A 71,111-nucleotide genomic window follows, 5' to 3' on the forward strand; every position below is an offset into this window, starting at 1 on the left:
CTTAACCATCCCTAATTTAATCCACAACAAAAGCCAGAGGCCATTATTCAGGGCCAAAGACGGAACTCTGATTAAAACAGTAACGTACAATAAACTATAAACTTCAAAATAGTGTTGCAGAATGCATTAGGTTACATCTACCTAATTTAGTCGGACAAATTTGCCGCACGCACGGGCCACCAGCCTCCAAAACAAACAACCATGCACGATACAGTAGGCTCTGCATTGAGGATTAATGTGGCTCTAGCAGAACTCGACAGTTTCTTCATTCTTAAATCTGCGAAATCGGTTTTAAGCAGATTATTACATGGTGTGATTTGTCTAGAGTGAGGAATTAATTCCCAGTGAGGCCAAGGTACAGTACACAGTGCCTCATGCCATGTGAAACTAAACCTGTCACACTGACGGACATTGATCTTTCCATCTCAAGTTTATCTGCTGGAGGACAGCTGAGAATGCGCTCTGCCATATATTATCATTGTACCTACTCGACATCTAGTTATTCAACTTTGCTGATACTAAGAAGCAGAAAATAGGAAGAATATTCCTTAAAAAGTGCAAACAGCATCTTTTTTAAAGTCACTTTAGAAAGATGCACTGTCCTCTCAAATTGATTAAAAAACAACTGAAGCCTTGCTCGATCTTCACCATGGCAATTAAATCCACCTAAAAGCTGTCCCCGATGTTCCTCTGCTGTGACTCAGAATTGGCCCACAATTCACAAATGTTACTATAAATAGACCTCAATCTCCCTTCCATCTCTCTCTACATCAAAGTCGTGTTCAGTGTGACAGGAAAGCTGTCAACTGGAGGTGACTGTAATGTCTTTTTTTTTTTTTTTATTAATAAAAGCTTTTAGAGACAGATCAATTACAAGCCTCTCTACCCCAGTTATGTAGTCGTTTTGTAGCTGAACAAGAAATTCTGAAGGATTCATTATTGTCACATTTTCAATCTAGGGTCAATTGAGTGATTAAATAAGTTACTGTTGCTTAGTAGGTGCTTGTCTCTGCTGATGAGTAAGTAACAATGAAGAATTTTTTTTAACAAGTTGGCAGAAACTGTAAGAAAACTGACAGCAGGTCTGTGCTGGACCTCCTGTGGTTATTTCTGCCCCCAATAAGACTGAACCTGAAATTTATCCCTAAACTCTTGTAACAGAAACGTGGGTTTTCTGGGTTGCATTTAACACCTAATTTTGGAGGTGGAATGACAGTGCTATCATTGTATTCTTTAAAAGATATGTTCACAATTTGTAAGACTGTCTTAAAACAACACAATCAGGTGCACATATGAATCCTGAAAACAGCTTTTTCTTGCTGTAATCATTCCTCCTGTTCATACTGGCCATTAAAAGAGCTGTGTCCAATGTACTTTCAATCTAAGTGATGGGGGAGAAAAGTCACAGTCCTCCTTCCATGCAAAAATGTATTCAAAACCTTATTTGAAGTTAATATGAGGCTTCAGCCATCAGAATTAGACGAATCAAGTTCCAACGTTTCAGTGTTCATATGGGCACCTGACTATTTTTCTGTTTTAAGACAGACTCGAAACACTGCGAATCTATCCTTTGAAATAAAACTAACGTCTCGCTGAACAGCAGCCACCGCGGCCTTTGGTGACAATTACGGGACACTGGTAAATGCTACAATTACCCACACGAGCTAAAGGTCATCAGAGACCAAATAAGGCCGTAGCAGCAAAACCCCTGAGTGTGTTGAACTGACAAAGGTTCTGTTTTATGAATTATGAATTAAACTTTTCATTTCTCGCTTTAAGGGAAGCTGTGAGTGTGTAACCTTGCATACCAACCTGCTCTATCATTATAAACACACAGAACTCAAACAGACTTACCATGGAAATCTACACAAAAAAAAAAAAAAAAAAAAAGGTCACATCACATTAAAAAGAAATAACGTGTGACATTCTGCAGACTGCTGAGGCGGAATTTATGTCTAGCCAAGCTTTTTTTTTTTTAAAAGAGGCCTTTGCAAGTGCAACATTACCTACTGATAACACTAAGAAATTTTTGATGAAACCGGACAGATTGGAACTTAAAGCTAGAGACTGCAAATACACAGGGACTGCCAACACTGTGACATATCATATTGTAGCTCACCTCAGTGCTAAAATCATAGGGTTACTGTGCCATATAATAAATATATTATATACATGTTCTTTCATGCAGAAGAACAGCTGGGACAGCAATCTAATGGAGATCAGTCATTACAATAACAAACTTTGACTGCAAAAAAACCCAAACACCACAACTGTCCTGCAGCCGAAGCCCCTTCATTGAGCCTCACTTTGTAACACAAACACCTGCAGAGCCAGAGAACGGAGGATTTTGTAAAGACCGCGTGCAGATACAGTAGCCCCCAACACAGCATATCCCCCCGAGCTTAGCATAAATCTGCTAATAACACCCTGTGTCTGAAACGAGGTTTTCAGATTTTAAAGATTAAAGCTGCCAGGTTAAAGAGCACACAAGCCTGCTCTGTCAATGACTGTTTAAAAAAGGCTTCAGACGGGTTCGGCTAAGACTAATATGAATGACTATCTCAGCTGTAACACAGGTTATATCACGCCTGACAGCTAACCTGTAACTGAGGAGGGAATTCACCTAATCATATAATCCGATTCAAAACAAACAAGGAATCTCTGCTTATCCTCTTAATAACTGACCGAGCAGAAAAATGTTTTGAACGTCTCGCTCATTAAAATTTTGTTTCTGGTAAGCAGCAGATTATTTAGTGCGACATTCTGCATGAGCATTACAGGAGTAAATCTTGATATATATTCACAGGAATTTAATCTCAATATGATGACACATCAGCCTCAAACTTAATGCAAAGCGCATTTCCAGTACTTCTGAGATGGTTAGTGGATTAATTGATGGTTAATCGACAGATAATTAATTAACAACAATTTGATATGACTGATTGATCATTTTAGCCATGCCATTTTTCTCATCCCAGTGCTTCAAATGTGAGGATCTGTGGCTTTTCTCTGTTTGATATCTCTGTAAATGTTTCTTTGTAAATTTGATATCTTCGGGATTTGGACTGTTGGTCGTACAAAAACAATCACTTAATAAAAAAGTTAATTGATATTGAAATAGTAATTATTTGCAGCCCTATGTAGGCTTTAGGATGGGGTGATATACTGTATAGTGTGATGAAAAAAACTCCTGTATGCTCCCTTCTCAGCAACAAATGGCAGACAGACAACTAGCAACTAGCTATTGAACATTGTAAAGCATTTAGTTGAGCTATTAGAGCTAAAAGGAGAAAGAACATTGGACTTACACTGTTTGCAGAACTTTACTATAAGTACTGATATCCGAATTATAAATACCATCATTGAGGATTTTATCCAAATGGCCTCCTCCCAGTAGGAGCAGTCCCACAATGACACAGCAGCTTCAAACGTACTTCAGAGAGTATTTTCCATAAGCACATTGCACATCAGATAAAAAAACAAAATTGAGTCTCCTAATAAAAAAATACAAAAGGAGAAAACCAGGTGAAACGAAACCCACTCAATAATGACAAGAAGGAGGGATGAGGTGTTGACGGGACACTTTGTCTGCGAGGCGACAGATCAAAAGCAGAGCTTTGAATCTCTCCTGTTTGTTCTTGTGATCAGTGTCTGGCCTGTAGTAGACTGCCGCGACTGTATCACCTCTGGCTCTGAGCTCCAATTGTTGCTTCAGCAATCCGAGCCTGGTGCCAAGATCAGCTTCAGGCAAATCCCGCCGCACCTCTTTGCTTCAGAGTCTTGCCTTGTGCAGTCTTAGACCAGCGTCTGCCAAAGAGGCTCGCAGGTCAATCATAACCATCTTGAGCATAATAACACACGCATTGTATGATTTAGTAAAAAAAAAATAAAAATTTAAAAAAAAAAAAGGCTTAACAACTGGCTTAAGGCAACAGATCCTGCGGTGATTATGATATACAAAGGTGACAAATAAAGCAGGTGCTCAGGTCACTATAGAGACAGCAGCAGGGATCCGTGGAGGGAATGCAAACATGTTTACATGGCAGCGGGGAAAAGTGTTTGCCCAAGGGCACAGAGACAGAGCAGGCTGCATCAGAGTACACTTTAATACATGATAAACTTTACATACAGGCAGCGCACGTGAGCGGATCACATTACAGACTCTGAATCTGCCATGGAGCAATGTAAATAAATCTCCAAAACAGTATTTAGAAGACATTGTGTGTGGAAGGAATATGGTGTTGTTATTTTCCTGAATCCTTTTTTTTCCCCTCCCCACAGAAAAGGAGGGCGAGTTTTTTGTTTTTTTAAATTTCTTTTGCTGCGTCTTTTCTAAAAGTTTTTATTTTGGGCTTGTTGTCTTCATCAGACAGTTTACAGCTGAGGGATTTGGGTGGTAACAGGGGTGGGAGTTGGTGGGCGTGGCATACAAGACAGGCATGCAACCAAGGACGCTTTAATTTTCTTCCTCATTTCTTTTGTTACCTTTTTTTTTAAAAATCTTTTAACAATTTATCATTGCAGTTTAAAATTTAATTCATAGGACGAGGACAGATTTTTAGGCAATAAAGAACACTTGAGTTGACCCACGTTGCCAACAACTATTCAGCCCCTACTTGCTCCCACAAAAATAAATCAAGCCCCCAAATATCTTCCTCCTCGGGATGACGTCAGAGAATTGAGTTTTCCATGTTACTCTCGGCCTCCACAGCAACCGGGGGTGACACCGCCCTCCCCCTTGACCTGACCCGGGGAGAAAATCTTTTTTTCCACGGGGGTATTGTTCCCAACACTTGAATGGATTGCCCTCTAATTCATCCTAGCATGGATAATAGTGTACAAAAGCCAAGGAAGCTGGGGTCTGAGGTGCAGAACAAAACCAACAGGGGCAGAGTTATAAAACTATACATGCTGAACTAAAAGGGCCGAGGCAGTAAGTTCTGTTAGGAATCTACAACGACCACCACGACACTGAACACTGATTCTTACTCCAGTAATCACTTCAATGTAAAATTAAAAATGTCTGTATTGAACCTCAATACTTTTGTGGTAGCAGCCGAAATCCATCCATAGCACCAACTATTGAAAACTTTAAAAGGACACAAAGCTGGGATTTAACATCTGGTCACATGTATAGTCTTGTTTACTTGAGATAGTTCCTGACTTAAAATCAAAATCGATCCAGTTTTCAACGGTTTTATTCAGGCACAGTTCTTGTGTGACTGCTTCTGAATAGACAACGATTTAAATTTGAGAACTTTGGCCACTTTTGTTAAATATAAAGAGGATAATGTAGGAAAATATGTTTACATCAAGCATCCAAAAAAGCATTGGTTTGTTACTGAATATCAAAACATGTAGTATCTGTGCGAATACTGAAACATTTCAAACTATATCCAGCCCAAGTACAATATTAATGGATCATGCATGTAGGTAAACTGCCAAGTAATCAAAACGTATTGGCTACAGTCATTTGCAAAGAGACCCTTGAGTGTTGGAAAGTGACAATTGGAAATATTAAATAATTTGCAGGTTGCTGTATTTCTGTAAAATAAATAGTTTTACTCCAACATGAAATAACTATTACCCCAGTATATAACTACAGTGCCTACAAAGACCTTTTTCTGTCGATTGCTGACAAAAAGAACAGCCACATTAAATTTACTTTGATATAGTTTTGTAAAACACTAAAAAAAATGAAAACTTTTTACAGTCACTGCATGACTACAACTTACCCTGTTGCATCACAAAGCGGCTGCCTGGATGATAAATAACAGAAAAATTGGAAAAACACTCAAATTTATATCTATTTTACACCTTAGGCTACAAAATCCACCATTTAATCTGAAATAATGCATTTTTTTTTTTTTTTTTTTGGAGTCTCCAGTAGCCATATTAAATGGATACAGCCCAGTTCTCCGAGGAAATTCTTTACGAAGTGCTGAGAACAAGCCGATGTTCCCTTTGCGTTTACACTGCCACCACACAGCAAAGCAACAGATCCAGGCCCCAAACTACACTAAATCTTTGTACTGATTCAATTTCGGACCTGAGCTGCAGTGCAGGACACCTTCTGTTAGTAAGGAGGAAAAAAAAGGCTCGCTGCTTAGCTAACATGTACCTACAGACTCCACTCTCACGGTCCGGGGACTTTTTCGCGGCGGAGTTACAGAAGGTCGTAACATATCGCAACATCCACACTCCGCACGATGCGGCGGCGGCGGCGGCGGCACCGTCCTGCTCGACTTACCGGGGAGAGGAGGGGGAGGGGGGGTGAGAGGGCTCGTCGGGACACGTAATCCGCTCCGACACCGTTGGAGTTAGTGGGAGATAGTTTTCAGAGGAGGAAACCTGCGTTGTGTTGTCAGGTTAGCGGCCGGTCAGGTGTGCTGCTGCTGCTGCTGCTGCTGCCGCCGTCCTGGCCGAGCTGCGGCACGAACAGTGCAGAGGCACGCGCGCGCGCACACACTCACGCGCACACTCACGCACACACGCGCGCGCACACACACACACACATACATACATACATACATACACGTACAAGCCGGCGCCACCATCAGCAACAGCGGCGGCAGCAGCAGGAGCAGAGGGTGGCGGTGTTGTGAGCTTCCTCGTACGTGATTGGGCCAGGTGGAACAGGCGCGTTCACGTGCCCCCCCCCCCACCTCACCCTCCCACTCCCTCGCGCGCGCGTGCCACAGGCAGCTTGTGACCACTGGTGCAATCACAAGGCTGCAACCAGTGATGAGGTGGTTAAGGTGAGTTAGTGTGACTAGGTAGATTTAATCAGGTTTGAGCTGTGCGGGGAAGTAACTAAGTATATTTATTCAAGTAGTGTAATTAAGTCCAAATTCCAAATATTACAAGCATTTGCTTTCAAATGCGAGGATTTGATGCTTTCTGTTGTTTTTGTTGTTGTTGTTGTACATGACAGTAAACTGGACTTTGGGTTTTGGACTGTTGGTCAAACAAAAGAGATCTGAACACATCACCTCGGGGCGGGGTAAATTACAATAGGCATTTTTTCATGACACTTTAAATAATCGATTAACACCTAACACTTTGATGACCAATACTGACGTACTTTTACCTATGAAAATATTGAATGCAGGACTACTACTTGTAACAGAGTAAATTTGCACTGTGGTATTGTTACTTGAGTAAATTATCTGATTACTTTTTCCATCACTCGTATCAAATCTGGACACGCAAAACTTTCCCTAGATAACAAAAAGACCCCAAACTTTTAATCTGGATACTTAAGTACATTTTGATGCATTTGTCATGAGTCAGATCTACAGGGCGATGACATTCAGCAGTGACAAAAGGGCAGATTTTTCTGGACACATCAACTAGTTTGTTGGCGGTTTGGTGATCCCTGCCTAAAGGTAATAATTTACCCAACCTTTTGTTTCCCTGCTTGCTGATTCCGCGTTTCAATAAATGATTATTTAGCATCACCGAGACTGCCATCAGCAGCCTCAAGGCTTTTCTGAGGATTAACCAGATCCTATCAAATGTATACATGTGGGTGTGGTGGGTTTGAGGAAATAGAGGTGAATCTAAAGCACCTGGACGTGAGTAAATAAAAGTCCCTCAGTTGACTACAACAATTTGACTCCATGTCACCATAATATAAAGACTATTCAATGGACCTCTGCTTTTTATCTTTTTTATCTGGAAAGTTGATGAAAAAACACGATGGGGCAGAACAGGTCTACTTGAAAAATGTTCTCCATATAATTATAAACACTCATTGGGCATGTAATAAGCTTTTCTTGCACCATCTGAGATACTGTCTGCATCCATCTCTGCTGTAGCCCATTGTCAACAACAAGCCAAATGTACAATAAGGATTTAAGGCTTGCTTCACATTTCTTTGTTGGCCCCTGGGTGCAACTTTAGATTTCAGCTACTACTATAAGACCTGAACAACAACAGCAACAAAAAACCTCTGGAGACACTTAAAGAAAAGAACTTTTATTTTTCCAAAGAGTTTACGCAACATTCTGAATCCTTTTTAACTCAACATTTGATAATGTTTCATTATTACAAACATAAAGATCCACTAGTACATACTAGTACTAGCACATCATTCTGTAGGTCTTCAGGGGAAAAAAAAAAAAACAGCCAAATGGCTGGATTGGTCATAGACTACATACTCAAGTTAAAATAGAGAAAAAATTACAAATATATATCCACCTATTTCAGGGAAACAGTAGATTGTTGTACAAGATTCACCCTCTCAAACTGCCACAGTGAGCTATAGGAAAAGTATAAAATCAACAGAGTGAAGACATGACAGTTGGCTGTAAGTACCAGAGTACAGAAGTCCCCTTTGAAAATATACTTTTATATAGCCCAATGAAGGAAACCGTTAGCAGCTCAGGTAAAGTATGCTGGTCTTTTAAATTTACAAAAGACAAAAAGTTTCTCAAGTTAATTGTATTTTGGTTTACACCTTACATATCATACAGTTCTTACAAGTTTTTGTAATTAGTCTCAAATGCATAAATGTGCATGTGCAATATGTATAAATACCTTTGAGAACAGCATGTCCTCAAATAGATTTAGACTTTCTGAAGTTAATGGAGCTTTTTCTTTCATTTATTTTTTCTTTTTTTAAACAAAGCTAACATTTTGTTTTGCAATGGGTATTCTTGGAGTGTGTGTTTGTGCATGTGTTCGGTCCATTCTCTTCCATCAAGATTTGGTCCCGAAAACTGGTAGTGAGAGTGCCAAGTGAGGAACAAATTTATGAAACCAAGGCACATTTAGTCACAAAGGCTGGTCCTTAATTTTCTCTGAAATTTAAGAGAATCAACACAACCATTCATTCATATTCTATGAATGTCAAAAAGATAGGGAAATGCTAAAAAAAACATTGGATAATATTGATTAAAAAGTAGCATCATCACAACATTATCATATCATAACGAGGCATTTGTTGTGAATAGCCATCAATATTACTTTTAAATCTCTGTTTCAAAGGGAACAGTTTGAAAATTTGGGAAATACTCCTCTTTTTTTTCCCCTTGCTTAGAGTTATATGAAAACATCCATACAACACTCTATACTCTCATGTCTGTCTGTTTTATATGAAGCTAGAGCCAGCAGACGGTTAGCTTAGTATAAATACTGGAAACGGGGAAATAGCTTGCCTGGCTTTGTCCTAAGGTACACAACCCCTATAAAACCACCACTTGATATTTTTACACTTTGGTTTTTGTATTAGTGAGGTTTATAGGTGTTGACAGGGAGTATCTGTACAGAGCCAGGCTAGCTGTGTCCCTCCTATTTCCAGTGTTCATGCTAAGCTAGACAAACCAGCTGCTAGCTATAGTCTTATACTGAAATTACAGATACGAGAGTGGTGTTGATCTTCTCATTTAATTCTACACAAGAAAGCAAATAAGAATATTTCCCAAAATGTCAATGTACCACTTTAATCAGAGTTTGCTGGTAAAAGTGATCTATTTGCATTTTTGCATGAGCCAGAAATCCGAATGAAATTTTTGCCCCATTTATCACATTAGGTGTCAAGTCTAATCTTGAAATATGTTGAAAAAGAATCTTCCCGATTAGACTTTCATACAGCATTCATCCTTATCGTAGTTATCTGATGAGTGTAATGTAAATAATATGAATAAAATGGCAGCCGTTTTCATCCCGTAGCTGCCCTTACAGAGCCAGCATGTCCAACGTGCTGGGATACAACATTCATATGCTGGAATACAAAAGGCCATTTACAGTTTCCAAATGTGTTAACTGCAGCAACTCCTGTTCAACAGTATAAAAGTGCATTTCCCTATGATTTGAACTAACTGCAAAGATGAAAAGAATTATTTAAGCTCAAGAGTAAGACGGATTGTGGGTTTCTTTTTCCTTTTGTGTATTTAGTTAAAAGATTGACAATTCAGAGATTTCAGAAGGCAGTGCCTGTAGAATTGAAGGGAATAGAGGGTTTCCTGTAGTTTTTTGTAGAATTTGACATTTCCTGTCAAAACCCCAATCTGAGCCACTAGGGCTTTGAAAGGAGTGATTAGTGCTCTTCCAGCCAAGATGGACTGTCCCCACCTGGCATTTTCAACTTGATGTGGAACTGCTTGAGTGTCTGTTCCAGCTGCTGTTGGTTTCCAGCATAGTATGCAGCTATGGCATTGTGGAACAGGATGAGTTGGTTATGCAAGACCTTCACCTGTTTGGGACCAGGAACAGGAAAAGCAAAAAAGAGATGATGAGCACATTGGACTAAATGCTGATATGTTGGCGCAGGTATGTAGAGCAGAGCTATCCTCTAGCTGACCTTGTTTTCTTCAAGGAACTTCAGCTTGACAGAAACATCGTTTCGCATCCTCTCGTACTTCTCACGGTGGATCTGGAACTGCTGCTGGGACTGCTCGATCTTGGGCATGGTGGTGGCATCACGTGGCCCCAGATTCAGCTCCTCCAAATCTGTGCGGTATGCATCATACTCAACCCTAAGGATGTGACATTATTTAAACACCATCAGAAATATATTATGTGTGGGTATGCATCACAATGTGTAAGGACACATACAGTGAAGAGGAGTGTTGTTATACACCCAGTACGTTACTAAGTGCAAGGTTACCCAAAATGAGCCAATTACAAGAGTAACCCCTGCACCCCAGCTTAAGTCCACAAGCTATATTGAAATCAACAAAAGGACACATTTTGACATTGTGTTGATTCTTTAAAGCTGTTCTTATCAATATCAGATGACTTTGTGTTGTGTGAAAATGTTGCTCATAGTAAATTATCACCTGGCTCTGCAGTTTCCCTCAGTTAATGAGCATTTTAGCGTCTTTCAGCTCATTGCTTTGGAATTTTAATGTTTTGGTTCAGTCTCACGGCTCTCATGGGCATGATTTTGAGATGCAGGCAGCTGTTTTCAGCAAAAAAGTTCTAATAACCCCACTGCACACCATCTGTCAGGCACCACATGGCAGACAGATACAGTTATCAACTAACTGGTAAAAACAGTGGAGAATTTAGCAGCTTAGAGCCAGACATTTCTCTGGTGGCGACCAAAATACAGAGCTAAAAAGGAGAGTGAATATTGGACTTACTTGAGTTCATCATTTCATTAATGAATGTTACTGTTGAAAGCAACTGTTTGGAAACCTATTCACCACAACAGCTTTATAAAAGGTGATAGCTGGTTCACAGGCAGAACAAATATATTTGTACGCATTACCTGGCTATTTCATACTGTTTAATATTAATCATGGTGTCTTCGATTGTTTGGTCCACAAGCGTGTTCACACTGGAGATGAAGAAGTTGATGGCACCCAGCAGTGTCTCTCCATTTTTGGACAAAAGCTTTTGGGTGTCAGCATTGTAACCAAACTCCTCCTGAAGAAAACAATTAAGCACAAGTACAGGAGTATTAGTGGTTATTAAAACTTTATGAGGCAGTTTTGTCAGTATCACCCTCAATGAAAGAGGCATGTTTAATCTGTGGGGAGGCCAGTACTACCGCAGACTGATCCGACCTACATGTTAAGTTATTCTGAAAAATAAGTGTCCAGTTACAACATGATAAAATAAAAATTCAAACAACAAATCTACAGTGCAACATATAGTACATTTATTTATTTGATATAACTCTACAGTATATATATTCACTCAAACAGTAAAATGCACTTGGCATTCGGAACATCTAGCAATATATATAAATCCTGTAACACAATTAAAAGACTCAGTGGAAGTGAGAGAGGACCTAAACTGTTTGCCTTAGTCTTTCTTGCCTTTAAGTCATCAGCTTCCTAGTTTAGAGTGCACACAGTCATGTTATGCTTCAATAAAATCTAAACAAACAATAACAATGAACAGCAACAATAAATTGTAATCTATGGGATCAGACTAGTTTATAGGAAAACTGTCCAGCAGATGGCTAACAAGATGATAACGAGACTGTTGTTGTGTTCTACCTAATCTGATTGATTTCTGTGTATCAAAATATATGGACTCACATGGAGTTCTGGTGACTTGAGGCTGAGGTCGGCGAAGACATCGCCCAGCTGCCTCTGCGTCTGCATCACTTGTGACAGCTGACCGGCCAGTGTCTGAGCCAGCTTTATCACATTCTGGTACTTTCTTTTATTGTCACGCAGGACTTCAATTTGAGCCTCCAGCTCCAGGTCCACGGTCCTCGAGCCCCGACCCAGCTTCTCTGACAGGATCTGCCTGGTACACTGCAGAGGAAAGAAGACGTATTAACACACATACTGATAAGGGCTAACTGCATTTGAAAATACAATGGGTGACTGTTGGGAGTTTGTACTTAAGTCAAGAGAAAATGAGGAAATGGACTGTGAAGAAGACATCAAAGGTACAGAGTGGAACCAAACTACAAAGTCTAAAGCAAGAAAAGATAGCAGTTATTGTGGTTGTCAGTTCGTGGTATAGTTTACTTTTTCTGCCAACATCCTAATTAACTGAGAGAAGATAAAGAGTAAGGCTGAGGTTGAGAGGTGTAACAGAATAAAGGAGGGACATAAAAATAAATCAAGGACAGAGAGGATTACTTTATATGCGTTGATGCTCCACTTTCTCACTAGGTCCAGTTTTTCCATGGCTGGGTTCTTTAAGTCATCTGAAAGGACCACTGCTCCACTCTTTGGCTGTGCTTTCATTGCACCTGGACAATTAAAAGTCATTCACTTAGTGGGTGATTAAGTTATTGGATTTGCAGGCTAAAAAGCTGTGGTGAAAATCAGGGAGGTACATTTCAAGTGTTATATCAAACAGTGTAATTAGATTGTCTTGCAGACACTGAAACTCCAACACATATCAGATGCTGTATTAAAAAGGCATTAGAGGATGCTGATGACATCTATGATTATTCAGATCAAAATGAAAATATAATTAGTCATGATGTACCACTGAAGGTGGTACATTGAAGGTGCTAACAATCACAGTAAAAGTGATGAATAGTGCTTCATTGTGTTTTGGGCGCAGAGGGGAAATACTGAAAGCCATGGAGCACTGAAACTGACAAAAGGTAGTCGAGGGTTTATCTGAAAGGTCAAAATATACCTGACTACATCAATAAATCAATATTATAAAATAATTAACACGTAGTGCATAAAGAAAAGACTTTTTATACTTTTAGGTGACAGGCTAATGCTAAGAAAGTTAGCTACCTAAGCTAAGTGTCCCTGGTCTTCATTAAGGTGGACCACATTTGAAATTAGTTATGGACTCTAATGTCTTTTTTCTCATAACATCAAACAAGCGCAACTAAAAGCTTCTAATAAGCCTTAGCTAGCTAACTTTGTTAGTATATGCTTGTCTAAATTGTACGTGTTGTAAAGCTAAAGCTTAAACGCTTCAGCTATTGCAAGAGTTATACAGAGATGCTACAGTAGTATGCAACATATAAATGATTAACATTATGTGCACTGTAGCTTTATCAGTAATGTTAATTTTAGCGACGTAGCTAATTTTAGCTGAAAGGGCTGATGCTCACTGTGTTAAGCAACCAGTGTGATTTCAGCTAAGTTTTGTTTTGTGTTAGCAACTGATGGTGGTAAACTTAAATAAATAAATTAAAAGATTTTTGACTTTATTGTCACCAACTGATTGAAAGCAAATTATAAAATTGATATTTCTTTTTACACTTAATTAGTTAACCAAGAATATTATTTATTCATATATATTTCTCGTCTCACCTTTTACTACATTTTGCCAGTTTCGGGGCTCCACAGAGCAAGACTATGGGTGCAAACTTCTGCGCGGACAAAGGTTGCAAGCAGGACAAACCCACTGAGATTAAATAAGAAAGCAGTTTTCTTTCCAAGCCAAGCAAATGCTTCAGATCTAGAAATCTTGGGCTCTAGATCTTAGGAAAATGACTCTAAGGAGTATATAAACACCTATAATTAGCCACTGCAAAGCAGAAAAATACTTCAGCTAGCCCAGACTTCTGCAAAGGCAAAGTTTGGAGAGCCAATAACACGGAAGGAGAAGAAAGGTTTGATTCTTAAAGGAGCACAGCCTGTGGGAACAAGGAGAGGGTAAGAAACTGGTGAAAACCAAGAAAGGTACGGTAGATTGGTTAATTTAATGTGCAAATGATGATGATTCAGTATCATCTGGTTCATTCTCCATCGCTGTGGGTACCTTTCTCAGCCTGACTATCGCTGGAAGAGCGTGCCAGGCGGCTAGCAACAGCCGAGCTGGGAACTACAGGTGCCACGGGAGACGTGGGCAGGCTTGCTGACCCTGGGAGATATTCAGAGTTATGATTCATTAGTAGGTCAACCCCCTACCTACACAAGTGTAAAGGGGAATTTCTCATTGATGTTGATTTCCTGTGCGTTTTTTAAAATTGCGGTGGCTGTCCCCATGTTGCAGGATGAATGTTTTAATGAACAAAAGCCTACCTTATCCAGTGTAAATAACCCAGAAAATAGCCATGGCAACATTGTGGTAAACGGGCTACAACAGCTTGCTGCTCTATGGGAAGACTTTTATTTGCATTTGTAACAAGGGCGTTCTGATTAAAAGGAAAGGAGGGTCATAACCTGGAGATCAGAGGAAACTCATTAAATTCAATTGGATCTCCACCTTTACAAATTCAAATGTCTGCCTTTCAAATTTCACTGAGATTAAAAACCAAAAGTGGAGCTCCTGGAATTATATTGAGAGGAAAATGGTTTGCAAACACAGAATGCTCCAAAGCAGTAAGATAATGTAACAAGCTGACAAGGCCTGATAAGTTTCTGATGAGCTGCTGAATCACAAAACTCTGTGAGACATACACAAATCTCAGATAATAATAGTAAAAATGGGGAGTGGAGTGTTCACCTTTGTATGGTCCTGATTCAATGATGCCCTCTGTTGTTGAAGCAAAGTTGCTAGGGGTGACGCAGGACTCTGAGAGGTTTAGGCCGCCAGGGCCACTGGGGTAAGAGTCCTATAGAAAAATTCAAACAGGGATTATCAGGTTTAGTGGTTCCTTGAAGACAGGCAGCAACGGTATGTAAAAGGTTTGGTGTACTTTCTGTGTTTGTGTTGGAGGTTGGTGGTCCACCAAAGATTCAACAGGCACTCAGATCTCTCTACCTTACTACTTTAGTTCACTTGTGTAAAAGTGATCCATCCACAAAAAAGGGACAAAAACACACAAAGAGTAATTGAGATCAACTTCTATCTTGGGTTAAAACATCACTAACCTTAGTTTAGCATTCCTGAAGTGAACTTGGGTAAAAATAACAAACATGCTCTTCACACACCTGCTTTCTGCTGTCTGGTAACTTTGAGTGATTACTCAGAGAAAACAGACTAAATTTAATTTAGTCTTGAGTAATAATTGTTACTGTTGTGTGGGTGCTGCTATTATATTGTTATAAATTGTGGATTGGTAAAAATGGCTGATTGTACAGAAGCAATATTTTATAACATGTATGTTACTCTAATGATCAGAGTAAAGTTAACTCATTGCAAACCTAAACTAGTGAACTGGAGCATCTTGGTACACGGTGACACACACAAAAAAAAAAAAAAAAAAAAAAAAATCAATGTAAGACAGAAACCAAGGCAATATACAGTTAAGTCCCTTGGGCAATATATAAATTCCTTTCTGAACCCATTTTATCAAGATTAAGCCTTTTCAAGCCGCATACATGCTTGTGCAGCTGTGTCTTCACTGCCACAGATTGTCAGTGTGACTGTGAGCTATTAGGAGTAAACAGCCGGCCATCTGGAAGCTCTGCCACCTCATAGTCAGATTGATGAGAAAGAGAGGGCACCCTAAGGTCTCCATCGAAAGGACTTCACGGTGCAATGATCTCACTTTCACTGAGTACACGGAATGAAACTTGTTTTGTAGATTTGTAACAATTTGTTTATTAAATCAATTGCAACAAATTAATCTGCAACTATTATAACAATCAATTAATGGTTTAATTTATTTTTCAAGCATAAATGCCAAAAATTCCTGGTTCCACCTTCTAGATTCTGAAGATTTTACACTTTTCTACCCCATATATGATAGTGAACTGAATATCTGAGCCGGGTTCTGTTCAAGGTTTATACCTGTTAAAAGGGAGTTTTTCCTTGCCGCTGTCGCCAAGGGCTTGCTCATAGGGGAATGTTGGGTCTCTGTAAATATACCTATAAATAGTAAAGTCTAGACCTGCTCTATATGAAAAGTGCCCTGAGATACCCTCTGTTATGATTTGGCGCTATATAAATGAATTGAATTGAACTGAATTGCATTGAATTTGAACTGTTGGTGCACGTAAAAGAAGCAATCTGAATTCATCTCCTTATGTTGAGGGAAATCATAAAAGACATTTTCACTGTTTTCTCACATAATAATGGGCAACTGATAATGAAAATACTTGTTAGTTGCAGCCGCACTATTTTGCATACATTGCCAAAGACACCAATTTTGCAAATTTGTTTGCACTGTTTCTCAAAAGTCTCTAAATACAATCTTACCCTCTGGAATACTGTCTCAGGGTTCTGATCCAGTTCTCCGTTGCTGGTGACGGGAATCTCAGCGGCTGAGGTTCTATGGGACTCCTCAGCCATTGTGCTATCCTGTAATGAGGAAGTTGAGATGAAGCAGGTTATTGCTCAAGCTTCCCCTAACAACCGCATGTTAGAGATCACCTTTAAGAGAAGAGGACTTGGGATCCACTCGTGGGACACAATTGCTGTGGACTGCCATCTGGTGGACACTACCATAGTGGAAACTATGGACCTGGGCCAGGATTCAATACTGGTTAAGAGTTATTCAGTGGAATCATAGTGATGACATGACAGTATGTTAACAAGATACACAATTTTAACTTCTACTGTAAAATTGATAACAATCAATATCCTGAATACTAAATCCTAACAAGGTACAAAACAGAAACATCATTTGAAGATATGACAGTTTTACCTCACACTTAACATTTCAATATGGTTTAAGGGTGTGAAACAAAAAACAGTTTGATTATTTAACATTACAATACCTGAAAAATACTGTGATTACAGTATATAAATTAGAAAAGATTATGGCACTGGTATCCACATTGCCCAATCCAAGCAAATGACTGCAAAAGTGTGCTAATGTTCTGGCCGACCCATCCTCTTTCGACTGTTCCTTTCATTCATTTGCAGGACAGGATGGGGAGGCTAGTGAGCCTTAAGTCAGTTGCGTTGCAGCATTACAGCTTTACCCTGGATATGAAGTTCCTTCAACACTCCTCTAGTGTACAATGCTTTTTAATTTTTAAATTCAGCAGGTTCAGATATGTAAGCAAGAGCATGTCACCATTCGCACCCTTTACATACATTAATCGCTGGTTTGGTGGAGTATTTTACACACATTATATTATAATAAGTGTGCCATAAATGTTCAGTGCATATTGCCCCACCCATGAAGCTATGCAAAAAAGGGGAATCAACCAGTTATCGCTAACATCTGCTGTTCTCGATAGCAATGGTTTGTACAGATTAAATCTGGTTTCTTATTGCCATATTCATGTCAGTGTATCCTAGCAAATGCAGGGTTTGATGTTCTACATTGACATCAATTATTTCAGACCGCATTAAAGCCTTTGTGTCATAGTTTACCCAATTTGTGGTCGAATTTGGAAAATATTGTGCTACAGGAGCACATGTGGGACAAACGCTCCTTAACCTTAAAAATAATAAACAATCATATGAATAGACTTGTTATAAATCTTTATGAAAACATACAAGGTGGTCCCTGTGGATTAAAATGACACAGTGACATAGTGGCTTGCTTAGCTGCACATTTTCATGTTGGCTCCTAGCAAGCCACAGGGTGGAGACAACAGCTTGAGGCCACATTGTTTTGTTTAGGCTATAATATACTGTCTGCTCGTTGTAGCAGGTTGTGCTAGTTTTATCACATTTTTTTGGACAAATCTCTGTGGACTTGGGAATTAGGGCAATTACCTAACTGCTATAATGCTCTACATGCGAGAAATATAAGGCCTAACCATCGAAAGTTGGTTAATGTTGATTAATGACACACCTGGCACAGGGGATACGACTGAATTGTTTTTTTGTTTTTATTTATTTATTTATCAATAAATCTCAATGTGCATCTTTGAACAAGTTCCTTCACCTATGGACTTCGACCAGTGTGTAAATAATGCAAATAGCTACCAGATCACCAGGTAACAAGATCTGGGTCTAGACTAAACTGAATGGCTGGTTTCACTGTGTGAGCTAAAAAAGGGAGTTTAAATCTTGGGTTTATATAAATAACAGATACTCTAATATGTTAAAGCTATAATGTTTACTTACTTCATTTAGTAAATTATGTCTTTAAAGGACACAAGGTGCAACTCCTTGCAGTACTGGGTAAAAATATCTGATTCTAGTAAAGACTATGAATGGATAAAATAATCCTGGTACACTTAAACCGCACAAACCTGGGTAAATACACTGACACAAACACAAAATCAAAATTAGAAATGTGAGGATTTTTCTTTCAAAACAAAGTAGTATGTAACCCCAAAATAATAGGCTGTCCCAACGTCAAAAGAAAATGTAACCAGTCCAACTGATAGAAAACATATATTAAAAAAGATACATACAGTATATTAATATCTCAATACAGTATTAATAACCTGATAGCTTCTTAAAAACAAGTTTACCTGAAGATTTACTTAAAATATTAGTAAAACGGGTTAAATAATTGATAATAACATTATTAAATAATTTGCAAATTAATTAGGAAAGGGTTAAAACTGTACTTAGAGAGGAAGGCTGGATGTAAAGAGGCTGTGTGTGTTGGGATCTTTGCCTGCCTGGGAGTCAAAATATTTTTCATTCCAGACAGAATAGATAACCAGAGATTTCTGATATGTGCAACCACAATACAGTATATTAAAAAAGAAAAGACCAAAGTCAAGCACTATAAAAAATGTCATGTTTTCATGAGTGTAAGACAGAAACATAAATAGTTAAAGGCCATATGATCCCCACATGCAGGCAGGCAGCACAGACATGCACTACTAGGCTTGTTTAACCACCTCCTGCAGATAAGACAGACTCCTGCCTGATAGTCCTCTCTGGCACCAAGTTTAAATAGGCTGTCTGGCAGAGGGAAATCTCTGATTACATGCATTTTTTTTTTTTTTTAAAGTGTAAATAAAGACAGTTTGTAACCAAATTTTCTGACGAGCACTGTTTTGCTTTTATCTATTTAGCTGCAGCTGTACCACAACTATCTGGACCTGGATTTAAGAGTCTTCTTGTATATCAAAACTAATTCAACCATGGATCCACAGATGATCAGAAATCTCAGAGCCAAAATGGTCCCACCCACCATCTGCACAAATTCTGCTGGACGGCTTTCGAATAGTGAGCCTTGTGGAGCGGGGATAGTAGTTAAGTGGTATGTGAAATAATCAAGCATATGAAGGGGCACGGTATGGCATGTCGTGGTTTGCCATTCCCTACAGTTCAGTATCCTGGATACAAGCTAACCTGACGTGGAAGGGAAGGATAAAAATAATGAGCTAAGTGTGTAATTAGCAGCATCAGCCACAGAGGAAAGAATCATGTCTTGCCTCTCAAACTACGGAAGAACATGACAAAACCATGTTGCTTAATGGGAAAATTTGTCTTAAAGAAAGACCTGATATTTCTGGATTACAACTGTGCTACATTTAGGGTTACTAAATGAAGAAGGTTTACAAGGGAGAAAAAAAAAAAGATTCTCTGTCATGCAATACTGGCATTGAGCCCAAAGCCTGAGTAGTCACACATTCCAGCAACACAAGAAATGTGGGGCTGCCTAAGAATGTGCAGTCAGGAGTCCAAATCCATCTAACTTACCCAGCCATTTGGACTGACGGCATATAGAATTCAAGATTTGTATGTACACCCAATTTACAAACAGGGAAACGTTACAAGGAAATGGTATTATATACATCATGTACACTTTCATTTACAAACACACAAAGTCAGTGTCCAACAAAAGAGGGCCCAAATGGCAGTAGGAGTGTATATTTACTAAGAGCAGGAATCATGAATACTATAACCAACAAAATCTCAAATATGTCATAATAATACATATATACACTCACTGAGCACTTTATTAGGAACACCTGTACACCGTCTTATTCATGAAATTACCCAATCAGCCAATCACGTGGAAGCAGTGCGATGCATAAAATCCTACTGATACAGGTCAGGAGCCTCGGTTAATGTTCACATCAAACATCAGAATGGGGAAAAAATGCGATCTCAGTGACTTTGACCGTGGCATAATTGTTGGTGCCAGACGGGCTGGTTTGAGAATTTCTGCGACTGCTGATCTCCAGCGATTTTGACGCACAGCAGTCTCTAGAGTTTACTCAGAATGGTGCGAAAAACAAAAAAAAACATCCAGTGAGAAGTAGTTCTACGGACCGAAACGCCTTGTTTATGAGAGAGGTAAGAGGAGAATGGCCAGACTGGTTGGAGCTGACAGAGAGGCTACAGTAACTCCTCTTTACAACCGTGGTGAGCCGAAAAGAATCTCAGAACGCACAACATGTCCAGCCTTGAGGTGGATGGGCTACAACAGTAGAGGACCATGTCGGGTTCCACTCCTGTCTGCCAAGAAAAGAAATCTGAGGCTGCAGTGGCCACAGGCTCACAAAAACTGGACAGTTGAAGACTGGAAAAACATATTTGGTCTGATGAAGCTCAATTTCTACTGAGGCACACAGATGGTAGGGTCAGAATTTGGCATCAACAGCATGAATCCATGGACCCAATAGTCTAGGCTGCTGGTGGTGGTCTAATGGTGCAGGGATTGTTTTCTTGGCACACTTTGGGCCCCTTAATACCGATCAATCATGGTTTGAATGCACAGCCTATCTGAGTACTGTTGCTGTCCATGTCCCTCCATTTAAGGCCGCAATTTAGCATCCTCTACTGGCTACTTCCAGCAGGATAATGCTACATGTCACAAAGCAAAGTCGTCTCAAACTGGTTTCATGAAGATGACTATGAGTCCATTGTACTTCAGTGGCCTCCCCAGTCACCAGATTTGAATCCAGTAGAAAAAGTTTGGGACGTGGTAGAACGGGAGATTGGCAGCATGAATGTGCAGCTGACAAATCTGCAGGCGTGATGTGATACAATCAACCAGGACTAGAATCTCAAAAGCTCCAATGTTTCCAACATCTTGTGGAATCGATGCCACGAAGAATTGAGGCTGTTTTGAGAGCAAAGGGAGGCCTTACCCAGTATTAGTATGGTGTTCCTAATAAATATGTTGGTCAGCGTATTTTGCATAATAATAAACATAAATCACTTTGAAATGAGCCAGCATTAATACAATGCAGAAAAACTGAGCAAAGCTTTGATTATCCCCAACCACGCTAGGAACACCACAGAGCAACACACTAATAATCAGCAAGAAAGTCACAAACTGCACGAAGAGCAACAGCTATACCAGCTATTTCTCTAAAACCTGCAGCAAAGCAGAATGAAACCTGACACTCAATTACTAACACAAAAGGGAGAAACAAACACAATCACGTTACGGCTGTAACTCAGGTTCAGGTTCAGGTTCGTGGCGTTGATTATATCAGACAAAGCTTCACAACAAAATTCAAACCAATCATGAGTTGATAGGAAAAAGACCGCCACCACCACAGCAAAGCAAAATCAAAACAGCAACATGAACAGTTGCACAGTAAGGAAGTGCTAGAAGGTTGGATAGAAGGCTGGTGCTATAGGTTTGACTGATCAAAGTGAAGGTATATATCACCTTTGTTTCTGTGTGAGAATCTCCACTTTCTTCTGGTGTTTCAGCTGAATCAACATGATGATTTGTCTCGTGTCCCCCTCTTTCTACACTGCCAGATATCTGTGCAGCAACACCATCCCTGCACATCACCACACTCTCACTCTGAGTGCCCTCATCCTCCCTCTGAACATCCTCGTCACTGTCTGCTGCATTTTCTTCAGCACTGTCAATATCAATGTCGTACAGCACCTCATCTGTACAATCTCTTTCCCTACTATTGTCTGCCCTCTCTTGTTTGACATCCTCACTCAAACTCTCCTCTGCTTTGTCAGCCTCCTCACAATCCATCTGAGGGTCCTCAGCTGAGATCCTCCCCGATTCAGCCTCAAGACTAACTTCAGACATACCTGAAAACAGACAGATAAGAGGTTATGAATAGGTCCTACCAAGCTGGCTGACTGCTTATAGTGGACCACTGTAGCTCAATACAACAGGTCACTACTACCAAGGCCCCAGTCTGTGTATGTGTGTATATCATTCATAGGTATTAACACACTACAGCAATTTTTGCCTTGGATATACATAAATAGATGTGAGCTAACTGCTGGCAAGGCATTGTTTAGGTGTGAATTTCCAGGTTTTCAGCTCTCTGCAGGGAAGTATGACCCATTTATTTACCTCGCGGTTACTGAGTTAGGCACTTTCGTGACATTACAAAGGAAACAACGTGGATGCTACTATTTGTTGAAAATTACCGCTGCTGTCACAATCGCGTTTTCCGGTTTTTCTCTGAGTACCATGACACACCGGAACTGGCTCTGACGTTTAGCAAGGTTCGGTGAATTACCTGTTGCAGCACAGTCACGTGACTGACGAGGTTGCCCAAAAGTGGTAGAAAATACATTTTAATGCTGGACACAGTGTTATAAGACAATTGTTGCGTTGAACGATTAGCGATTAGCCGATAGACTGTGTTCGGAAAGCAGGCATTCAACAATCCTTTCTGTGGCTTCACCTCCCAGTCAGTTAGCCCAAGGCTGACCACTAATTTGAGTTAACGTGAATGTATCAGAGCCGTTGACGTGTTGTAAGCTAATGTTAACGTAGCTAAACGGCATATAACGCAGATCACGAACTAACGGAAAACTTCACTAAAAGCACTCTGAATTGTTAAAGTTGTCTCGCTATTTCGCTAGATATGAAACTCAACACCACAAGGGAATGTCGATGATCAAAACTTTAGTTAACACTACCTGTCTGCGGCCGTGGCTAACTATTTAGCTGTATACAGTTAGCCGTTGTAATAGTTCACTGAAATCCTCCCCGGTGCCGTGCCGCACTGGACGTTCCCTTGAAAGGCAGTGCACCTGCAGTTAATCCGAACGTTGCACAGATATACTACCAACTTTTCATCGGTGGTCCTTGACTCTCCGGTAGCTCACTAGACTTGCTGTTTGAACCCCGGAAAGAGTGAGCCACTGTGCGGGGCCTTGGCTGTCATTCGAAGCAGACCACATCATTTGCTGGATGCGCTCTCCCCCTGCTGTTAAATTATGCTTTTTGCACTTTGTGTCCGAGGTCTAAAATAAGTTTGTTTAATGATTTTTAATGGCAGAGTAAATATATTTTAGGTGAAAACACGACATTGAGCGGTCCAACAAAGTTGCTCAAAAATTCATCGTCATGTTTATCCCAACTAACTACGACTTTCTCCTTGTAGCTGGCCACAATGTGATATTAAACAACAAACTCAATTTCCCATAAGTCCCGGTATGGGGGACGCACAGTTGCGTTACAACGTAAGCTGAAGTCTGGTTGAGGCAGTCCAGCCAGAGGCCATATTGGAATCTATGAAGTCGGCTTGCACTTTGATGGAATTGAGTGTCTGTCGTTTTGGGAGTCTCTAAATCGCTATCCCGGAGTTATACCCGAGTGATTGCGCCACGCATTCCACTCGAGACCCTGCCAAGTCTGGACGGCAAGTTGTCTCGCTTCTTTTGTGGAAAAAAATGAGTCCAACCGATGCTAAACGAGGGGCTAAACGCAGGAAGAACAAGCGGGGCGGTGGCGGTAGCTGCAGTGCTGTCTGCAACACCAGCGGTGGTAAGGCCGGGGTTGCCTCGGCTCTGGGCTGTGCGGGAACGGGAACACCTGCCTCTGTCGTCAGCTTCTTAACACCTGGGGGTACAGGCAACGGGAATATGGGGTCCATCACGGGCATAAACGGAGAGGTAAGAGTGACACACAATGTTAACCGGTGCATGTCAAAACGGGGGCGACAAGCTAGCAGCGTTATCAACGACACAAATCTGATTTGGGCCCGATACTGATGCGAGGAAGGCAGCTAGCTAACTAACCTATTCAACGTAGGTAGAAATTATCTGGCTTAATTATCGCTAATGCCGGTTGCTATGCTTTGTAGAACAGCTCGCCAGATAGCAAGTCGTATAAGTTAGCGGTGTAGTTAAACTGGCCTTATTATGTTGTAACAAACTGCCGTAAACATTTGGCTACTTTTGCCCTGGCCGAACGCTGTGACTACCACCGTTAGCTTAAGTAAAGATATCGCAGCTGAATCGACAACAATTTAAACACCACGAAGCATTATTTTGAGCTAATACAGTCCAGGTAGTTGGAGATTACATTGGCCAAGCCAAGATTATTCGCGGGGACCCTTAGGTTCAACACAGTTGACCCATATGCTGCTATTACACAGATAAACACTAATGCTAGCTAATGCTAACAGTTAGGAGTACTAACAACTTTAGCCCCGTCGGGCCTCGATGTGTTTTTACAAGCTGACCTTCCACGTTTTCTTGATTTACAATGGTTTAAATAGTTATAATTTGTTCATAATTGCCCTTTATATAAGCTAAACCACCTGACTTACCTCAGTTATCCAAGTTAGGTTAGTTATACACCTTAAGTTAACACTAAAACAACAGCTTACATTGACACTGTAGGATGTGCGGTAGTTTCTTTACAACTGACTTATGTTAAATAGTTTAACCCATATATGTCGAATCACAATTTATTTTGGTTAGATTTTAGGAGTACAAAAAACATTTACGTAGCCTAAATTTGTACAGTCGCCCTGAATGGAGGTGAAATGTGTCTTTACTATTTTTCTACGTCGGTAACCTAGTAAATGTGTGTACGTACATGTGTATGTACAAACAGCCAGCCTTATTACAAATAAGTAACCGTATTCCTTGGATGTTGTGACCTCTCCATCCAGAAAAAATCTTGAACATCAGGAGAATTACTTCCACTTCATCATAAGAAAATAATAGGCTCAAAGAAATGCTATACAATAAAATGTTTGGATATGTTGTAGTCCCATAGACAATTCCAAACTGTGTTTTACCTATACTAGTTTACAGATGTTTGCCTAATAAGGTGACGTGACATTAATTTACTGTGGTTTCCTCTCAGCTGTCCATCCCCTAGTAAGCCTTTTTTTAATGTTTAGAATGAATTGATCTGTTATGAATTTTAACCAATCAGTTTGTTATGCGAATTACAAAATAAAGCCAAAAAAACCCCAAACTGTCTGAATGGCTAGATACCACTGGGTGCAACTGGGAAAGTGTTCTATTGTAATTTGGGTGAAATTACCCACAAATGTCCAATCATGCGTCATAAACATATTATGTTTGCATAGTAGTCTACCTGTCTTGCATTGTAGGAATATACAGGCCTGACTGTATTGCTTATCAATTTCTTGCCCTGCATGTGCACCGCACACATACATAGTGTAGCTTTCAGAATCAAAACATACAGAACTGTATTTCAGCAAGTAAGGATTTCAAACATGATGATAATGAGCCCTCTCACCAAGTCAGTCAGCAGCAGATCCCGCTCTCGAGAGGTGATAGACTCTTACAGACTGTCCTAATATGACTTTTACTAATTGTAATTAATGAAGTACATAAGGGGAAAGTGGTCACTCATATGTAAACACTGAGTTGTTTGTATCCCCCAGGTCAACATGAACAACAGTGTTACACCGCAGTTTACAGAAGGACCAGTGAACGCTGACTTCTCCGGAGTCCTTCAGGTAAATTTATATCTGGTGTTTCAGAAATTCATGTAAAACAGCCGTAGCATTTTTCTTCCGAAGCCGTGCCCCTTTTACCAAAAGCAATTTACATCTTAATGCCATAACTTTAGGCACTTTAGAAGGAGAAGCACACTACACGATGTCCTCAGTTGCTTTAAATTTTTTTAATTGCTTTTTATCACAGAATTTAAAACATTCAAGGTGCGGAGTGACACAGTTGTCACAAATGTCAAGTATATTCAGTTCTGAGGTTGCCGAACACACAACAGCATCTAGATGCTCCAACATTTGTGTTGGGGCTACTTATCTGGAACATGACAGGTGCCAGTTCCATTGTATAATGACTGTCCGCCCTACATGATTGATTACAACATTAATTTCAGTCTTGGGCAGCACTTTTTTTTCCTACAACTGTGGTACAGTGTTGATCACTCAGAAGCAACTCTCTGTTAGCATTCAGCCTTATTTCAACTGACTATCATCAAAAAATTTCCGTAGAGGAATGATTTGACATAGAAAAAACTAAAATATTGCAGATATTCTGGGCAGTGAAATTAATAGTTATAAACCTAGAAAAACAGCCAAACTGGAAATCACACCATCAGGACAATTGATGATGACATTACATCCAAATAAGTTTTATGAGTATGTACACTTTAATGCTTTACTGAATAGGGAACTGTGCTCATACCTCACTAAAAATCTCCATCATAAACTAAGGTTACATGAGCCATAATGTTTTTTCCAAATTGAATCAGTCTGTTTGACAATTCATTCAAAAGTATTAACACATACATAACTGAGCGTGTTCAGGTTTTTCGTCCTGTAACATGTGCCATAGTAAGTAATCAATAGGGCTTTAACAGTGTTTTTGTTTGTATTGTTCAGACATGGTGAAATCAATATATCACCCCACGCATGTTCAAAATATATCAGGTGGCTATTAACCTGAGTTTCCTTATGTTTTTGTCACCACATCTGTCTGTTTTTGTTGTAATATCAAGAATGCTTGTTGTATAATTGCTCCAAATGGCTCAGGCAAAAAATTTTTGATTACAAAGTCTTCAGTATTATACTTAAAAAAAAAAAAATCATTGTTGTGATATATTGAAAGTAGAAATGTATGAAACATTGTCGGGTACTACATTTTTTATATCAATGGATTTTGAGACCATCATACTGTATTGAATCAAACCATGAACGCTTCCAGTTGTTCTCGCCATCTGACCTGTGTGGTATTCCAAAATACACAGGCAAATGGTTGGAAAAAAAAAATTGACCAGTGTTTTTACATTATTGGTTTACTGATCTGCCTTTTGGTGCAGTATTGATTCACTCACAAAATACTACTGCTGGAGGAATGGGTGACTTTGAGAAACCCACAGCAACCACAGATCCATAATCTCCTGGGAACTACTGGTATACCTGTAAAATGTTGCTGAAATGGATGACCTTCGTAGTGCAATGGGTTTCAAATACTTGTGTGAGCTGGCTTAATATCTAGCAGATACTAATCAATATTGGAGCCAATGTCGAGCAAACCTAAATTCTCCTCAAAAATAATAAACCAAGTAAAATTGTGTACATTACTTTTCAAAGAAAAATCTTGAGTTGACATTCCACACTGACCAACATAGCTTGATGTTCATAATTTTTCCGTTAACAAATAACTGAAATCAGCCCCTGTGTTTCTGTGTAGACCATTTACAGATATCCCCAGTTTTTCTTTCAAAATAGCTTGTTATATGCCTTTTTATGAAAAGTAATCGCACAGTAACTTTATGCAGATGTTAAAGTGGCTGGGTACCTTATGGTATATTTTTCTTTCTCCACTTCCTCCTACTAACATACCCACCAAAGACCCCATTCACGTTTGGCTTGAACCAGCGGGCGCCCTACACGGCCGGTGATCGCTGCCTGTTATGCCGATGTGAGCGTAAGGACAGTGCCGTTCCTTCCGAGGCAGGGATCTCAGGCCAGAACGGTACGGCACAGCCTGCCAAGACACCCAGTGCCCTCCAGCTGCCTTTGTGGGTGTGCTTTGACTGCAGGCGCACAGTTGAGAAGGAGGACCGACACACTGCTCTGGAGCAGTCATTGGGGGTAAGTCACCAGGGTATAAAGCTTTTAAGTCTTTATAGAAGGGTGTCGGTGTTGAAGTGAAAAGATGTTTGTGGCTGTAGTGAAAGTATTGCAAGTCCTCTGGTTCTCTACATGATTCCACCGTTTATGTTTATGTACTGATGCCACATATCTGCACAGCTGTGGTTAGTCTGCCAGTGGACGGTGTAACTCTTGTATTCACTTGGCACCTCTGGCTCTTTGCCAGAAAGGTTAAAGCAGATGCAGCAGTCAAAAGCGGCAGCTGTTGGTGCAAAAAGAATGTAATAATGGACATCATATCGTTTAATTTTTCGACTTGGCTTCATACTGAACTATGGCTAGCTTATGGTATCTAGGTCAAATATGCAAATACTGTCAAGCTCGTAGAACAAGGAACACTGTAGTGGATCACTACAATGATCACTTTCAATACAACACTTTCAAAACAATATATTACAACTGCATTCATAAAAAGTGCGTTGAATCTTTTCAGAGTGTTGTCATTTTCTTGCTTTCAGATGATGCTTTCTGTTTTATAGTTGTTGGATTTCCTTTACACATTAGAGGATGACTATAAATATCCTCCCAAACATATGCTGTATAGATACCAGGATGTCTAAAACTAATACCTCCTCATATGAAGAGTTTTTTTTTTTTTTTTATGTTAGACAGCCCTGCTCAGCTTGTGTCTTTGTAAGCAAAACACTCATTTAGAAGTGGAAAAATCTTGTGATTCAAGACAGCATTTTTTTTTTTTTTTTGGGGGGGGGGCTGGAATACAAAGTCACTTTTCTCCCTCTGGGTTGTGCTTATAAAGGTGTGATTATTGTTGTAATTAACAAGTGTATTAACAACTTTCCACTGTATGCTGAATTCAAAAAGGATGTCACTCAACTTTATTTCTTTTTATTATTTTTTTTTTTCATGCCTGCTTTGATAAAGACTGAAAAGTAATGAGCAGAAAAATTAGTTATTTGTAGTATAGACTGCAAGAAACAGTTTCATATTTTCACAGCCTCAAAGTCTTACCCACCCCAAAATTCTAAGTTGTATTGCCAGGAATAAAATGGTGTGTGCATTAGTTCAGGGACTAATTGTACACTACTGTATAAATTATTTTTATTACTGTATAAAGTATTTGTAATTGTCACATTCACGAGCTGGGACATATCCTATTGATCTGGCTTTATATTAAGGCTTGTCAGGTAAGGGGGGGCGGGTACTTTTCCTCAGTTGTGGGTGTGTGTGGCTTGGCCGTTGAGCTTGGGTTTGGTTTCCTCCTAGATGTATTGTTCCATTGCATCCTTACAAGAGGGAGGGTACTATGCTGACTCACAATATCATGGCCCTGAAGTAAACAAGGCCAAACCACTGGAAAGCTTTTACTGTGAAGCAGCTGCAGAAAGTTTGCGTTAACAGATTATTTGCACATAATTATAGCATAGGTCTAGGAGCCCAGCAATGATTAGATCAGAAACCACTGAGGCTTCTCTCCTTGAGTCACTGCAGATCATTTTTGAATATTGCAAGGGAGAAAAGGATGAAAAGATCAAGCTGTTTGTGAGACTCAATCCTCATTCACATTACATGCATTATTTTGGGCTTTCTGCACATTCCTGCTGACATTCTCAATGTGTGCTAGTCATATCGTGTGCTGCTGCAGCATCTTTTGGACAGACAACACGGTCATTTCTAAGTTTCTTCAAAGCTTTGATCACTTGCATCTTGAGGAAACTGAAGATTGTTTTGTATCTTAAGCTGCTGTTTTTCATATTTTACACAGAACCAGGACTTCCTTTTGCACATGCCTGTGGGTAATGGAAACCTGGGCCAGGAGGCAGCCACAGGGGACAGACTGACCACTGCTGCGCCTACACTACCCATGCTCCCTGCCCCGGACCTTACCGCACCAATGCCTGCTGATACAGTGTGCAGCTGTGAAGCCTGCAACGAGAGACGGTCAGTTCAGATTGATTATCCCTGAAGTAAATTTACATTCAGTTTAGTAAGTTTGTTCTTTTGTGAGTGTGTAAATGAAATCTTCATAAATTCATGTCCTGAATTACAGGGAGATCTCTGCTGAGTCAGAGCGAGAGTCACAGCAGCTGCAGAACCACTGGTCGGAGGTTCGCTACCTGGTGCGCTGCATCTACCGTCAGACAGGAACACCACTAGCAGATGACCATGACCAGCCCCTAGAGAGAGACAGGGAGGGCATGAAGGAGCTGGTGGACAGGTACAATGACAAATACAGCTCTGCTTTGCTTCTTCCTGCCTCACTTATCTCTATTAGGGTATGTGTCCACTAGGGGTCTCTACTGAACTGAAAAAGCCTCTCTGGATGAAGGAAACAAGCCCCCGTTAAAAACAGTCAGAGGCCTGAAAGCCTTTTGAAAGTAGTGATGTCAACAAAGTGAAAATACTGCCTTCTTTGTTGTAATTTGCCAGGTTAAAAACCCAATAAAATAAAATCCTCACGTCATTAATATGACGTATTTCCTGTTGAAACTATGTTGGGTTGTACCATGACTCACTAAGGGAACATTTTAAATTGTTGACCAAGGGGAGATTAAGGAGAGAAAACCAGTTTTATTTGGTAAAACCGTCAACAGGTGGCATTTCTGAACGTTTCTTTGGTTGGACTTTTCATTTACACCCGCTTGTCCAGTCGCAATTTCTAGAATTTTTAAAGATTGATTGCTTTGTTTTCACCTGTAGACTCTGTGAGAAGGACCCCTACCAGCTATATCAGCGGTTGGAGCAGCAGGCTCGAGAATATGTCTTGGAAATGAAGGTGCGGCTATTGAAGCACCTCTCTGCAGGCTCCAAGACTACGGGACAATCGGGGACCGTGGCTGCAGCCCAGGGTCCTCCTCAGGCCCACCAGTTCATCTCCCTGCTGCTGGAGGAGTACAGTGCCCTCTGTCAAGCTGCACGCACCATCAGCAGCTTCCTACTCACCCTGGTCAGTTTGTCCTTCTGTGCAGCCACAGAAACTGTGTTAGTTGTCCTGCAGGTGGCATCAAAGGCGATGTGTTTTTTTTTTTTTTTTTTTACCCTCTCAAGAATGAAAGGGCAACTCTTGTCATGTACATTACTATGTTTGAGATATCCCCTCACATTCATAACCTTTGTTGCTGCCATTATTTTGACTGTAATCCAGACCTTTTTTTTTCCCGCAGGAGAATGAGCACCTCCAGAAATTCCAGGTGACGTGGGAGCTGCACAACAAGCACCTTTTTGAGAATCTGGTGTTCTCTGAACCGATCTTGCACAGCAGTTTACCTGCACTGGTTGCACAGCTGAAGTAAGACATAGCTTTTGTTAAAGGAAAGATAATATGACTTTGACTAAGACATTCATCATTAGGATTTCTTTACTACGTTAGACCCAATTTAGACTTATACTCCTTTTTTATTTTTCTAATGTAATGCTGACTGTAGTTTAAAAAAAAAAAAAAAAAAAAAGTGTCTTTCTTTCCTGTGCCAGTCGGCAAATGTCTGCTGTACTTTTGGCTTATTCTCAATCCCCCTTTTTCAGACATGGCACAGCCTCCCATGATTCATACAATGAAGACATGTATAGGACCTTGTTAGAGAGCTACCAGCAGCTACAGCAGGAGATGTCCTCAGTGGCTGCTGAATGGCAGGAGTGTGAGAAGAGGATTGATGACTATGTAGATGAACAGGTACGCACATTCAAGATGATACACACATGCATTTGATACACAAAGTAAAGTTACGTTCATAAAAAGGTGGTACTTGATAAAGTTGCAGCAATTAAAGGTGTAAGATTGTGACTCTTTTGCAGCTGCTTTTTAAGGTGGAGGGTCAGAGTCTCACCAACCAAAGAACAGAGCCACACAAGTCCTTGATTAGCAAAAACGTAAGAGATTTTAAAGTTGCATCTAAGGGTCATACAGTTTTTCTATTTCCAATATATGGAAGTAGAGGTTCGTTTCATTATCTGCCCATTTTCAGACTTTAAAGACTAAGCAGCGAATGCTGAAGGAGGACTGGGAGTTCTTTAAGCAGAGGAGATTTATAGAAGAACAGGTACACTAAAGGAATATGAAGCTATCATGGCAGATTTAAATGTACATTTCTCTGCTTCAGAGCAGCTTTTCATTTTGTTCTCTTTATAGTTACCTAACAGTAAGAAGCCCCCAAGCGGAGATAACAACTTCACAGACACAATGAGGATGCTGTCATCTCGTCTGAGTATTCCAGACTGTCCAAACTGCAATTATCGAAGAAGGTGAGTTTTGAGGATTAGCTGTTGTGTCATTATGCGGCCTGAGATCAACTCACATCAAGTGAAGGAAATTTCAGGGCGTTGAAACCTATCTTGTTTAATTCAGTTGAATCAGACTCAATTCCACAACCACCCCAAGACCCTTTAAGAGGAAGTGGTCTACAAGGCGCACTCTGCGGGTATGAGCTAAATGGCTCCCGGAGCCAGGTGCTCTTTGCAGACTGGGATGTGGCTGAGCAAAATCAATAGCAGCTAGCCCGAGAACTAATCAAGGTCTGAACTGGGCTAGCAACAAAGTACATTACCTTCTTGATATTTTAGCACATAGGATCTTCTTCAGGGTGTTCTTCCCCGGTTTCCTTTATCACTCTTGCCCCAGACACATCTAATCAATGTGCAGAGTTCATTCTCTCATGTGGCTTTTAGTGATGCTGCCTTTACAACAAGTGAGAGAAAATTCATTGTTGTGATCATTTTGTGTCAAATGTTTTTCAGTTTCTGAAAGATTTCCTCCTCCACCAATGAGTTGACAAGGAATTGAGATCACTCTAAAAATATTTGTTCCTTTTTTAACTAATGATTGAGCTTAAGGTTGCGATTTATGAAATAGGCGTTGGTGTTTGACGTGTATGGTTGCACTTGTAAGTCGTAATAAGATGAACTAACCCGGCCCCTTTTATTCCCAACGGTTGGGACTTGGCAATAATTCATTGTTACTTATTTTCTCTCCATATAATTGTATTAGCAAAACATTAAAAACCATTTAATTGAATTAAATGTGAATTAATGAAAGTTCATACAGCTTGAATTTGAACACTGTGGTAAATCACTATTGACATATTTCTGTGACGATTATTGCAATATTAATCTTATTTTTATCCACCACCGTGACCACCAGGTGCACATGTGATGACTGTAGTCTCTCGCACATCCTGACATGTGGCATCATGGACTCTCCCATCGCTGAGGACCTCCACATCAAGCTGCCTCTGCAGGGGGAACCTCCCCGGGATTACTTGGCCGAGGTTCACCCTCCGAGCCTCTCCTCTGGCAGCTCAGCATCTGGCTCCAACTCCAGTTCACCCATCACCATTCAGCAACATCCAAGGCTCATTCTGCCTGAAGGGGATACCAACACTTTGTAAGTCAGCCAGTCACTGTCCCGACTACAAAACTTTTAGACACAGTTTAGTATTGTTTTTATCAGAATAGCATAATGGCACAACTCCTCTGATAAACAGTCCCCCCTCTTTCAATTTCCCCTAACCTGACTACTCATTTCTCTCTTCTTTTAGTATTAGTGATGATGAAGAAGTGCCTCCATTGTCCAGTAAGTTTGGGGACATCTACCCTATGACTGGTTATGAGGAGAGCAGTGTTGTGAACGCTGCTGTGAACGGCCTCCATGATGACATCAATGGGGAAGGGGAAAACGTTGCATTAAAGGCAGGGGTGAGTTCTGTATTTTGGTATAGTACATCAAGAAAAATGCCCAAGAATAGTTGTGAATTTCCCTGCCGAGTTTCTGGATGATGAAACTAATATTCATTATGAGTGGGTTACCGGTAGTTTGGGAAATGTTTTGTGTACTGCTCCCCAACTATTTCCTAATTCAGTCCTCTTTGTTTTACACATTTTTGTCTCAGTCTCCCCACATTACCAGTAGCATTAGTTCATCAGAGGGTGATGAGGAGGAAGCTGATGGTGGGGTTGGTGGGGAACCCCGAGGGCAGCAGGAGGAGCTTTCCTCAGGGAAGACCAACAGTCCACCACCTGCTTACAACCACCAACAGGTATTCCCACACTTTCTGTCATAATTTCTCGGGAATGTAGTGAATTAACCTCCTGCACATACACAGTTAGTACTCACATATTACTTTTAAGTGTGTTCCCCTATTTTCTTAAAAAGGAATGACAACAATCACAGCAATCACATGATTATTTTTCATAGAAGTGGAGACAAAGAACCTTCTGGTTTAGGGTTTTGTTTGAAACTAGTCCCCATTTGGGCTGGGTATAGAACCTCAATACTTTGCCTGGTACTGACCAAAATGTGTCCATAGTACTGAGTAGCAAAACCTTTTGAGTACAGAAAGCTGGCACCAAGTGTTCCCCCAGAATCATAATCTTGTTTAGTTAGACTTTTAGAAATTTTAGACTGTTCTTTATGTAGGCAAAGTTCCGATGCTGCTTGTGTTTAGACAATTTAACTTTTGATAAGTTTGGCTTTTTTCGTTAAATGGAAAATAAATAGTTAACAATGATATCAAACAGATAAAAGGATCAAATCCTCAGATCGGAGAAGCTGGAACAAGATAATATTTGTTAATTTTGGATTATCAGAATGGTTACCGATTGATTTTCTGTCACGCAAATAATTTTTTTAAATCTACGTGACAGCATATAAGTCAACAATAGCCTTTTTTTTCCTTTTCTTTCTTTTTTCTTTTTCTAAATGTGAGCACAGTTGTATCATATTGAAGAACACACACACTACAGAACAAAAGCAGACTAAATGTTGTTAATTCGTGTTACTACTCTCAGGTAGAACAGGTCCAACATGCCTGCGAGTGCCACGTATGCAACCAGGATCCCAGCTCCTCCACCCTGGGCCTTGCCACATGCCTGCCCCCTAGTCGACTCCACGCTGCGCCTCCCCCGGCTGTTGGACACCAGTTCTTCACAGACAGCAAGACTCCCCCTGCCCACCCTGCCCTCCACCTCTACCCCCACATCCACGGTCACCTGCCCCTACACAACTTCTCCCGGCCCCTTCTGCACCCCACACTCTACCCACCCAGTCCTCCTCTCACACACAGCAAGGTGAGCATATTTCTTAAGCCCATACATCCATAAGGCTAGACATATATAGTTTTCTACCTGATCACTGTCTTTTTACAGTGTGTAAAATTATAGCTATGAGAGTGTGTTTAAGGGAAAATTGATTCATTTCCTTATCACTGGGGATTTTTTTCAAGGTTCCAGGAACAATACTAAGCTTAGTTGTATCTAGTTTCACTTAGTTTCACTGTCATTTTAATTGTCTGCCACAAGGGGTCAGACTGAACCAACTCTAAGATAAATCAAAACGGAAATATACACCAGCTCAAATCAGTTCATCTCATAAACCCAAACTAATGGCGTGATTTATGACTTCTTTCTTTTTTTCTAAAGCCTCTGCCCCCAAACCCTACATCAAACCACTCAGCGGCCAAGCAGCCAGCCTTTAGCCCGTCACTACCAGAGCATGTCTACCAGAACTGCTTTGGTGGTGCAGGTGGAACAGGTGACTGGAACAGCTCGCTGCAGTGCCTCTCACTCAAGTTTGAGAATCTGTGGGATGCTGCTGTGATGAAAAGCTGGAATCCATCTGTACTGTTGCCTGAGTCCCTGCCAGGTGAGCCACTGGGGCAGTAACAGAAATGCCCCAAAATTTTGTTGAAATCAAAAAAAAAAAAAAAAAAAAAGTCTCAAAACCTGTTAAAATCATGCCATCTGTCACATTTGTTGTTAATCAACAGGTGACATGCTTGGACCACCCCTCGCTGAAGTCCCTCTCCCTCCAACATCATCCATCGGCCCCCAAGGGGAACACCCCTCACTGCCCAACCCTCTACCCACTTCCTCTTCGTCGTCATTGTCATCGTCATCATCATTGTCGTCGTCATCATGCTCCTCTTCAGAAGCCAAAGAGCAGAAGAAGAGTGGGGCCAAGAAGAAGTGTCTCTACAATTTCCAGGATGCCTTCATGGAGACCAACCGAGTAGTGATGGCCACCTCCGCCTCCACATCCTCTGTGTCGTGCACTGCCACCACTGTCCAGTCAAGTAATAACCCACCCATCCACCTAGCATCTAAAAGACCCAACTCTTTAGGTAATATAGGTGGGTAGGAGCAATGGTTAGGTTTGTATAGATGATGGGGCTTTTTTTTAATGATTTAACTAGAAATTAGAGTTATTACAGGGGTGTGACATTTATTGTTAAACCCACCAAGGAAAATGTTTCATAAAGCGAGTTTTAAGATTAAATTTTTCCTCTCCCTGGGAAAAGGACATGATGATGCTTGCTATTCTTTAACAGTCTCTCATAGACTTCAGCAGGATAATAATTCAATTTGTCTGTGATAGTAGTTTTTAGGTATTTGGTACCACCTGGACCTTTCAGTCGAAATATGGATAAAATGTGGGAGGGGTGCGTGATGCTGTGTTTTGTAAGTGTTAAGTGTGATGCTCTAAACTGCACTTATAAGGCAGTTGTTGTCACTTTATGTAGGCTTGAATGCAGGATTTAATATTCGCATCCACTGTGGTGGTTGCAAATCTCTCCGGGGTTCACAGAGTAAATAATTTATTTACAGTTATTTTATGAAACAGTTAAAAAAAAAAAACTAAAACAATTGAAAGCAAAATCAAAACTAAAAAAAAAAATCACTAACCAATCAAAATACTAATGATTAAAAGCTAAAAAAAATAAATAAAAGCTAATGATTGATATAACACAGTGAAATTAATTACAATGGACAACCTTGAATAAATACTAAATAGACTTAAAATATTGAACAGTTGGTTAGCCCACTGAATATCAATACTACCAATAAAAGACAATTCTTCAGTAGTTACTGACAACATCAAGCAAGAGAAATAAAGCATAGTCACTCACAGTCCTGCTGTAAAGTCAAACTGAATTTTGAATTCTCACTTGTGTAAGAAAATATAAACGTTAATGACCCCACAGCTTGTGTCCATAATTTTCCATTTTTCAAAAGAGGAAAACTAGATATATTAGTGGAAATAGTGTCTCAGATTCAGACCTCCTGGTGTTTTTTTTTTTTTTTCTCATGGCAGCAGTTGAGTGACATTTGATGGCCAGCATTGACGGGGGGAATATGAATCCTAATTAATTATGATATTGCTTGTAGCTCTGTAGCTCTGTACGTGACCATGTGCTGTAACAAAATTGTTTTTTGGCCTTAGAAGAACTAAACAATGGTCTCATGCAATGCATCTCTGTCTCCTCTAGACGATGTATTTCACAATCTAGGTAAAGAGGACCACAGGCAGCCCACTCCAGCCACCCCTAGAAACGGCTCCACAGGATTGACCTCCCTCCCTCCGCTCTCGGGACCTGCCCTGCCCCCAGCACCCACAACGCACCTTCCCACAATGGGATCACAGCCCTTCCCAAAGATGGCCGCTCCAGCCCCAGACTTTGTAGAAGCGCACCAGGGTTTGTGTCTCCCGCCTGCAGAGCCTCCAGCCTCCTCAACAGACGGTCCAGTCAGTGCTCCGCCCAGTGTCTGCAGGTAAGCCATTAATGAAACCTAATATCCGTGATGGAGGGTGATTGTTTGGAAAAACGACTTTGTTGTTCGTGATGGAAAAAGTATCTGTAGGAACCAGTTTTAAGTATCATTCTTTTCAGTGATCCTGACTGTGAAGGCCATCGCTGTGAGGGGAATGGAGCGTACGAGCACCAGCCGTACGATGGAGAAGAGAGTCAGGATGAGGACAGTTGTTCTGAGCATAGCTCCTCCACCTCCACCTCCACCAACCAGAAAGAAGGAAAGTACTGTGATTGCTGCTACTGCGAGTTCTTTGGGCATGGCGGGGTAAGACACGTACATTTATTATTCACTTCAATTTTGCATAGCTTTCTGGCAGATGCAAATTACAAGTACTTATTTGAATTTACGTACACGGCCTTGAATTTCTTAAAGTAATTTATTCATAGTGTCCTTATGGCTTGCATCGCCATGTGTTTTGATCCCAGCCCCCAGCTGCTCCTACCAGTCGAAACTATGCAGAGATGCGGGAGAAGCTGCGCTTACGTCTGACAAAACGTAAGGAGGAGCAGCCGAAACGTGAGGAGCAGCAGCCAGTGATAGAACGAGATGGAGGGGTGGAGGACCACAGGCGGGTTGAGGATCTGTTGCAGTTCATCAACAGTGCTGACAGTAAACCTGCCTCCAGTTCTAAGGCAGCAAAACGAGCCAGGCATAAACAAAAGAAGGTGAAAGTCCCAAGAAGTTCAGAGGTCTTTTTAAAACTGTTACAGTGACCTCCAGACTTTATCTATCCAGTCAAAACCACTTAAAATAAAGTAACTCTGCTAGTATAAAATATGTAAATTATATAAATGTATTTTTGTCAACAACTAGGATAGTTCGATTTAAAGTTGTCATAATGCTGAAAAAACATGTCTCTGTGTGCTTCAGATGGAGGAGAAAGCCCGTCTAGAAGCAGAGGCCCGTGAAAGGGAGGAGCAGCTGCTGTTGGAGGAGCAGCAACGGCGACAGCGACAGGAAGAGGAAGAGGCAGCACTTCAAAAGGAACTGCTACGGCTGCAGGAGCTGCAGCAACATCGTGCTGCTAAGAAGAAAAAGAAAGAGAAAGCAAAGGAAAACACCGCACCCCCTCAGAACAACCCACAACCCCTCAAACAGACAGCTCAGAACGTCCTAGATAATCTTCAGAATGGAAAGTCACAGCTGCTTCAAACCCTCATCCGCCTCCCCGACCAGAGGGAACCAAGATTTGACCCCGTACCCCAGTCCAGACCACAGCACAGCCCAAAACGCACCAGTGACAAGGGGTTTTCTGCTGAGACCAACATCCCCAACTCTCCAGCCACCCTCCACAATGGCACTTCTACATCTCACCTCGAGGTCAACAGTAAAGTTAAGGCCAAACAGTCTGCTAAGGTGACCACTTGCGTGGCTGCAGTAAAGAAAGCCCCAGAGTTGCCCAAGAGCTCAGATGTGACAGCAAAGCTAACTAACAGCACCACCCCCACCACTACAGCAGACACCAAAGCAACATCAGTCAGGCCTGCCGAGGCTCTAGCTCCTCTCCCAATCCCTGAACCGAGGAGGGAGGACAGGAGTAACAACAGAAGTGCCAGTGGAAAAAGGCAGCAGCAGCAACAACAGCAACTCCTCACCCAAATAAATGAAGACAGGAGAAGTCCACCTGTGTCGAACCCCTCCCCGTCTCCCCCTCCAGCCTCCCAGTCTGAGCAGACCCAGCAGAACGGTAAACCTCCCAGTGCAGAGTCCCCACAGCCCAAAGGCAAGACCAAGAAGAACAAGAAGAAGAAGGGGGACAAGATGAACAACTCCATAGGTCAGTATTAGCATGATCCACAATTAAATTTTGAAGATTCAGGTGTGTGTTAACGATGAAACAGTATATATCCAGTAGCTTTGTCTTAATCTCACTCCTGACCAACTTTACTGCTCAGATAAATGTGGTATCATAGACATCATGCTAGGTGAGGGAAACATGAACTGCCCTTAAAAGACCAGTCTGGCCAGGGACAGCTTGACCTGTCTACATTACATCAACATCTATTTCCTCACTTGTCTCTTGGGTATTCTGTTTCATAACCACTGTGTTACAGTGTGGTTAGTGAATGAGTGCACTGTGCAGATGGCTTCTCCAATTTACTTTCATTGCTTTGAGCAGGTAGTATGAGAAGTTACTTAATATATATTTACTTTATCACAAAAAATGGCTCTTATGGCCCAGTGTTCTGACAGTGTGGCTGTGTAACAGCCTTTTCCACTGACAAGGTGCTAGTGGCGAGGCAACAAACAAAATCTCAAACTGATGTTAACACTTCCAACCTCATAATATGCTCAGACTCACTCTTGTCCCTTAAAACTGGGGGACTACAACCAAGAGATGCATATGAGATATACAAATCCAAGTTCCTCTCAGAGATGAACTTCGTAATACACGTACAAATTTGATTATTTAAAATTAAAGTTGTTATCATGCATGAATGAATATGAATTTAGTTATTTATTTATTATTTCTATTTTTTTTAGATGATGTATTCTTGCCCAAAGACATCGACCTGGATAGCACTGAAATGGACGAAACAGAGAGGGAGGTGGAATATTTCAAAAGGTATGTGTATTTGCCAAATACTGATGGGATATTTCTGAAATCTTTTCTCATGGTGTCAACATTAAAGGTACCCTGTGGAGTGTTTGACCACTCGTGGCGCTATGGAGTAACTCTTTTTATGCAAGTCCCCATTTTGTTTGTATTTCATACATGCACTCAAAAATGTATGTGCCTAAGTACAGTTTCCCCAGTTTTACGCTCTTCTGCTGACAGTTGGATAGCAATGCAGTAGACACGTGTGAGGGGTGTGCCAGCAAAGGCAAGAAGAAGTGTCCTTGAAAGAAAACATGAATGTAAACAACGCAGATTTTAAATAATCAAAACAGTTTTTCCTTCCGTAGGAAAAAAAAAAAAAAATCTTGTATAGGGAAACATTTTTATTGGGCCTCAAGAATACACAAAATGCATTCTGGCGATTAAACTGTGAATGTTAATGCATTTGTTGACATGTAAACTCCACAGGGTACATACCCTTAATATTTAAAGTTGAGTTAAGTTTTTCTCACTTTTTTTTTTTTTCCTACTTTTTTATTTTTTTATTTTTTTTATGTCTCCTCAGATTTTGCTTGGATTCTGCTCGACAGACCCGTCAACGACTTTCCATCAACTGGTCAAACTTTAGTTTGAAGAAAGCTACGTTTGCTGCACATTAAGGGTGTTAGTGAGTGACTGTCAGGACACAATCAGTACCTTAACAGCTATACCAACCCACACGTTCCCCACCCCCAGCCATCCCTTTACCTCCACACAACTGTTGTCCTCCCGAAACTTCTCTCCTGCTGTGCCCGAATCACACCCACGCTGCCTTGCTTTGTTCTTGTCGCTGTGTGGTTCCAACACAGACCCATCTGGACTGATCCACCTGCAGAACTAAAACAAAAATGAAATGAAATGACACAAAAAGAATCACAAAATGCTACTTTACATCTGATTAATTTTCCTTGCGTGCTTGTGTGCTTTTAGTCTGAGTTGGGCATTTCTCTTGACTGAAAAAGCCATGGTCTGAAATTATTTTCTTATATTGGCTTACCTGCAGTCAAAAGATGCTTACTATGTCTGGATGGTTTCCTTCCAAAAGAAGAGACAATGGAAACTTCAAAAAAATGAGAAATGTAATGAATTAAAAGCTGTATTTGAGATATTGTGGCTTACTATCCCATCGTTTCCCGTTCCTAGCACGGCATATCATCCACATGATTGACAAGGGAATGGGCTTGGTCAGCTGGTCTCCACTCCCTGATCCCTACCCTCCCCCCTCCACCACCATCAACACCCTATTTCACAGAAAGGAGGAAGGCGAAATACTTGACAATGTTCTTTTTTGGTTTTTAAGTTCTGTTTAACAAACTGTTGAGTAAAAGTGTACCAGTTACAGTTTTTGTTTTCTTGATTTTTGACCTGTAGCCAGCTTGTATCAGAATACTTTCAGAATGAAATTGAAAAAGAACAATACTCACACTATCAATCTGTTATAGAGTGTATATTGTATTAACACTGAAGCCAAACTGGCTACTTTTAACATATTGTTAAGTAATATTAAATCTTGTCTTTCTTTTTTGAAAGATGGAATACAGTAGTATGGCAGGATTATGTGTCTTGTGTCAAATTTTATTTCCTGTTTTTAGCAGAAATTGTTATCAAAGGACATGGACACTTAAAACTACACATAAATTTAAAGAAATAGTTTGACATTAAATATACTTATTCGTGAAATATAAGGCTATAGTAAGCAGCTGGTTTGTTTAGCTCCATGGCCAGATTAACCTCCTTGGGGGCCCCGGGGCAAAGATTTGTTGTTGGGCCCCTATTGACCCATACTATACATGTCAGTTTTATTATTTCCCCCAGGAACCCGAAACAAAGTACGCTAGAGCTGAAATGATTAGTAAACTAATCATTTAGTTGATTAACACTTAAAAATTATCTTGATATTGATTAATTGTCTTTTTTTTTTTTTTTTTTTTTTTTTTTTTAAAGGTGCTATATGTAAGTATTTTAGTTTAGAACATTCAAATATTTACTACAATTATCAACAGTGTATAGAAATAACAGTTTTGACATTATGTCAAAGACATCTCTTTGTGTTGCAGAAAAATCTACTGAAGTTATTATGCTAACCAGCTAGCTCCGGCCCGTCCCATCTCGTAATACCACTTTGTACCTCAACAGGTAATAGTGAGTTACTGTAGCATCCAGTCTGCCCTCAGTTTAACATGAGAAGATGATGAAGTAGTGCTGCCAAGGGCAAGAAACCACGTTTGGTGGCTAAAAGAATTGATGGGGTGACCTGATAGCCGAGTGGATAGGGCGCGTCTATCGTTTTTCCAATTCCAGTTTAGATGAAACCACACCCACTTCTGTATGACAAAAGCCTCGACAGAATGACCAAAGCCCTATCCCTAACCCTAACCAACACAGAAGTGGGCATGGTGTGATCTAAACTATGTTGGAAAAAAAATACCGCATGTTAGGCCGCGTACCAGCAAAACTGCCAAAGATTAAAAACTTGCAGCTTGTCAAATGTGAATATTTGTTAGTTTTTGCGGTTTTCTGTGATAGTAAACTCGACATCTTTGAGGTTTCAACTGTTGGTCAGACAACTAAAGTCATTCAAATATTAGGCATAAGGGAATAATGGACACTCTTCCACTATTTTCTGACATTTTATTCAATCATCGGCATTGATTATTAAAAAAATTTGTACGACCGAATGATAATTAAAATAATTTATGGTTGCAGCCTTATAGTACTCCTATGATGGAATAATACTACTTTGCCCTAGGTTTTCTGTGTGATAATTACTTGACAGTAAAAAACAAACCACAATATAGCTAAACTAAAGCAGTCAAGATCTTTTTTTCCATAGATTTTGAAAACAGAATCCCTCCATGATGAAGGACCCATTAGAGTCTACTTCAGTGGTGAAATTTCCATGCGATGAATCAAATTATGTAGATCAAATGATGTGTAGCGAACCTGGGGCTTTTGGGGGCCCCTGAGGGTCTAGATCCCTTGGGTAGTTTCCCGCTTTGCCTATTTGGTAATCCAGCCTTGCTTATCTCAAAGATTAGAAACAAGGAAACGGGTAGCCTTGCTGTTACCAACTGTTTGAAAAAAAAAAAAAAGATCTGCCTACCTTTACCTCTAAAGTTAAAAAACAAGCCAAAAACCTTTTTACAGTTTGGTTTTTGTATGGATTAAACAATATAATGTGTTAATAAGTGAGGTTTAGAGGTGCGGGTACGGAGATTTCATTACCATTGGACAGTTTGACTGAGACGGGCTACCTGCCTCCCCCTTTCCAATCTTTGTGCTCAGCTAACCGGCTCCCGGCTGTGGTTCCATATTTAACAGACAAATATGACAAGTGGTATCAATCTTTTCATCTAGCTAACTGGGCAAGCACCTGGATAAGCATACGCCCAAAAGGTCTAACTCAGTGAGAAATTCATCAAGGCCAGTTCACTTCAACGCGGTTGTGTCCATATGGGACCAGACAATAATATGTACTGTTTGCAACAATGGCAGGAATTTTTGCCATTGTTGCCGTCTGCATGTCTGCGGCCACACAATGTTGCAGGGTGAGTCCCAGCCACAGATATGTGTTCCTTTTGGGAAATCCACTAATTGACAGTCATAATCAATATAGAAGGCTAATGTAACTGAGTCATGTAGATCCCAAGGTTCGGTTTCAATTGTGAAGTACGTTAAACAAAAAAAGGCAGCTGCCACTAGGCATCTTCAGGCGTTTACACATAGCACTATTTCATATATGCACATGAAACTCTAGGGAAAATTGAACTGAGGCAGTTATGAAATCAAGTACATTCCCTCAGGGTAAAAATGATCGTGCAATGAGGTCATGCCTCGGCTTATCTAGATGTAGATGAGCTTATACATACCTTTCCAAGTGTAAATCAGCTGTGGTAATTTTGCTTGGTCTTTTTCCACCAGGTTTGTTTTGAATTAAAAACAGACATAATGACATTTTTTGTAAACTTTTTGTAAGCTTTTAATCACTGCTGAGCATCCCTTTCTGCCACATAGGGCTAAAATATGTTCAAATTGACGTGCAACTCGACTGGTTAAATTTTGAGAAAACTAAGGAATTGATCTTTAGTTTCAATTTGTAGTTCCTTTTAGCCGCTAAAACCTAATTTTCGCATGTATTTGCACAAACACATAAGGGTAAAGAGATGGCCAACATTTAAGGATGCACAATATTCCCATATTTTCATTCTTACTTAAAAAGAAAACTAGATTGGAGCTTTAAGCGGCTCTTGATTTTTATGAAATGTTCAAATATTGTATGTTTAGAGCCAAATGGATAATGTGGAAGAGGAAGTGAGTTACAGTAATGTTCTTCACATGACTGCTTCCTCTTAGCTTCTCCAAGAGTAACTGTTTTTTTTTTTTAAACCGAGGGACTTCTCTACGAAAAATGACCACTCTTACAAATTTAATGAATGGGAGAACTGCGGTAAATGTACTTCATGTAAGAGAACAAAAAAAGGTTTTGGTTTGTGAGAGCCACCAGAGCAGATATGACTCATAATTTATTTCAGGTATGAATGACTGTCTGGCTGTTTGTAGAGCGTGCTTGCTCTCAGTCACCAGTGATGTAAGATCGGATCTACCACATTTAAGCAAATGCCACACAAAAATACGCAAATGCAGACAAGTCAAAATCACCTAGCAAAATGTCTGAGAGAATAATGTAGGCTTTGATCTAAATAAAACATCCAAATGGCACAGATTTCTGTTTCTTTACGCATGAAGAGATAAGAGCCACGGAAGTCAACCCTTTCCCTCAGTTAATAAAATAATTAATAATAATGTCACCTAAAAAAATGTCATCATTTGTACTTTCAAAAAGGATTGGAAATTTGCTGTAAAAATCGTCTTGGTTGATAGAGGAAAACACAATGGTGCTCTCAGTGTCTGACAATGACAGGGCAGCGCACCAATAGGATTATTAAAAGGGATCAGAGCTGCCTTGTAGCTTGTAATCAAAACGCTGATCTTTTCATTGTCAACTGCCTGGAGCGCTTCGGGATCACATACATTTCCAGAGGGAACCCCCCCCACACACACATCCCCTACCTCCACCCCCGTTTCTTTTCTGGCTACAATCTGCCGTCAGCTTCCTTCCCAAGAAGCCTAAAAAAAAAAAAAAAGCAAACCCCCCCAAAAACAACAGCATTAATACCAACTACCTCAAGCAACATACATCGTGCATTAAATTAAAACGATCTGCTCAGGTCGACAGCACTCCATTTTCACATAAGCTTGTCGGCTTTTTTGGGATTTCCCTCGTGATGGCGGGAAATTCCCATTCTTTTAGGATATACACAAGATTAAAGGCCATATTTATCCATTCTGTATTTGTCTGGATAAGTGTCGGGCTGAAGTTTTCCCTCACTGTTAAAGTGCATTGACTCCTACACCAGTACATCGGATGCTTTGAAAGCTGTTTCCAACAGGAACCGATCTATCACTGTCACCTGACTTTTCTTATTAATTCTTTGTTTCTTAGAAAAGTTCCCAGACACTCAGGTGGGGACTTGTGACCTATTTTTTTCTGCTCTCAGATCGGTGGGTAGAGCGTGTGTGTGTGTGTGTGTGTGTGTGTGTGTGGAAGTTCAGTCACTTATAGACCCTTTTGTAAATGTGTAGGTGTGTACTTGGGGAAGGGGGGGGGAATCCCTAGCAGACAGCTCATGGCCTTTTTAGGGCTTGTGTGTATTTCTGCCACTGTGCATGTGGTTGAGCTATAGATGAGATACTCAAGTTGCCCTTTAGAGCCAAAATTGTACCCAGTCTTTATGTGGGCAAATGAATTAGAGCCAGGCTGGTGTGTTATGTAAATGAAATAAATGTGTGACAAACTAGTTCAGCCACAAATATCTTCCCCAGTTAGCTGATGAGTAAGTTATCATGTGATGCTACGCGGTGTCATTTGAACGCTTAGGGCATAGGGTGATGTTCCAATTTTCAGACCTCTTCATTTTGTTCTAGGAAGCGGTCCTTTTCAACACTTCTAATTTTAAGCATTTTTTCTTAAATAAGGCTTAATATCCTTAATTCTAGTATCGGTAGAATGATTAGAAATCGACCACCAAGTCAGAGTTTTACTCTGAAAAATCGATCATTTTGAGATTTTCATTAAAACAATCGTTCAACAATTTTTGGGAGATAAATTTATTGGCTTTCATCGCAGAGAGTTAGATGAGAAGATTAATATCACCCATGGCTGCACCTCCCGCTTGCAGTTGGGTTAGCTTAGCTTATCCAAGCATAGAGAATGGAAACGGGGAAACAGCCAGCCTGGCTCTGTGGTTACCAAATCCTCGTAGGCCTTGCACGTGTAACGGTGAGTCAGGCTAGCCGTTTCCCCGTTTCCAGTCTTTGTGCTAAGCTAAGCTAACTGATCGCTTGGTAACTTATTTGACTCACAGACATGCGTAGTATCAATTTTTCTCATGTAACTCTTGGTTAAAAAAAAAAAAAAAAAAAGCAAATAAACTAATTTCCCCCAAATATCAAACTTTTCCTTTAAAGGATGGAGTGAACTTCTAATAAGAAACCCTGAATGGGCTTGTTCTTTTTTCTTCTAGAAATATTTGATATATAGTAGTATTTAAAGCGAGACTATGTAACTTTCGCTGAATAGCAGCTACATTTACCGTACTGCCTTTGAATAAAACTTTTAATTTGTAAGGGGAATGTCTGTTTTCTTTTAAAAGTTACGTAGTCTTTCTTTAGATATGCTATTGTCTGATCAGAAAACAATGCAGGTAATAGGGATGTGTGTTCCCTCATACGTACACACATTAATACTACTTGTTTTGCTACGTCTTCTCTGTGCACTGCAACTGCCTACTTCCTTTTTGAATAGGGGATGTCCAGCTTCCTGTGCTTACTACACCTAACCCATGACAACCGATTCACCTCACAGCGCTGTTTGTGTCAAAATGATACTTCGCAGCGACTGGCTGCAGATTTTCTTAGTCACCAAGTGATCTGCAGGCAGTTGTTTAGGGTTTGGATGTAACTTGAGCTACCATACCCCTGTAGTGTTTGCTTCAGCCACACAACAGCTGGGAATCTGGCTGTCACAGTACAGCGTGCCCATTCAGGCAACGCCGGGAAGGGGTTTTCCACCGTGCGCAAACACATACATGACAGGGATGGACACAAACACACGCACTAAAACACACGCATACAGACTTGGATTAAGTAGCGCCAGCACTTTGTGTTGTGTTGTGCTGTGCTGTGATCTGTGGTTACAGCTTGAGGCTGCAGACTGTCACAAGAGTTGAAATACACCACGCAATAATGAACGTATTTAAAGTGCTATAAATCAACGTAAGCTAAAAAGGGTGGGTAAACAATCTTTTATTACAAAAATAATGTGCCAGTTTGAGAAAAAAACAGCACCAGATATCCAAAAATAAGCATATTGTCAGTTGGGAATCTTTACATACACTGTTTCGAAAAGTGGATCTCATTTTTTCCAGTTGAAATGTATTTAACATTTTTGATCCCAAAAGTTTACCGGGAAGAAGAAAAAACAAAACAAACTTTTATATATATATATATATATAAAAATCTTTTATGGCTTTGGTGGAAAAAAAAGGCACTAAAATGATTTGCCTTTTCCAATTACATATGCAAAAAGAATAAATATTAATATAATAGTTATACATTTTAAATCTATTTTAATATAATTTACAGAATATGCAAAGTTCAATCAAAAATAAACTGCTATTAGCACCACATTATCAACTAGTTGTCTAGATCCACAATAAGAAGCTTATGCATCATGAATCTTTTACTCGTATGATCCTACGATTAGTTTCTGCCTGAATGTCAAGAAAGTGCAACAGGTTTGTAATTCGACACATTGAGGTATATGATATTTGATATATTGCATTGACATCCTCTTCCCCTCCACAATAATCTCCTGCATGGCCAAAGGACAGGGCTCCAAATCTGATACTTTCTTTCTTTTAAACTATGCAGACTTAGAGAGACTTGATGAACTAATTTCTCTTGCAACAGGGGCACTGTGGATTGTGCAGTTTTGCTTCCCTATGTACAAACATCTTAAGTCAGTCGTTTTTGTAGTCAAGCCTCTCCAAACGGGAAACTCCACTCGGGTCATTTTCTGCTGTGTAGTGCTGCTCATCAGTGTTCAGTTGCTGTCAGCAAATCAGTGTTCTGTTTATAGTTTGGCACACTCTTCCCAATGTTTCAGGTACTCTACAGTGTCCGTGTCGTTGAACTTGGCCTGGCATCGTGGGCACTGCAACTCTGACAGGCCCGGGCATTCGTTCCAGGCGGGGTTGGGCTTCTCCGCTGCGGCCGCAGGCTGTTGCTGCGTCTCAGCGGCGGTCCTCAGTAGATGCTCTGCATTGTCCTTCTGGCGCCTCGAGGAGATCCTGTGTCCTATGTGCACACGACACATGGGAACCACTTCTCTGTTCTCTCTGCTAGCTCCCTGCTGTAAACCGTGAGGCATATACGCTGTTAGGACTTCACCAGTCACACATATGGGAACATGATAACCATAAAAGGAAGTGAATGCGTCTATGGAGGAACTCGTCCGCCTCACTGAAGTCTCTTTTGTCTCACCTGTTTGTGTAGCTGCTGTTTTAATTGATAAACTTGGTCCTTCAGGTCTTGGATCTGGCCCTGTGCTCGCTCTCTGTCAGTTCGCTCCGACTTAAAGTCCTCTGCATAGATGAGGACCTGAGGAAGGAAAAGAAAAAAAAAAAAAAAGTCTTTTAAGTCTCCATCTTTCTGTAAAATTCAGTTTTTTTAGGTTTGTTAAAGAAATCTGATGCTACTAGAGCTGTATAATTATAATTATACAAATACAGACTCAGATTTCAGTGCAGCAAAAGACACATTGAGACTATAAAATAGTACTGACCTGCTGCTCCAGCGTCTGGATGCACTCTTGGTCTTGCCTCCTTATCTCCTCCACTTCTCTACCCAGCCTTGCACACTCACTCATCTTGTCCTCCAGTAAGCCGTTGAGCCTGGAAATCTCCTGATGAAGCAACCCACTGCTGACGGAACCCATCCCAGGCATCAAGCCCTGCCCAGTGGTCTCCTTCAGCCTCTGACATAAACCTCTGATATAATCCTCCCTGCTAGAGTCATACTTCTGCCACTGGGAATTCAAACCTTGTACCTAAAAGAAAAAAAGAAAAAAAACAGGAGCAATTACAAAAAGTTTAGACCATCCGATAATGTGCAATGTTCAATATTACACTCTGATGTTGAATACACCATTCAACTGATGTTGTATTTAAGCACATTGGTATTGCACAAAAAAAACTTGTAAGCTTTTTCTGGTGGAAGACTTACGTAGGTCACTCGCTGCTTTAGCTGTTTATTCTCCTCCTGAAGTTGACGGATTTGAGCTTTAACCGCACTCATGTCGGACGGCTCTGCTGTCTGTGGAAAATGGTGAGAGAGAAGTTAAAGCAGAGTCCTTTCAAAAAATAAAGTATTGAAAAAAAAAATAAAAATGTGGGGACAGTTTGCGGTGTTTTGAGCACAAGCTCCCATGCAACAAGTGAGTAAAGTCGCCAGTGACCCCATGAAGCTCAAAGTATACAACACATCCAACAAAGCCAAGGTGGGACACACCTCCTTATCCTTTTGCTGCTGGGCCACCTCCTCCATTTCTCCTTCCCCCTTCTTTTTATCTAGCCTCGCCAGCAGCTCCTGGCACACCTTCACGGTTGCACCGAGCTGGCTGCGCAGCTGGTCAGCCTCTTCCGCCAGGGAGGTGCAGAGGACCGCTCTGGTGGCCTCGGACCGCTCCCTCTCCTCCAAGGCCGACCGCAGTCTCTCGATCTCCTGGTCCTTCTCGTGGTCCGGCTGGCACCTGACACGCTCCAGCTCCAGCTCCTTCTCTCGGAGCTGCAAACTCAGCTTCTGGATCTCCTGGGAGGAAGACGGGGAGATGAAACGCATGAGCACTTTCTTTTGCGATGTGCAATCCTTTGCTGCATTTTTTTTTTTATTTATTAAAGATGCTTTACAACTAAAAAGTATTATAACTGCTACTGCTTTGTTCTGTTTGATTTTTCTGTCAAACCATATGTATGGAAATTAAATTAATGCAACATGGAACATCACAATAGGCTACAGTTCAAAACCATAACCCCAGCAGAGTGACCCAAAAAAAAAAAAAAAGGCTATTCATGTCAAAACATAGGTTTCTATGCTTATTAGTTCCTGCTAATGGACTTGTGGAAAATGTACCCAACTAACTTTTATACAATCTTAGGCTCCAGCGTCTGCACGGAACAGCATTCTCAACATATTTTACCTCTTCTTGTCGAGACGCCTTGAACTCCATATCGTTCCTCTTCTGTTTCAGTTTGCATATTTCTTTACACAAGCTCTCCAGCAAGGACTTGGACGGCCCGATGACCACAGACTCGTGATCTCCCACCGTCATGTAGATCCTCTCGTATCTCCCCAGCCTCGCTTTCAAATCCGCGATGATATTGTCCTTCAGAAAGATCTGTTTGTTCAGAAGGTCGATTTCCTGCCGCGTCTCGTGGTAGAGGGTGTTCAGCGTGCTGTAACTCCGGAATTTGTCTTTCAGCGCGTCGTTCTCCGTCTTCATACTGCCGTCGTCCATTGCAGGTCTGGTAGGTTAAAACAGAAAGATCGCTCTCAGTAATCCACCATTTGACGCCTCAGCTCCCGGCCCCGGGTCGTTAGAAATGGATCGACGAGCTCGATTGTGTCGGGGGTTTGGCGCATCATTGTCGAGCATAATATCCCCGAACAGTCGAAGGGGGATTTCCTAGGGAACTTCCCCGCGTACTTTTCAGCTTCGTCAGACTGAGCCCTGCCAGCCTTCAAACGATTCATCGTCGACCGTCATTGAAAGTTAAAATGGTTTTTACTGGCTGCTGGCAGAAATGGTAGAGAATACACAGACACGTAAATTTTAGCGACGGGCTAAAAAAAAAAAAAAAAAAAAAAAAATTTAAGCTAGCTTCTAGCAAGGGCTGGGAAAGAAACACTCGGTGCTGCGTTCGATACCCTCGTAAACTGGAACTATCCAAGCGAGAGGCGCGATTAATAAGTGATTTTGATCAGCAATAGCAAGTGTCCCCAGAGGAGTCGCGTTTGTTTTAGTTTCATAAATTAGCCTGGGTGTGAAAATTAGAAAAAAAGAAAAAAAAAGGTTAAATCCCACCCAAAAGTTGGGGGCTTCAACAGAAAGCAGCTAAAAAAAAAAAAAAAGGACCCGTAGAGAATGGAATGAAGTCCCCCTACACTATTAGTCAATATTTGCAATCAATTCAAAGACAAAAGCTTTAATTTTCCCAACGGTAGTTTACAGGGTTTCCACGCATCCGACCCCCTGAGCGTCACATCAGGGCATTTGGATTGTCATAGCAAATTCCCCATGTACGCCAGTCATTATGTGAGCTATATTCATCTTAGCCCAATAGGTATTGTTTTTTTTCCCATAGCCAGGAAGGCCTCATTGTTGCCCGTTCTTCTCTCTACATAATGATGCAATTTAATTGTTCTGTTAAACAGCCTGAATTGCGCACATACGGATACACAGCCCGCGTGCGTGCGTGCGTGTGTGTGTGTGTGTGTGTGTGTGATTTTATTTTAGCTGTTCAGACATGATTCACGTGGTCTGATCGTGACTGACCGTTGGATGGCTCTTAATGAACCTCTGGGGGCATTTTCTGCCTTCTGAAATTTTGGAAAAATATCTGTTACCGTAACAAATTACAAACTGACTACAATATTAATAGTAGGACTTAACCTGTAGTGCCATTATTACCTCATGGTGCTTTAGTTTTGAAATAAATGATCACTCTGCTATTTTTGTAATACGCCTATTATACTGTATAGTAGGCTGGTATTTTAAAAGGGAAAAAGAATGCAATAATTTAAACACCACCTCCCCTGTAAGAAAATAGTAAATTGACAGGCTAATCCACAATTTAATGAGTAGATTTCAAGTATAATTTAACTGTGGGTTGCAACTAACTATTTTCACTATCAATTAATCTGCAGATTTTTTTTTTCTCTCCAGTGAACCAATTAATCATTTGGTCCAAAAAAGTTAAAAAAAATAATAAAAATAAAAATACTCAGAAGTGACCTTAATTACATAGTGTTTTTAGTTTAATCACCAATGTATCATTTGATAAAGTGATCATATGTTTTGGATGTATAACCTTAACTGCTCGGTACCTAGTAGCTATAGCTCTTAAAACGAAAACGTGGTGATGTACAAAGTACATTATTTCCCTCTGCAATATGTAGTGCAGGAGAGGTATAAAGTGGCAGAAAATGGAGATACTCAAGTCAAGCACCTCAAACATTGTACTTAAGCACAATACTTGAGTAAATGTGCTCAGTTTCATCCATGACTGTGTATATAAGGCATCTAGCTGAAGCTAATTTCCAGGCCCAGTCCTTGATTAGACTCCGAACTCAGGATATATTTACACATGTACAGCCTTTTTGCAGTAGCTTTATACACAAACAATAATTGATACGTGTAAAACCCTTTGTTGATACCTAAGCTACATTAGCAAAACTCCTTTGGGATGGGACCCTGAACTACAAAAACACTGATGTTCAAAATGAAACTCCTGTCTAGACTGTAGGAGTTCAGTCAAAGACGTTTAGGCAGTCAATGAAGAGGCTTCATCAGTTCTGCTGGCCAGTGGGGAGTCCCAGGTATTTCGGGGTCGTCACATAAAAGTTGTTGGTGTGTCACTAAAGTCACATGGTGGTCATGTGACAGTTGTCAGAGTCACATTAATCAAGGTGTTAAGTGGTATTAAAACCATGTGTCATGATGGGATTTTAAGTGTCTGATACCTTAAGTCTTTTTGGCTACCAGCTGCTGTTCACTTTTATTACAATCTAGAAGACACCATTGAGGTGCCTGAATGTGGAGTCCCTTCCTCATGGGACACTCTGTATATGTTTTAGACTGTAGCCTACACATTTGATTCGCACCTTGACTCATGCGATAACTCCGCAGCAGCAGCTCATGTGACAACAGCGCGACTAACCCAACCTACAGAGGTGAAAATGTCAGGGACTCCCCGCCAATCGGCAGACCGGACGAAGCCCCCCGAACAAGTGGTGAAATGTAGTGAACTCTGCTCCAGCGGTTCAGTGGATTGTTTCATTTTGACATTTCAGTACAGTGTCAGTCATCCAGGTGTTGTACTACCTGGATGAGAAGGATCTACATAGACATGCTCCAGTGCATTGCACCATGAAAATGTCCCTCGGTGGAGGGGGCCCTGAGTTGTTGGTGATTGTGGTGAAAAGATTAGCTGACAGAAAATTCATCACCCGAAAATTTTGATGACTAAATCATTTAAGTCATTCTCAAGCAAAAATGCCAGACGTCTTCTAACTTCTCAAATGTCAGAATTTTCTACAGGTCTCTGTTTTATACCATTATAAATGCCTTACCTTTAGGTTTTGGACTGTTAGTCACACAAACAAGCATCTGAAAATGTCTCCTGTGGGTCTGGGCATCTGGCTTTTTTTGTGGGGGGACATGACATTTTATAGATAAAAGATCAACCGACATTAATTGAGAGTGAAAATAACCGCTAGATTAAGTCCTAGTTTGTTGTTTTCAAATCTATGGTTGTGTGCGGCTCTAAATTGCCTTTTAGTATTAAGTAAATAAAGATTTTAGTTAGAATCTTTTTTCTTCTTTTTTTATTGTTTAGGGTAAAGAGCTTCACAAAAAAAAAAGAAAAAGCGGGAGAGCACTCGTGTTTAAAAGTACAAGGTAAGTAAGCACATTAGCTATGAGCACAGTAACCTAAGTATTGAAAAACATACGGGTATCAGGAACAAAACAGGTGCCACGTGTTTCTAAGAAATGCATGGTCAAAACTCGGGATGAAAATAAAGGCGTGTCTACAACCGAGCATGAAAAGCTTACATTCAGTATGACTGACAGATTTTTTTTTTTTTTTTTAGTATTATAACCTTCAAGTTTAATAATGGTGCACATATTTTATAGGGAAAAAAAAAAATGTAAATACAGATCTGAAGTTACTAGATGCTGCACCAAAGTCCTCTTACAGTCAAAATCATACCTAAGAGTATGAGCAAGTTTTACCATTGACTTCCACTAGATGGAAGTGTATAGCCAACAATACATTCTGTGGTCTTATGTTCCCTGCTTATCTTATAACTGTGGCCGTTTGGAGTACGTTTTGAATTCATTTTACTCATGAGTATATAGGTTTCCTGCTGAAAGTCAAGTTTGAACCTGCCCTCTGATTGTCAGGTTTTGTTATTTTTCAGAACACAACACTCAGTTGGTGAGTGATTTCTAAACATGTTGTTGGCAGCTTTTAATAGATGGAAACTTTATACAAGAGAAGACAGTATTTGATATTTACACAGTAATACTTTCAAAAAAATACTTTACATTGCATACATACACGCCACCATATGGGTATTTGCGCTTACCAAGTTACTGCTCATCAAGTAAACGCTACCAACCAAAGCTCATATTCATTGTTAATAGCCAAAAAAACCAACTCGTATTACTCATCAAAACAGGATGAAGATGCAAACCAAAACTTTACATAAAAGTTTACATGAAATGTGAAAGACTGGAGTAGAAAAATATTAGTTTCATAATACTGTGGTAGAAAAGTATGCAGTGGCTCAAGTACAAAAGATTTACCAAGAATATTAAAATGTTGAACAGGAAGAGAATATAGCCAGCTATCTCTCATTTTTTGCTTGAGAAAATGGTAGGAATACAAAAAAACACAAACATTATTTTGTCTTTGAACAGCACACTATGCACACGGGGATCACAGCTTCACAAAGTATGCACCACACAAAATTACTCCATTTTCGTAACTGTGTCTATAGAACCAGGACAGAAATGAGCTGTTATGAAATGCAAATACCATATTTAGCAAGATTTTAACTCCCTCAAAATATCTTACCAGAGCTCTTTAACCTAAATACTCTAATGGTGGAGTCCTGTCTCAAGCAGTCAAGGCCATGTAAGTTGTTGTTTTTTGTTTTTTTATAGGTCCTAAACAAATTCTGCTGGGGATTTAAACCTGTTTGTGTGAGCCCCCCTCAAAGAAGGTAGAAAAACATTACTTTTTGATACCCGGCGAGAAAAGAAAAATATCTTAAAGTATGATAAACTCAACCCATCTGCAGGATTGAACAGTAGGCCACATCTGCCAATGATTATTAGAGTCAGTCATTTTTAATCCTGGATTCAAAGCTCTGCTAGTTTTCACTCTAACCATGTGATTAGTGATTCCTCTGCACCTGGGACACCATCTGAGTGCAGTTAACTGCAATTAATGAGGTGACGGCAAAGACGGCTCCCTAGGGAAAGAGACGCCAATTGAAAACTGGCCACTGGAGGGAGTGGTTGCCAGTGCAAAATGAATGGGAGTCAATGGATGACAGTCACAAAATCCCACAATCCTGCAACTTTTGGGACCTGTCTTTCTACTTTTACTTACTCTGTGTGTCTGTACCGGATATAATTAGTGTTTTAGCTATCAAAAGTTGGCTTTTAAAATATTTTGCCCCTTTTGATTAATGTAGTTTTGAGTGTACTGGGGCATAGCACCTTCCAGAAACTGAAAATCCATGATTTACAGTTGTAGGTTCAAATATATGCAAGTTATTTTAGCCATGTGGCCCTATGTGTGTCACATATTACTTAGTTTTTAAGATTCGGGGCATTTTTAATGATAACCCAATAGAAGACACAATAAGTGATGTGTCTTTGAAGGCCAGGGACGCCTCTCTGCTGGAGAGTAATCTTTGACCGCAAACCGATCATGAAAATGTGAACGGGGAGGAGCTCAACTGAACTTTATCTTCAACAGTAACACATGCAGCTATTTTCCCTCCTAGCACTGCAGCTTGCGGATGCTGCGAGAAATCCTCTTAAACTCACGCTGTCCCTTCTGCCATCGCTTCAGCGAGGTTATGACCAGATGGCCGTCCATCTTCTGGCCCATGACCAGGTAGGCAGCGTTGATGTCGTTCATCTCCTCACAGATGCACTGCAGGCCGTCCTTCAGCCACAGCACCGTCTTCCTCAGGTCATGCTCCGTCACGCCGTTCAGCTTGTAGATGGTCTTGCTCTTGGTCTCCGGCACTATCTTGGTGTCTCCGTTGATGTAGGAGATCTCCTTGACTTTGATCTTAAGAGCTTAAAGCGTGCAGCAGAGAGAGTAAGGTTTGGTGAATGGAATTGTATAACGATCATCCTGTTTGACATGTGCTAATGAAAGCCATCTGTATTTACCTATGGTACTAAAATGCATGCATTAGCAGAGATAAAAGTGAGAGAAATCTTAATAATATCCATTGTTTCATGGAACTTTCTAGTGAAATAAAACATGTCCAACAGGGACATCTTTTCTCTTGTTTCCTGAAATCTCCTGGAACCCCCCTTCATGACCTCTTGGGGCCCCTGAGCTTCACCTTAGGAACTTCTGCTCCAATAAAATGGATGGGCGGACTTACCAAAGTCATTCTTACACAGGTTGTCAACAATTTCGTTGTCGTTTTCGTCTGTCTCCTTGCAAGCATCGCACACTCGGGGCACTAAAAGAAATGAGAATCAGTTAACAAAAAAATCAGTGGTTACCAGTTTTAAAAGCCTGTCAGACCGAACGTGCAATGTGCAGGTAAGTATCACATAATCTGCCATAATTCATCACAACATGTCATGTGCAGAACAAAATAAGTAGGACACACAGCCAGATATGACCACGGTGGATTCTGGTGCAATACGTGGACACGTGAGTGAATAAACTGAACAAAAAAATCATGCATCTTATGAAACAGTAAAAGTCCATTCATGGCCTGTTGTTGGTTATGTGCCACTAAGTGAATTTGGCTTCTGTAACAGGGTTAAGCGAAACCTCACCTTCTTTTGTGACCGGCACAAAGTTGTCAGCGCCGGCAGGTGGTATGCACAGGTCATTGTCTAGTGGGAAACGGTCGCAGTCCAACATCTTTGGCCAGGGGAAGCCAAACGCGGACATCACGGGCGCGCAGCCGTGCTTGACGCTTTCGCACAGAGACCTGCAGGGCTGTATGGGCTCGTCCAGGTCGTCCAGACAGACGGGGGCGAAAAGGGAGCAGAGGAACTTCCTCGTGTCCGGGTGACATTGCTTCTGGACCAGCGGGATCCAAGACGAAGCTTGCTGCAGAACTTCATTCATGGTTTCGTGTCCGAGCAGGTTCGGGAGGCGCATCTCCGTGTACTCTATATCGTGGCACAGGAGGAGGTTCGCCGGAATCGCCTTGCAGTTATTCTTCTTGTAGAATAACTCATGGTGGCCGAAATTGTATAGTCCATGCATGGCTTCCGTGCAGGGTATTATTACCACGCAAAACAATGTCACTGTTGAAATAAAGGACCTCATTTTGTTTGCGCGTAGAAGTTGTACACTATGAACGTAGACGCTTAATCAGGGGCCGTTGCGCATCAGTCAGCGTGGATGGAGCTTCTGTCAGTGGCCAGCCCTACTGTACCAGGAGGTTTTTCTTCCAGGCATGTCTGGGTGGAGTCTGTATATTGCGCGTAAAGACCGCTTCTCCATTCAGCGCACTTGGGTTTCCTCGTATCAGGTGAAACTTGGGGATAAATTCGTCTCCTGAATCAAAGAAAACCCCCAATTCTCACTTGTTGCTCCCCAGGGTCTCGGAGACATTTGTGATTTCTAATTGTAGCCCATTGTATTTTATCATCAGTCGATTTCTTAACAATTCCCCTCTCAATTTCATCTCCTGCCCTTCATGGAAATCATAACAAAACGCGTCTGACAGCTTTTCCTCATTGCGCCCAGATCAACAGAAATATATCCTGAGTGATCCCTTAACTTGCTGTTTTTAGACCCACGCTGTAAATAGTTTGGAAATGTTGTCAGTAGAGGCATTTAGCTCGGTTCAGTGGAGCGTTAATTTTCCATCATTAGGTTTATAGTGGTGAAATCCTCTGGGCATGTCTGCAGTTTCATACCACATGATGAAATATTGTTTTCCCTGGTGTGAGAAGGAGACCTCCACTCAGCACACCCAGGGGTGAAACCAAATCTGCCTCCTCCTGCGCTTCAGCTCTGGATCCTATCCGCTCTCAGACCCCCTCGAGCTACAGCCTGGTCTGCAGACAACAGTGTGGTTCTTCTCAGGCTCGACCTTCCTCTTCCTCCTTTGGAAGAAGGTGAAGTATGTGAGCACTTCAAACCTGAATGTAAAAGGCTTGAGGAATTTAACGCTAAAATGGTCAGTTCACCCAGATTACAAAAGCATAGGCTATTTTCCCATTTACCCCTTGTTGTTTCAAGATATGCAGGTATTTTTGGTTTCACTTGGTTTCACAGACTTAGAGATATCTGTTACCGAGACTTCTGCTACCACCCTGGTACAATGAAACTAAATTTGAATTTTTCTTTTTTTTTTGTTAGAAGCAATGAATTAATGAGGATCAATTGATTCCAAAACTCATATGGTGTGCATGGTGGCACATGTGGATTCCTGTATTGTCACTGCTCAGTCTCTCAGAACCTCCAAACTTCTCCACTCTCCAGCTCCTTCAATCATTCAGAAAGGTTGTGAGTCACTTGTTTTAAATACACGAAAAGTATTTGAATTGAAAACACAGTTGTAGTTCATTTGCGCTGAATTAAACCTGCCATTAAAGTTTATTGCTCTACATGTGCCAAGATTTTTTTTTAGCCTAACTGAACAAAGAGGATATTTTGGAGGTCCCACTTCATTTGTTTTTCTTTCCGTAGGAAAACAAGGCAGAAACTATAAACGATTTGGTGGATCTGGCATGTTTAAATAGTGTTTTATGAATAAAGTGCTGCACCCTTAAATTGGGGGGTTAGATTGTTTTGCTACCGAAGATACAGTAAGTGTTTCCAAACTCCAGAACAAATAAGTCTGAATTAAACAAGATGCCTCATAGTGTACACAATTAAAGGAGAAATGTGATCATCTTTAATGTTTTATTTTCTTGTCAATAAATGCTGTGAAAAGACCAAAACCAACAATGAACTGATACTACTAACAAGTACTTACTGTGTACCCAAAGCCTGGTATAGCTCATTTCTCTGAGCCATAGAGCTCCATTGTTGTTTAAAAGCTATTAAAAACACATAATTGAGATATTGTTGCACTGAGTGACAAGTTCCTTCAACATGATGAACAACAGCACTGTTTTTTTATTTAAAGCCAAGCACTGTTAATACTCACTAGTGCACCAAAGGTGTTTAAATCCGCGGCTGAAAGTAGTCCCCAATATATGCACAATTTACCCCTGATTCTTGAGCACCAATTGCTAAAATCCACCGTGCCCAGCTGTTTGAAGACGTTAAGATGCCTTTTTATAGAATTAAACTATATTTTTGTGACCTGTTTGACCCGAAGGAATGGGCTTGGGGCTCAGTGCCACTGACAGGAGAGGGAAAGAAAGTGAAGGAAAATATTGAGAGAAAGACTAAATCATTGTTGGTTTTGATCTCATGATCTAATTATTTGTTGATAATGACAAAAATATGGAAGAACAGCCTAATCTTTTAATTTTGCAACTCTGTCTTCTAGACATTACGATTATATATTACTAAATAGTTTTCCTAGTTAATTTGAGGTGACACATGTAATTGCTGCCTGTATTTTGTTCAGAGGCAATGTTTTTTTTTTTTCTGAATTAATGAAGCGCTACATTTATGAGCAGCAGTGGCGTTGATTGGAAGAGGCTGGGGTTCGCATCCTGACTCCCGTCTCTGGTTAGGTTTAGGCAGCAAAAGCACTTTGGTTAAGGTTAGGGAAGGATTGTGGTTTTTGCTTAAATGTAAATAAAAATATTGTGTATGAAGTCACTGTGATCTTTTTCTGTGTCAAACCAGATCACGGTCTTTCACTAACCTTAGGGAAGGGCTGTGAGTTCCTAAACATAACCTTAAAAAAGTTTAATAAGGCTGTGGTAGCTACAAGTTTATAGGTGAATGGAATACGTTTATGGTGTGTAAAGAAAAATAACTATTAAATGAATCTATTTCCAGAAATAATCAGTGTCTTTGTTGCTCTGGATAATCCAGAGAAAATCTTGTAAACACTTTTCACAGGGACTATTTCTTCCAAAGAAAGATTCTTATGAAAACATTTGACAAGGAGGTCTCTAATTTGGGTGAAATAACACTTTAAAGAGCAAAAATGTCTTCGAAATCTATTGAGATTAAGAGCATGAAGAACCAGGAGCCTAACCCTCTCTTCAGTCTGTTTCAAAGGTTTAACTTGCTTTTATAGGGCAACTTTCCCCCTCTTATGCCCTTTCCTTTTAAGTGCGTTCATTCTATTTAGGTTTCTGGGGAAACACTTATACAACCATTTAAGGGACAGAGCGCCCTGTTAACTTGCAACTGGACTCCTTTTAGCTGATCAGTGGGTCAGCTGGCTAAACTGTACCTGTGGTGTGGTAGGTCACATGCTAACCTTTCCTAGGTGACTAAATGTGATCAGGTGTAAACACACCCCAGATGCACTCCTAAGCATGCTCTTGAGGCATCAGATGTATACAAAACGTCTTAAACTAGTCAAAGTGATACATGCCGGATGCTTCAGTCCATATTTTTGCATTACAAGAAAGAAAGGCTACAAATGATGGAAGGAAACTAAAAGGGGATAAATGGATGGCAATTAGGATTGGATCAAGCCTTACCAAGCGTAAGGCTTTATTTCTCCACACACAGATAAAATGCAACCTCTATTAACAATACGGTTTCACAGGCAGTTAAGGTCAGAGGCTCGGGATAGAGGTAAACTGATCCTAGGCCTGTGCCTAAAGTCACCCCAGCGGGTTCTCATTACAACTCTGCGAAAATGAGACACAGCTTGTCAGACCTTCTGGTCCATCTGTAGGCCAGTAACCCTTCGTTCTTACTCTTTTCCCTCCACCTTCTCCTTCTTTTTTTTTCTAATAAAGCATAAAGGGCTAGACGACTGTCAAAAGCAATCACAGAATGTATGGGGCAGGTTCAAAAGAAAGCCGAACCCCAGTGGAAATGTTTGAGGAATCAATTTATTGAATGTTCATGGAGAGTCCGCTCGGTGTGAGGACCATTAAAGCCATCGGGTATGTTATAATGTAAACCAGTAGCATGCTTTTGAATAGTCTTCTTTCTTGGTAGATTTCCCAATAGTCCCATGTCTGCGCAGACAAGCTACACAGCCTCATACAGGATCTTGGGATTTAGGGAAACTGACATCTGATCAGAATAAATTAAATGACCGGTCTGGTGATATCTTACTGACAACAAATCCCAGTGGAAGGCCAACTCCAACACTGAGTTGATCCTACTGACAAACACTGTCTGTGTAGCCCAAGCCTGATACAACTTATTCCTCTGTGCCATTGATGTCCATTGTTGCGCTGTTGCCCTAGGTGACACGTTTTTTTCACTAGAAAGAACATGGGGTCTGGATCCCACTATGTGTGGGATCCCGCAAGCACCATCTTGCTGCCGTACATACCCACAAGAGAAGAGCACCATATTTGTATTATTTTGTATATTATTTGTATTAATACAAATCTCCAGCTGTTTTAGGAAATTACTTTGCCTTTTAAAAAAATTAAACTATATGTTTGTGAGCTTACGGCTGAGTGCCATAGACAGGCTAGGGAACTCGTGAAGTATTGAGTGATAGACTAATGTAATGTCGGTTTTTGGTCTTCTAATGGGATTGGTATCAAAATACTTTCTTTGGGTTTTGTAAGGATGGTCTGCTGTCTGTGACAACTTTACAAAGATGGTGTTAACTTGCCTGATAGAATAAGGATTATTTAGTAAACCACCATAAAAAAGATCCACAAGGCTTCACTGTTAGAACCACTGGTCTTTACTTATTTTCCACGGCCCCTTGACCGTCTACTGAGAATCAACCATACAGCTCTGAACATCGTCCTGAAGTGCACTAATGAGCTTGTTAAATTCAATCACTCCCTCTACATTGACATTTGGAAAGGAATTTATCCCATCCAAGAGGAATTAATCTCATTAGAGCTTCAGAGTCATATAGATTGTCCCTGCTTGGCGTAATTGATGTTCCCATTGTACAGGTCTAATTGACTCAGCATGGGGTTTCAGAGCAGCTGTGGGATACGTAGACGACTCTGCCAGACTTTGGCATAACCGGATGAGTGTTATAAATGTGTACATAGAAGTGGACAAATATGTGGAGAGGGTACAAGAACATTTGTATTTTCTGTCATTGAAGTAGTGAAATGTATTGAATAAATGTTAGAAATACAGCCTGTCATGTTAACTGATCAGTCATTTATGAGTCATTTAAAGCAATAATTTGACATTTTAGCGAGAGAGACAGGAGAAGACCAATACCACTCTCATGTCTGTGTGATAAATATAAGGCTTCAGCCAGCAACCAGTTAGCTTGGCATAGCGTAAAGACTGGAAACAGGGAAACAACTAGCCTGGCTCCAACCAGAGGTTACAGAATCAGGCTACTAGCATCTCTGAAGGTTACTAATAAACACGTTATACACTGTAGCTCCTTTGCTTAATCTGTTCAGGAAACTGAGTGTAAAAACTTAAAGTTGCAATTTTACAGGGGATTATGTGTCAGACTATCTTTTGGCTGGAAGCAATAACTTTTTTTTAAGAGACCAGACTTCATTACATTTTTGTATGGATTAAACAAACACAATACAATGTATTAATTAGTGAGTCTTAGAGGTGGTTAGGATGGATGGGTGGATTTTGTTACCTTTGGACAGAGGCCAGCTGTTTCCCCCTGTTTACTGTCTTTTTGCTAAGATAAGCTAACTGGTTCCTGGCTGTAGCTTCATATTTACTGTATAAAAAAAAAAGAGGGACCAACCTACTGCTTTAATAGCTTGTGATGACTACCGTACAGGCGTGCAATTAGTGCAGAAGCAATCAAGACACTTCTCACTGTTTGAAGGCAAGTCAAGAGCCCATCCAGAATTGTGTTACAGGATCCAAAAACAGTGTCATGTACCATAAAACACAGCACAGAGCCAGGCAGGTTTATGCTCGCAGGATGTCCATGGGTCAGTGTGACAAGCAGATCCTTTTGTAGGGCCTTGCCCTCTGACCCCTGACCGATACTGAAGCTGGAAGACTCACACTGTGAAGGGCTCTCTGGGATACTTTACAACTTAGACCAAAGTACAAGCAGCTCTGCAGTCAGAGAAGTGTTTTGGAGTGACCCGTACCTGATCTCCACGCCATATGGAGCAGGGCATCCTACAGCCCTGCCCCTTGCCAAGTTCACACGTTCCTCACAAAAGGGATGTTGCTGTTTTGTTTTTTTTTCTAAATGACTAAATGAACTTTTACTGAACCATTTATGGATGAGAATTAGGAAAAAAAACACATGTAAACAATTAAAAAAATACCCTGATTTCAGTGACGGAAGTTTTTTGTGCTGGTAGGGAGATTTCAAGTCACATCCTGGGCCCACATTTACCAAACTGATAAAAGTGAAACTTTAAATTAGAATTTCGATCGAAGCAAAACATTTTCTTATCCCTGCTTGCAAATTTAGTATGATCTAACTTCCTGCAACTAAAAATGCTCTTAAATTTACAGAGATGGCTTAAGTTGGTTCATAGATCTTAGATGACTGCAATACAAAAATAGTATCAATAAGCACAGAGACTGTACAAAATATTTTAGACTATTCTATAGGCCTACATTCGATTCGAAACTTTGATTGGATGTTACACCACTTTTTCTCTTTTTTGTATTTATCCCGAGTGCCAAGAATATGAGTAAAGCTGGCTCTGATTTTGTTTGCAGTCACTTCATTAACTGCAACTATCAATGTGGAACTAAATTATCCAGTTTGGTTTCCTTTTTGTTTCCATTTTAGCCAGTTTCCTATCATTAAATCTCTAATAATATATTGCAAATGCACTAGGTTGAGAATAATTTAACATATTAATTGCTACTGGAGATTTAAAGGGTTTTGCACAAATAAAGTAAAATTTAAAAAAAAATCTAAATTACACATTGCATATTGTTTTAGCAGATTATAAAAAACTTTAAAAAAAACCTTTTCCCCGCTTGGCGTAATTGATGTTCCCATTGTACAGGTCTAATTGACTCAGCATGGGGTTTCAGAGCAGCTGTTGGATACATAGACGACTCTGCCAGACTTTGGCATAACCGGATGAGTATTAGAAATGTGTACATAGAAGTGGACAAGTATGTGGAGAGGGTACAAGAACCTTTGTATTTTCTGTCATTGAAGTAGTGAAATGTATTGAATAAATGTTAGAAATGCAGCCTGTCATGTTAACTGAAGTTCTCCATGACGTGAACAAATTACCACTCTGGCAGAAGTCATGGATCATTTGCCTTTTGACAGTTTGTGTTTTGAAATATAATCTCACATACCTTCATCCCAGGAATTTGGGGGTTACAAAAAAGAAAAAAAAAGAAAACCCACTTTAATTTTAGCGATGGTGGCAGCGGGTTAGCAAGTGACCCACAGTGACCTCTGGAATACCAGACACGGGCTCAAGTGTAAATAAAGGTTTGGTATTCATTCACAGTTGTGACAACACAACAAGGACACATTTTGTTTGGTGGTATAGTTGAGAAGTTTGTGTCCCCTGAACAGAAACAGACTTTACATCAAGTTCAGCCCAAACTCTGAACAACCTCTGCTCACCGAATCCACCTCTTAATTTCAAAACAGCCACTTTGAGCCATGAAACAGTATGTGACTCATAGCTGCTTTCTACGGTTTCAAGAATGGGCCGAAGCCATCAAAATATAATTATCTCCTATAAAAACCTGGTACGGTACAGAAAACAGACCTCCAAGACAATCATTTGTCATTTTCCAGATGTATGTGTTATAATTTTTTTTTCTTCTGACACTATAAAATGTACACTAAATGTAATTTAGGGTAATTTTATCCTGATACCCCTGCCTTGCCAAAAACTACAGACATGCATGAGTATACTGAGTATGCACTTTATCGTTTTCTAGGAAATTTGAACGTGCTGTGGAATGCAAGTCATCTAGATAAGAGCAGAAGGAAAACAGCTCATGAAATTGTATTCATTGTGTGTTAAATCTGTATCTGTTGATAATATTTGAAATGTGTTTTACTGGTTGATCTTGAAAAGCAAATATGAAGCGATGAAGGTTTTGCACACTCAGGTCTATTTCATAAGAAAAACAATATTCTTTTTCAAATTTTAGAAAATCCAACAATTTATGATGGTACCAAACAGAGCACACTTGTGATATCATGCAGCTATACATGGGATTCCCACGATCCAAATATATGTATAGTCCTGGAAATAAAATATATCACAAAACATGAAAATAAATTAATATGAAATCAAGATATCAACAGGATAAATTTCATGACAGAATTTTTTTGTTTGTTTATGTCTTCTGTTTTGAACTACATGTGGTTTGGCCCTCACGCACCTCGTCGCAGACACATTTTAACACATACTTAACATTTGTAGTATTGCACATAATGATGCCCCTGAAGAATAGTTACCGGCTGAGAGGCTGTAAACTTTGTGATAGTTTGGTTTGGAACAATCCAAAAATTGGCCTCTATCCAGAGAGTCCCACGAGGGTCTGAATAGGAGTGATAACCTTAAAGGAATACTCCGCTAAAAATCTTTCCTTTGAGTATCATACACTATCCCTGTTGGCTTAAAGGGAAAGGTTTGTAGCTTGCTCTTTCACTGACACTTCCATTCCCATGGGTTACAATGGATTCCAATTGCAGCAAAGTTTCACGGTGAAAAATGTCCATGTAACTTCTCAAACCACTGCTGCAGCATAATCCGCTTCTCAACTGTTTGTCCGTTTGACATCATGTTCCAAACACTCACATTTTAGCTGAACTATCACGAAATACACCGCTTCCATTTACCACCAGCACAACTTGTGGTTTATGTTTGTCATTCATGACCAATTAAAGCTGAATAAGCAAAATTTTGCTCCATGAAGGAGGATGCTACAAACTTGTCAGAGCTAAATCGTTTTTGATGGAGCATTCCCTGTAAAAGCAGAAAACTGAACAGGATTAAATGATTTATTTTTACTTTCAGCCGATTCATTTGTTAATAGGACAGATAGAGCTCAAATAAAAAAGATGGACTTGATGAATCATCAGCCTGAAATCAGCTAAATTTCTTGATCTATCTATTAATTGTACTGCTAAAACTACGCGTCTGTACTAAATCTTTTCATGATGCTATATAATGTCTGGCAATCTTATTTCAATAGGCTGTAAAGTTTATTTGAAAGCCAATTTCCAAAAGTAGACATTTTCTCCTTCATTGAGGTAAATGTTAAAAAAGGGCCAACTACCAACTTTAAGTAGTCCAGTGAACCCACCAACATGTCACCATTGCTTCCCTGCTGTTTTCATGTGAAGAGGGCAACATAAAAGAAAGACGTTAATAGAGGAAAGCAAATGTAGTCGGAGGGAATCACCAAGGCCTTTATTATTCCTAAATACACTCCCAGAAGAGAGCATGTTAGCACTGACTTAAAACAGCATCACTACCGTGTGTATGCGTGTGCGCGTGTGTTTCAGTTTAATGGTGTGCAGAGTCCTGCTGTGAGGAAGAGGAGAAGACCCGGAGTTATCCTAAACTCTTTGGGAAGACAGATGACTGCACACATTCTTAAAACCTCGCCTCACATTAACTAATGAGAGGGCTTCCCTTTAGCGCCGAGGGCTTCTCCAACCTCAAACATCCAACAAGGCGACCTCCTCCAAAGTGCTTCTGCTCTAATCGTTTGACATTATTGTTATATTTGTCGCAGCGGGATGAAACATCACTCCCCCACGGGTGACTTTTGCACATGACAAAGTAAACATGGCCATGTTTGTCTTTCTCTGTGGTGCTTAATTAAATATTCTCCAAATCTTTGCTTGACAGTCCTGGTTAAATTATGGTGGTGGCACAATATCGACTCATAGCGTTCCAAACAAAACATCGCCCTGGCTCTGCCTCATACCGCCAGAAGTTACGTATGCCCTATCAGATGACAAATCCAGTGTATACAAGCTTAAATATAACGTTTATTCCAACCCAGTCCATGCATGATGTCTGGGTCTGGAGGCTGCTATTACAACTGAAATAGTGAGCAAGAAGTGACAAACCTGCTCAGTGTCAAGATGCCGAGACGGTTTTGTTTGCTCCATTTTTTTAGAAAAATTTGGGATTCTGTTGCTCTGCCCAGGGAGCAGAATGATAAAAATCCCATTGCTTATTATAAATATTAAAACAAAAAGCCGCATAATAATCTGAAAAAAATACGTGCTTACATTTAATACAGAGGAATTAATATTTTAAATCCTTTTAGGGTTGGCATTGTGCATTTATAATGCATAATGAATAATAAAGTCAGTGTTCTTTTGGTTTCGCGACCGACTATTTAATTGGCATCATTAAGACAAAATATTACATGTAAGTTCAAATGGGTTTCAGTGTTTTAGAAATCTAAAATGGAATATTCATGAACTACGTACATACTGTACAATCACGTTAAGCAGCCTGCACAGTCTGTAATTCCTTCATAATAACAGACACAAAACATGTAACATCACTTCAGTCCAGCACTCTGTGAGGGGGGTCACTAGCGATGTGAACAGGGAAAGTAATTTTCTTTCACATTCTTCCCAAGAGTTAGATGAGAAGATCAACACCACTCTCTTGTCTGTGCGTCAAGTATGGAAGCTAGAACCAGGAGGCGGTTAGCGTAGCTTAGCATAAAGATGACACATCAATCAATCGATACTGTCTATTGAAGTGTGGCTTTAATGGACAATGAAATTACATACAATATGTTGAGAATTGGGTATGAAACATCTCAGGAAACTCATGTACCATTAATTAACTAAAAAGTTACAAAAGGTGATTAAAAGGTTAGGTAACAAATATTAAGACAGAGCTATATGACATGGGAGAATATTGTTTTGTGAAGTCAACGTTTTTCAGTGAATTCTCACCTTGTAGAGCTGAAATTCATCCTCCATAACATCTTTTTAGACAACCAGGCACTTTAGACTGTGCACTTCTATATATGGAGCCTGCATATACAACTTGTCCTGTCTATTTGTTTGGCTCTCTGTTTTACATTGCCTATTTCTATACTCATTTTCCCTGGAAACAACAGATACAGCATATCTCTCTCTTTTTTTAATTTTTGCACTGTTTATAGGTACATTAAGAAACAGAGACATAGTCACATTCCTTTTATATTCCAGTAAACTAAATAGTTTAAATGCACACACACTTTATGCTTCTACACTCTGAAGATTTTTCTCAAAGTGAAGGGATAAAATGAGCTCCACATGGGACACTGTGCATAGTCCAGCATGAACACTTTCATAAGCCTAGGAACCCTCAAAACACACACACACACACACACGCACGCACACACGCGCGCACACACACACACATACACACACACACACACACACACACACACACACACGCACGCACACACAGGCTGAGCTTTTTTCCTTCTGTCTCCCACATCTGTGTCTATGGCCCTAATTGTTTAATACCTCTCCCCGTCCAATCTCCCTGTGCAGGCTCTAATAGGTCCAACAAAAAAACTGCTAGGGCCTCTGATTTGTGTTACCTTGAGCTAAGTGATGGAGATTTCACTGGTCAGTGGATGACCTCTTGCTACATATCATCTGTGTTTATTCCACTTCGCTGTGGCTGGATTGTGTACATAAGTGTGTGCAGAGGATGTTAGAGTGGCTTGGAAAAAAAACTTCAGTTGTGTTTTCTTCAGGGGCTGAGGAAAACTAGGAGAAAAAAGTTTTGGTCTATTTGTTTCCGTCTGTCTGTACTTAATTTATGCATGCTGTTGACGATGGACATTAAAAAAATCCCTTTATTTTTGCACATTTTTTGAGCTGTATGTAACATCCGCTCTCCTTTGTTGAGTAGAGAAAACAAAAAGACTCAAAGCTGGCACCACTAGAAAGACTGAGACTTGCTACCTGCACTGTTTAGTTTATCTCCATGACACACAATGAGGGACAACCAGTGAAAAAAAGGAAGACGTTTAGGTTGGAAAAACTTGACCCTAAAGTTGTTTGATCCCCTTCATCCTTCTGATGTCCCCACAGACAAAAATGGATGGACTCTTTTTGGACTAGAAGGGAGGAAAGCTGTCATTGCCACCTCGTCTATGTTGTGTCAGACACAGTCGTTTGAACCTGAGGTTGGGGCATAAATCTCGACCCTCGGGCCAGCCTTGACATTCTGTTCCCAGATGGTGCCTCCCCTGCTGTGGACTCTGCCCCAAAGGGGCCTGGCATCTCAGCCAGACCCATCCATCACAGGAGAACCAGGCCCCTTATACTGGGAGCGGAGGCCCCTGTGGGGAGCACCTGCCCTCATGTTTTCACCTTTTGGCTAAAGCAGCCCCCACCCCACCAAGCACACTTCATCCCCTGCTGCTTTCCTGAGAGGTTAGAAGTCATTTGAGGGTGTGAGACAACTTTGCATGTCCAGAGACACTCTTTTAAGGTGACATTCACACTCAGGTCTGTGGTTAAATGTATTAGGCCTCACATTACGAGCAGGTCAAAGGTTGAGTTATTATTAATGTTAACAGAAGGCCACACAAGCTACAGTCAAAACATAAAAATAATCAGCACTGGAGATAAAGACAAAGAGTGAAAACTAGAAAACAACTCCTTAAATGCATAAGAAATTTAAACGCTTCAGTCTGACACATGGAAGAATAGACAACATTTCAGAAAACAAAAAGGAAAGCTGCAAACCAAAGATCAATCGCCTTAAAAAGAAGAAGAAAGCTACTTCTTCAATCCGAACAGCGTTTATACAAAGAATCGTACTCCTCCATCTGTTTTATATATTGTGGCCAAAAAACATCACTGATTTGATTGGACCCAAATGTGATGCTTGAGGCTCCTTCATACATCCAAAGCCTGTTTGACCCTCCTTCTCCTGCCCTTTACCAACAAAGCTCCCTTTCCGTCTCCCTACTGGTCTCATTCAAGGGGCTCCAGGCCTGACTCTGTGTGTGTGTGTCTGTGTGTGTGCCTGTTAATGGGGACTCTTGTCCCGACTTATTGGGCTGCCAGCTTAGGTATATACCGTGAGGAATACTCAACTGAAAACCTGTTTTAAGAATGGAAACACCTGTAGACTTGAAAGGTGGCTCTGAAAAGTTTGTAGTCAGCTTGAATTGCAATGGAATCCCAAGGGTGGCCCACTTAATGCACGCATTGTTTGCTAGTTTTAACTTTGCACAGTGGTGCTACGGGCGAAATGCTAACGCCAGCATCCTAACATGCTCACTGTGACAATGTTACATATAAAAGGTATAATGTTGACCACGTCCAACATCTTAGTTTAGGGTGATAACTTGCTAACATTTGCTATTTAGTGCTAAACTTAAAATACAGCTGAGGATCTGTCTCCTCAGCTGTTTCATCTGTTTCATAAACCAAAGTCATTAGGATTCATCCTTTGGGCACCATACGTGTCTGTACCAAATTTCATGGCAATCCCTCCAATAGTTGTTGTGATATTTCAGTCTGGACCAAAGTGGTGGACTGATCAACAGGCCAACATTGCCATCCCTAGAGCAATGCAACATTAGTATTCGGGGTTGTTTTTATAAGTTTATGGACATTTTTACACTTTTTTAGCCTGGAACTGGATTGCTGTTGTCTTCCCCCATGAAGAAACGCTACAAAGAGCCACCATTAACACCAAAAGGAGGTGACTGATATTCAAATCACAGCTTTCCAATGGAGTATTCCTTTAAAGTAGTTTGGTGAGCATTTCTGAGCTGTTTCATTCTAAAATCACACACACGTATGTGTGTGTATCTAAACAAGCCTTGATGAGAGTCTTGAAAAAATCTACCAAGTAACAAACCAGTTTCCAC

The 71,111-nt window shown here is 40.5% G+C and overlaps 4 protein-coding genes across 8 annotated transcripts; 1 reads left to right on the forward strand and 3 right to left on the reverse strand.

Annotated features, from left to right (window-relative positions):
• Positions 1–8,004: 8,004 nt before the first annotated feature.
• arfip1 (ADP-ribosylation factor interacting protein 1 (arfaptin 1)) lies at positions 8,005–23,253 on the reverse strand. 3 transcript variants are annotated; one of them, XM_040147424.1, is made up of 10 exons: positions 22,999–23,253; positions 21,767–22,152; positions 16,474–16,575; positions 14,836–14,944; positions 14,149–14,250; positions 12,552–12,664; positions 11,997–12,218; positions 11,219–11,376; positions 10,307–10,481; positions 8,005–10,198 (listed from the first exon to the last, which is right to left on the reverse strand). In XM_040147424.1, the coding sequence occupies exons 2-10, from the start codon at positions 22,148–22,150 to the stop codon at positions 10,043–10,045; spliced, it is 1,521 nt and encodes a 506-aa protein (XP_040003358.1). In that variant the 5' UTR covers positions 22,151–22,152; positions 22,999–23,253; the 3' UTR covers positions 8,005–10,042. The 3 variants fall into 3 exon arrangements, with proteins under 3 accessions (XP_040003358.1, XP_040003360.1, XP_040003359.1); XM_040147426.1 differs by lacking the exon at positions 21,767–22,152 and having other exon boundaries at positions 22,999–23,251; XM_040147425.1 differs by lacking the exon at positions 14,149–14,250 and having other exon boundaries at positions 22,999–23,249.
• Positions 23,254–23,270: 17 nt separating this feature from the next.
• Positions 23,271–41,653, forward strand: fam193a (family with sequence similarity 193 member A). Of its 3 annotated transcripts, none has more exons than XM_040147420.1 (23): positions 23,271–23,976; positions 25,731–25,805; positions 27,669–27,911; positions 29,695–29,870; positions 29,980–30,147; positions 30,630–30,876; positions 31,094–31,218; positions 31,452–31,599; positions 31,722–31,796; positions 31,892–31,966; positions 32,056–32,168; positions 33,064–33,306; positions 33,461–33,617; positions 33,812–33,958; positions 34,710–34,988; positions 35,340–35,562; positions 35,687–36,049; positions 37,187–37,469; positions 37,589–37,775; positions 37,937–38,176; positions 38,382–39,288; positions 39,996–40,077; positions 40,637–41,653. In XM_040147420.1, the coding sequence occupies exons 1-23, from the start codon at positions 23,755–23,757 to the stop codon at positions 40,728–40,730; spliced, it is 4,872 nt and encodes a 1,623-aa protein (XP_040003354.1). In that variant the 5' UTR covers positions 23,271–23,754; the 3' UTR covers positions 40,731–41,653. The 3 variants fall into 3 exon arrangements, with proteins under 3 accessions (XP_040003354.1, XP_040003355.1, XP_040003357.1); XM_040147421.1 differs by having other exon boundaries at positions 35,687–36,040; XM_040147423.1 differs by having other exon boundaries at positions 35,687–35,992.
• Positions 41,654–47,465: 5,812 nt separating this feature from the next.
• On the reverse strand, positions 47,466–51,084 carry tnip2 (TNFAIP3 interacting protein 2). The gene is made up of 6 exons (XM_040144834.1): positions 50,429–51,084; positions 49,741–50,040; positions 49,456–49,545; positions 49,016–49,279; positions 48,715–48,831; positions 47,466–48,583 (listed from the first exon to the last, which is right to left on the reverse strand). Exons 1-6 carry the CDS (start codon positions 50,744–50,746, stop codon positions 48,305–48,307), a joined length of 1,368 nt encoding a protein of 455 aa, XP_040000768.1. The 5' UTR covers positions 50,747–51,084; the 3' UTR covers positions 47,466–48,304.
• Positions 51,085–56,027: 4,943 nt separating this feature from the next.
• Positions 56,028–57,607, reverse strand: sfrp2 (secreted frizzled-related protein 2). Its single transcript, XM_040146850.1, has 3 exons — positions 57,056–57,607; positions 56,650–56,730; positions 56,028–56,332 (listed from the first exon to the last, which is right to left on the reverse strand). Exons 1-3 carry the CDS (start codon positions 57,555–57,557, stop codon positions 56,028–56,030), a joined length of 888 nt encoding a protein of 295 aa, XP_040002784.1. The 5' UTR covers positions 57,558–57,607.
• Positions 57,608–71,111: the final 13,504 nt, after the last annotated feature.

The sequence above is a fragment of the Xiphias gladius genome, chromosome 15 (genome assembly GCF_016859285.1).
Source record: "Xiphias gladius isolate SHS-SW01 ecotype Sanya breed wild chromosome 15, ASM1685928v1, whole genome shotgun sequence".
NCBI classification, from domain to species: Eukaryota; Metazoa; Chordata; class Actinopteri; order Istiophoriformes; family Xiphiidae; genus Xiphias; species Xiphias gladius.

Coding starts and splice junctions, on each gene's coding strand:
- tnip2 (XM_040144834.1), bottom strand. CDS start 50,746: ATGGACGACGGCAGTATGAAGACGGAGAACGACGCGCTGAAAGACAAA. Junction 50,041..50,428: donor AGGCGTCTCGACAAGAAGAG/GTAAAATATGTT, acceptor TCTTCCTCCCAG/GAGATCCAGAAGCTGAGTTT. Junction 49,280..49,455: donor TAAAGCAGCGAGTGACCTAC/GTAAGTCTTCCA, acceptor TTTTTCTTTTAG/GTACAAGGTTTGAATTCCCA.
- arfip1 (XM_040147424.1), bottom strand. CDS start 22,150: ATGTCTGAAGTTAGTCTTGAGGCTGAATCGGGGAGGATCTCAGCTGAG. Junction 14,251..14,835: donor TGAATCAGGACCATACAAAG/GTGAACACTCCA, acceptor AATATCTCCCAG/GGTCAGCAAGCCTGCCCACG. Junction 10,199..10,306: donor AGTTCCTTGAAGAAAACAAG/GTCAGCTAGAGG, acceptor GGTCCCAAACAG/GTGAAGGTCTTGCATAACCA.
- fam193a (XM_040147420.1), top strand. CDS start 23,755: ATGAGTCCAACCGATGCTAAACGAGGGGCTAAACGCAGGAAGAACAAG. Junction 31,219..31,451: donor GCACTGGTTGCACAGCTGAA/GTAAGACATAGC, acceptor CCCCTTTTTCAG/ACATGGCACAGCCTCCCATG. Junction 31,967..32,055: donor GGAGATTTATAGAAGAACAG/GTACACTAAAGG, acceptor TTCTCTTTATAG/TTACCTAACAGTAAGAAGCC.
- sfrp2 (XM_040146850.1), bottom strand. CDS start 57,557: ATGAGGTCCTTTATTTCAACAGTGACATTGTTTTGCGTGGTAATAATA. Junction 56,731..57,055: donor TGTGCCGGTCACAAAAGAAG/GTGAGGTTTCGC, acceptor CATTTCTTTTAG/TGCCCCGAGTGTGCGATGCT. Junction 56,333..56,649: donor CCTGTGTAAGAATGACTTTG/GTAAGTCCGCCC, acceptor GCACGCTTTAAG/CTCTTAAGATCAAAGTCAAG.